General features: G+C 43.7%; 1 protein-coding gene across 1 annotated transcript; it reads right to left on the minus strand.

Annotated features, from left to right (window-relative positions):
• Positions 1-3240: 3240 nt before the first annotated feature.
• On the minus strand, positions 3241-54488 carry LOC143007171 (uncharacterized). Its single transcript, XM_076158553.1, has 5 exons — positions 54016-54488; positions 50562-50683; positions 46652-46699; positions 8197-8402; positions 3241-4639 (listed from the first exon to the last, which is right to left on the minus strand). The coding sequence occupies exons 1-5, from the start codon at positions 54074-54076 to the stop codon at positions 4426-4428; spliced, it is 651 nt and encodes a 216-aa protein (XP_076014668.1). The 5' UTR covers positions 54077-54488; the 3' UTR covers positions 3241-4425.
• Positions 54489-72089: the final 17601 nt, after the last annotated feature.

Here is a 72089-nt window from a genome sequence, read left to right on the forward strand (position 1 = left end):
GTGCCTGATCTCTTTCTCCAGCTGTTTCACTTCTATAACATGTTGATTTGAACGTGTTACATGGATCTCCTGAACACATGAAGACCAACAGCTCACAGATCAGTTCAACCAATGACAACAGCAGGGAACAGAATGTACCTGAGGCCGCCTGTTTTCACTCCATGTACACAGCAGTGATGCAGCGACCAAACCCAAAGGAATAGCATCATGTGGGTCCCTAAATGTGTTCAGCTTAGACCCTGTTGGTCTACACACACACACACACACACACACACACACACACACACACAGTAAGTAAATGTCACCTTGTGTGAACAGTGCCACCCCCTCCACCCTTCTTCCACAAACAAACAGCTCCATATTGTATTCAGCAGCGGGGCAATGGGGCAGCATCCACAGCAGCATAATGTCCCAGAGAAGGCGATTCCCAGCGCGGGCCTGTCGAGCATGATGTACGTAGAGGAGCGGTATCTCCCCCACCAGAGCTCAGATTGTTTTGATATTTTTATTAACATGTCCTCAATCATAAATCACCTCGGGGGCTGAGGATGATCCCTCCTCTCTGTGCAGCATCAGATTACAGCGCCGAGACAAAGTTATCGGACACCTTGCCACGTGTCTTGTGTTTAAGCTACAGCACTTCTTCCTGCATGAGAGCGTAAAGACCGGCACACGTTTACTTTACATTCCAACATTACAATGGAGTGGAATACAATATACATAAGATTATGTAAATGGTCGCTCCTGTCTGGTAGCTGTGGATCCAAAGCAGCGTTCTGTCTCTCAAAGACAGAGACTAAAGCGTTTGGACCTCAGCACGTCCTACATTGTCTCCTTTGCTGTTATTCTTCCTCTTGTGACGTCGTCTTCACTAAGGGGACATATTAAGACACAGTAGAATCATAACACAGTGTCCATTTTACATCCCAGTAAGTGTTCTGTCTCCTCAGCAGGATGTCTCTCCGTGTCCCCAGCACTCTGCAGGCAGCTGAGCCTTTCTGCCGCCACACACATCTCCACGTCACGCTAACATGCCAGTGTGTGCAGAACTGTCACCCTCCCTTAAAGACTCTGGATGTTATGTGTAATTCCTTTAACACAAGGCCGCACAGCTCTCCTGATCACGCCACCCTTCATCCCGGGAGTTTGTACGAGGCAGCTGGTAATTCCTTTAATTTATTCAGCTCAAGCAGAGGTGCGTCAGAGACGAGCACACTGGTGTTGCTGCTGCCGCGCTGACAGCTAGGATTCATCCTGGGACACTCGGCAGCCTTTGTCCTTCAGCCGTGATCTCAGGGTCACGCGGCGTGAGATTCTATCACCGGCCAGAGAAACATCAGTCATGACTTCCTCCTATCTTCATCCATGTAGGTAAGAACCCTCCTCCTCCTCATCTCCACACTCAGGCTTTATGACTCACTTCACTTCAGAGGAGCTTCATCACTAACTACATTCACTCTATTACAACAAACCGGAGCTAGAGTTCACGTCTTCCTTTCTTCAATTTGGACTTTTCCCCCTTAAATGTAGAGAAATGTGCCTCTTGTGCTCTCTGACACAAATCTGACAGCTGAAGGTTACAGCTTTCTAATTACAGTTTGAGATTGAACACACGGACTTTGAGTTGAGTTTAAACCTGGATGAAGGCTTTTGAATTGTGATGAAGTATTTTATTGAACGTTGTTTTGGTTCTTCCTCTCCTCCTGCACACATCGCTCCCAGCTTACTTCAACAAAAATACCTCAGTGGAAAACAGTGTTTCTGCTGCCATCACAACAGAGATTGTCTTTGTTTGTTGAATGTGCAAACACCATCTGTATTTTGTTTAATCCCCCTCAACAGGTAGCCAACTCTAAAGCAGAGCTCACGTCTCTCACATCCGAGGACATTTGGCACTCTGACACGCTCGTTCTGATCTGTGCCGGTGCTTCAAAGCTTCAGGCTCCCGTGAGCTCGGCGGGTGTGTTCACCTGGATCCCGGTCAGTGGAGAGCGCCTCTCCTGATGACGGGGGCCTCTCATAATGAGCTGGACTCTGCTAATGAGCCCTGCTTTAACTAAGACCTTGGCTTTGATTCAACCTGCCATCAGTATAATATTAATACCATTACGTTTGATGCTCCGAGCTAAATACACACAGGCTCCACTTTCAAATGGAACGCTGGAGGATGTTTGTATCCGTGTAGGACTTTGGTTTACATTCACGGGACATTATTTCATTTATTTTAAAATGGCAGATACCTGTGTTGTACCTCTCCACATCACCCTCACTGCTGAATGTAAACGTCTGTGTCACTGATAAACACAAACAGCAGCAGAGAGCAGAGAGTGAGGACGGGGATCTGGTACAGGAAGCAGATAATGAGTTTGAAGAGGAGGACACAGAGAGGAGCAGATTCTTGGCTGCTACGTCTAATTCAGACATCTTGGTGATGAACAGCGAGCGCTTGATAGTTTCCACCTCACAAACAGCAGAGCTGGAGGAAGGAGGCTGGTTGCCGTCGTCAAACCCAAAGCGTCACGCTGCAGTGCAGATCTGCGAGCGGCGTCTGTCTGGCAGGGTAGCTGTGTAACCTTTTGGTCTGCCATTTGTGCCGATGCCCTGTCGGTGCTTATTGATGTAAGAGAGCCCAGTGGAGGGACGCCCTCCCCGTGTGCCCACCTGCCTCTCCTACCACAGTCTGCCTCACCATTTGGAGCCCCAGATGTAGCCGGCAGAATAATCCACACTCATACACTCATGAAAGTGTCCATCTGGCCCCACGCGCACACATTAAGCCCTGGAAGTGTGCAGGACATTGGGCAAGCCTCCGCCGTCCTGTTGTTGTGGCATTTAGCAGATAGAGCAATGGGAGATAGTGAGGACGGCTGTGCCTCTCTTCTGTTTCCTGCTCCGGGCCCTGTGACGAGGCGGCGCACAGCTGAGTGTCACTTGGCTGTGACCGAGAGGTGAAACGGAGAGAGACTGAGCAGGATAAGCTTGCAGAGCTCATTCCTCAGAGCACTGTGAGGAGGATCTTCTTACATTAGCTTTGCCTCAGGCGCGTGCAGATAACAACAAAGCTCCAACCTGGCAGGAGAGGCGGCGTTACAGCCCTGCATCACAGCTGGCAATGTTTATCCAATCAAACTAGATTCCATGCTTATCATTGCAGTTCTGAATAATATCTATATTCTACTCTGCCTGAAGCACACAGATCTTTTTTATAATCATCAATGGGAACACCTTCTCTGGATCTGAATTAGATTCAGAAGTTGAATCAAGTTTATTGGACATATGTGCATACATGTGAGAGGCCCAACACACGTGGAGCCAAAGCAACAACACACAGCTCTAATATACAGACATGTGCAGGAGTCCACACACACACACACACACACACACACACACACAATCATACAGGAAATACATGAATACAGGTGGGTCCTGGACTTGGCTGGTTTGATTGTGTTCATGCCACTTTGTTTACATTCAGCTGTCACTCAATTCAGTTGCAACATTTGTGCTCAGTGCATGAAGCTGTGCGTCTCTGCTGTCTCCTCCAGCAGCAGGAGCACATAGTGGCTGCTGGAGGCCATTTTGATGAACAGTGCAGAGATCATGGGTCGCTCTGCATCGCTCTGCATCGCTCTGGATCGCTCTGCATCAAGTCTGTCAGCTCTGTCAGCTCAGGTTTCTTGCACAGTGACAACAATACTAACGGTAGATTGAGGTCAGGAAGAAGCCGGAGACTCAAAATACTCATAGTCACTCCTGACAAAAGTGCAGTTTGTTCTCAATTAGAAGTAAGAGGCTGAGATCAAATCATTGTGCTGCTTGTTTTGTCTCAAGTGGAGTCTGACTAAACTAGGAAAATAACAAACTACGAAGAAAAGTGGAGTTAGGATGCAGGAGATGTGGTTGCAGATTTCTGTAACCTCTAATTCTAATTAATAACAGCGGCAGATTCTTCTTCTATCTGCATGCTAATGGTTTATTTGTGAAGAGCCGCCGTCTCTCTGGGAAGCTTCAGGGCCGCTTGTGAAGCAGCAGTGGGACAGACGTTGCTCTCGCCCCCGTCCTCGTCCTCGTCCTCGTCACCACTTCATGGCCGATTCAATTAGCGGGAGAAGCATGGGAGATGGAGCCATAATGGAACTGATGAGATGCACAAGGACAGGTGACACTAATCAGAGTGGCGTCCCATTGTCTCTGTGTGGGCTTCATTAAGGGAAGAAGGATCAGCTTCTTTTCTCTTTCACTGAGCCTGATCACACACACACACACGCACGCACACACACACACACACACACACACACACACACACACACACACACACACACACACACACACACACACACACACACACACCATCCATCCATCCATCCATCCATCCATCCATCATCCATCTCTCTCTCTCTCTCTCTCTCTCTCTCTTAGATAAAGTTAAGGTATCCACTTGTGCCCAGGTCCCCCTTGGTCCCGTCCCCTGGCCTGGGGGGCGAGCCCTGATGGAGACTGAGTGCAGATCCCTGCAGACGTGGTCTCGGTCTCACGATGTCCCTGCTTTGTCCTGTCCGCTTCAAAGTCTCTGGCCTGGACGGTGAAAGAACTCTGCTTGGCTCGCCGGTAACGAGCGCTGAGGTAACTCGCCAAACACCTGAGAACACATGACAGAGTGGAAAGACAGACAGAGTTGGATTGAGTCGTCCCAGTTAGACACGCACACACACACACACACACACACACACACACACACTGCCTGAAACACCTAAAAGTGACTTCGTTTCCAAATTGCATAAAAACATCCAAAAATACAAAAAACACAATATTTCCCAGTTTGATGATTTCTCTAAGACTTGTGTTGATTCCATTTGAAGGCCACTCCAGAATCTATCTGCACTAACTATCTGCAGCACATCTGAACAATGAATCTGAGTGATACACATCTGAACACGTGAGACTGCAGTGTAACGACAGTGAAGTGGATTCCTCCTGTCTCACAGCCTGCGGGGCCTCGGCTCTGCAGTCAGACGTGTGCTAGCAAAGAAACAAATGCTCCTCCAGAAGAGTGATTGAATACATATCCACAGTCTAGATAGTAATTGGCTGCTGAGGCAAATCAATGATTCAGATCAGAATTGAGGCATTTTCCTTGTTTACTACATCTATCATTTGTTCTTATCGAGTGTGATCGGGGCCATTCTCCCTCCCTTAATGCAGCTCTGATGGGACAAAGAAAAGCTCAATTCTAAGAGAATTGGAAAACACATTTCTTGTGCTTCATGGTAACTAAACTGTCAACAGATAAGAGAGTCCATGGTATCAGCTGCTGGCTCCTTCATCTTACTATTGTCTCTGTGTATTTCCCTCTCTAACAGCTTGTAAGTGTGGCTGAGTTCTATGCTGGGATGTCACAGAGTTAGATACACAAACACAAATAAGCATGTGACAGAATCTTCACCAGCTCCTGATGCTTTGGGCCCAAACTAGCCTGAACTCTTCCCATTGGTTCCTTGCTGTTGCGTGCTTGCGATGGGGAAGTTTGGTGAAAAAAAGCACATTTATCCCCTCGTGTACACTTCAGCAAAAGGGCGATGAGCTCCTCGTCCTCAGGCAGCTCTGCCAACCGCTGTAGACAGTGTGAGGTGAGAGAGCAGTGCAGGCCACTTTGTATCATGTCAGTGTGAGCGCTTGGACGCCATCTCCACAGTGTCCCCTGTCACCAATCACATCCTCTTAAACCACCCAGGGAGCACCACTCCCCCCTCATGTACACACACACACACACACACACACACACACACACACACTCCCTTATCTGTCAATGCTGCTTAAATAATGTAATTAATGACTTAATTAACATTTCCATAATCTATTTTAATAAATCTAACACGGCATAATGAGAGTTTCTAACCTCCAGGCAGTGGCATATAAGAATTCACAGTGCAGAGCAGCCGGCTCAGGCCACAGTGTGTGTGTGTGTGTGTGTGTGGAAGGAGAGGGCACATGTTCTGTGACAGCGTTTTCAAGAGGAGTTCAAGTTGAACAAATGTCCAATAACAGAGCGGCATCACGAGCTGGAGTTCAGAGCAGGAAAGATCAAAGTGCTCTTTCTTTATGACAATGAACTACACTTGATGTGGATGGAAAATGACAACCATTACAGTTTAAGAGAAGTCTGTCAGCAGCTCTGAGGAAGAACAAATCACACAGTGCTGAGCTCTAAACCAACATCACTCAATGTGGCTCCTTTATTGTAAGATCCTGTGAGTCTGGAGCCGCTGCTCGCTCTGTTCTCGCCCTGCTTCTATTTTCTGATGATACAATGTCTATAGAAGAAGAAAATGACTGACTTACTTTCCTTTTATACGACAGGAAAGAGCAGAAATGGACAGAATCTCCCGTAGGTGCTAAAGAAACAGACAGGAACAGAGATTGGAGGTTCCAGATTCAAGAACCACATGTGTGTGACACTCTGTCCACACTTCCTCTCTCTGACTTTATTCAGACCTTCAAAGGAATTCCTGCCATTTGCCAATCCAAATAAAATTTTAGACGAAAATAATTGACAGCACACAGAAGTGTTCCAGGCATTTCAAGTGACAGAACATAATGCAGACAGTGTTTGTGAGCTGGAGCCACAGACCGCTGGGCTCTGGGCTGCATGTTACATTAAGACTCAGAATAAATGAACAAATAAGCACACAGGCTGAGCCAAACACGTTAAAAGCTCACTCTGAATGGAGAGGAATGCTTCAATTTCTCTTTCTCAAAGTTCCCTTTCAGACACACGGCCATGTGCTGTGCTAGGCAGCAAGAGGCAACGGGTTGCTCCTTACAAGGACTCACGCCCTCAGGGGTAAAGACTGACTAAGATGCACCCTGACAGCGGGCAGCAGGAGGCTGGCACATGCCAGGCAGCACAAAGCACCATGGGGTCTGGAACTTCAAGGTCCAGCCAGCCTAATAAGAGCACAGCACCCACCAACCTACTTATTGTAGCAGTGAGAGGTGACGGAAACATCAGAGCAGACAGTGAGGCGCCACATGGCCGGAGACAGACAGGACAGATTCTGCATGTCCATTAACAAAATCTTCACATTTGATCTTTAGGTGAGGTGTGAGCACGACAACATTTGTTATTCTCCTTCAACAATGGACAAACACCTGCAGTCAGGATCTGCTGGGAATGTTGCTCGCTGCTCTGAAGCTGCTGAATGTTGTAAACAAACCAATTTCCTGTCATAAAATTGCAGCTCATTACTAGTGTGCTTAAACAACATAATGATGCAGAAGCACATTACCAGCACGGCCGTATTATTAATTACCAGATTACTAGCCACATTCCTCGCAAAAGCAGTTAATGGGAACAAGTTACGAGCGTTGTTGAGTTAATTACAAACAGCCTGTGTTGTTTTAGTTAAGACTGAGAGTGGAGGAAACGCAAAGTTTTAATTTTCCTGCTGACACTGAAGTCTGCTGTGATGAGGAGGTTGCATTAATCCCACCAACATCATGTTTTAGAATGAATTACTTTGAATTAATTTGGACTGGGAGCTTGTTAAATCCCAGTTTGCAGCTGATTGAGGTCAGCTAACTGAGCACCGACGGAGCCTGATCACAAATTCATTCCTAACTTCATAACAACTGCCACTTCACCATTAAATCCGCTCAATTACAGATTCAGAGAACCAACCAGTGTAATGGAATTATATTTCCTGGTACATGTTACTTTTGAATCAGCGGACAGAATGTTTACGCCAAGAATCTAATGCATTATTTACAAGTTAGATGTTAATAAAAACAGACTGTTCATTTACTAATGCTTTACAGTACCGCAGGCACTGATCCAATTAGCAACATCAAAATGGGAAGGAAGACTAAGTGAAAACAAGCAAGGTGGGTGGGCAGGGAGATGTGGAGGTCAGGCAGCAACATGTTTTCACAGAAACTAGTTTGGATAACACAGATGCTCACCGCTTCTTTTTTTGGAACTCCTATAAAAAAAATGTAATGGTACTTGAGAATAGAGTTTGCATTTGGCACAAAGAGGTCAAAACAAATCTAAGAGCCGAACGCAATCAGAATGGAACCGCAGCAGCGTCATCATTAGCACGGTCATCATTATTCTAACTGTGTACCGAATGTTGTTGAAGGTTCAGACCAAGGACACAGACGCTTAATGAATACTGTGCAGCATAAAACAGTACTTACTTGATCAGAAGGATCTCTGTTAGGAGACCAAAAGAGGCAGCTGCCACTTTAAAGGACCTGGGAGGAGGAGGGTTGTTGAAGGCTGTCATCATGCAGTGAACAACATACGGCACCAGTCCCACCAATACAGACACGGTGATCAGCACCAGCCACGTCTGCCACTGGAAGCTCACTGACAGCCACGGAGAGTTCCTCTGCAGCTGGTACTGAGGGAGAGACACAAGCAGGCAGCCATGACGCCTCGCAGGCCTCCAGAGCTCAGGATCACATCCTCTGAGAGTAAACTGAGGCCAGGGCTTTAGGAGACACTTTGCAATAGTTTATGACATTCAGAGGAGTGCGCCTGACCCTCGTTTTCTTTTCTTTTTGAGTATCTACTACTTTCTGTTTAGCGAAGCCTCTCAGAGCCGCTCCATGTGAAGCTGTAAGGTTACTAGGATACACATAACTTCACTGTTCCCTTACAAAGTTACATCAGACCTGGGATGTCTGCATTTCTCTCAGTGATCACTATCTTAGAGAGAACGTCCAGGTTCCTTCTCAGATCAGTTTGCAGATTGCACATAGTGAAGTAAAGTGATAGAAGTGCACTCGTGTGTTTTCTGCACTGTAAACATGACAAAGGTTTCAAAATAGAGCAAATAAGAATGAAAATGAAAATAAGAATATGGAAATGTGAAAGATATGTGTCCTTTCAACCAGGCTTACACTTAGGGGACTCTGTGAAAATGATTCTACAAGATTGAGTTTAATCCGATTCAATTTAAACCATAGTGGAGATTTAGGTTAAACTACCATTGAATTTCAATAAGAAATTCAATAAAGTAAATGTAGGATGAAATGATCAGACAGTGTACAGATCAGAGTTAAGATCAGTGTACAGATCAGTGTATAGATCAGTGTATAGATCAGTGTACAGATCAGTGTATAGATCAGAGTTTAGATCAGAGTTTAGATCAGTCTGAAACACCATAACATTCTGAAGTGGACAGACAGGCTCTTGTGTCTGACTCATAGCAATAACATGTTGAAATGTGTTTTTGTAAGATCTTAACCAACTGTGAAATGACTCTCCACAGCGAACAAACCTTCTGTGGACAGATTACAGGCCCTGGGTCCCACATGCAGGAGTTCTTTTGGGTGGCCCGCCCAAATCTCCCCACCCACAAAGATTTCTTTGGATTTTCTAATTATTTCCTCCTTTGAATGGTTTGTTTGGAAACGCAGCTCGGGCTGAGACGTCTCTCACCATGAGGCGTTCAAGTGCACGGGAGAAAAATGACTTCCCTAAATCACAAACTAACCTCTGAATGTGACAAAGCTCTAAATTATGAGGTTTGCCAAGATTAGACATAAAATGGGATTGGTGATATAATTGTGACAGTTGTGACTCTTCAAGGCTCCGGGCCCTCAGGAGGAAACACAGCTAAGACCTGAATCAGAGTAGAAGAGGAGTGAAGCTCTGGGTGGTGACCTGCACAGAACTCTGTCATCATGGAAAATCAGACACCGGGGACAAATCAGGGCTGAAATCCGTCTTTAAATGATCTAATACTTTAATTATCTTAGTAAATACTCTCTGTGCTCAGAGTTCATGCTAGAATATTGTGGATGACGAGACGATGCAGAGTAAACAGCACTCTATTAGAAACTCTGTTTAAAAGAAGCAACACACACTCACACCTGTTCAACATCCCAAGCTTTATACCCCAGACTTGTCACAACAACTTGGCACACACACACACACGCACACACACACACACACGCACACACACACACACACAGAGGGAACATTAGAGTACACATGTATGCGGTGGTCTCTTGTACATTGGAACAAGCCTGCAGACAAACACAGCCTTAAATCACGGCCAAATATTGTCTCGCTCTGGAGACAAACCAAACCACTCCAACAGCGTTTGATTAGTGTCTGGAATTCATCTGCAAATGCACACTTGCCTTGTCCTCTTTCATGGCTGCTATTCATTAATTAGATTCTTTGTGCAACTGAGCTATCCACAATGTTTAAGGTTACATCAGGCCCCAGTAAGTGGCTGCCTGATAACAGAATGCATCCATCTTCATTACTCAGGCCTTTCTGTCGAGGCTTGCTCCTCCACAAGGAAGCTCTGTCAGTAGGTTAGAGGCAACTGATACATTTCACTGCATTCAGATCCTGAACTTTTGCCTCCTTTGATTTGAGTCGCTCAGATGAATCCTCTGCATCTGTGGCTTCTGCTCATACAGAGTTTAACTTTCTCATCTGTGGTGTTTTGTCCTGCTTAAGGTGGAAACTTGTCACATCCAAATAACAACAAATAGATTCATAAATCCTTATGGCGCTGCTGTAGGCATTGCCAAGTATTATCTGATGAACATTAAAGCCAAGTCATTTGTAATGTGAGACTTATTTTTGAGGAAGGAACATCCCATCCTGTCCAAATGGATCCATCTGGAAGGATCCATAAAGCCAACGCTGCCACGCAAGGCCAGGATAAAAGAAGTGCTTACATAAATATGATCTACCAAAGGAAAACATCCAAGATATATGAACCTATATCACAGCTGCAGAGTTACTAAGTCTGATTAGTTTATGGAGGAGAATCCCTCTAGCTTCATTCAGATCATCCTACCTCACATTATTGAACAGGAAACTCTATTCTGGTCTGGTCATGTAGATTTTCAGAACATTAGTGTGTTTGGTTTCATGATGCAAAGCTGCTCTCCTGTGTTTCAATGAACAAAGGCTGAGAGAAAAAAAACCCTTTGTTTCACAGTTGTGGCTAAAGAGCAGATATATTCAGATAAATGTCCTCATCAACCAAACACAGAAGGAAATTAATAAAGGAACACTGAAGTCCCAAGGTAACAACAGACTCCATGTGTTGTGAAACAGTGAAGGATTTCTTTTGTTCTTTAGGAATGAAACCTGACAACACAGAGAATACGAGGGATTTCATTGGCTGGTCAGTCGTTAAGGTTTAGGCAACTGTAAGAAACTCAACATGTTTAGATGAGGATCCTGAGACGGCACTTTGAATCCAGGCTGTTAGTGTAACGTCCGTCACTGAGCCCTCGGCCTTCACTCATATTAACAGTGATAGTAACTCTCACATCTCTCTGTCCCTATGTGAGTCTGTCTGGATTGCAGGGAGCCTGAACACACAGAGAAGTCTGGTAGCTCAGAGGAACAGGGAGACACAAGGCTCCATTTATTCCTGGAATGAGATAGAAAAATATATAAAGAAATGTATCACAAAATGTGGTTTGGTCCCACAGACGTACCTGCCTGCCTCCTCGTGATGAAGAGCACCGCCTTACCACAAACACAAGCTCTGCTCCCAAACTACCAAATCATATCTCAGAATTTAAACAACACACAGTAAACCAAGCACCAGGCTGCACACAAGCAGTCAACACACACAATACATTAAGAACTGCTTAAAAATCACAGTGTGTTAATTACATCCTCGTGTTTTATGACTCTGACCTTTAAGCACCGCACCGATCAATCAATACAGGAGGGAGGCAGCCTATTGGGAATATTTAGATCCACAGATTCTGAAAGTAGGGCACTATTTATCCAAACACAATCATTATTAATGAGTGGACAGTCAACCCAAATACATGTTCTGCATATTTTCCACATTACCCCGTCTCCCTCCCCCGCACCGGAGTAACACACTGTCCACTCTTCATCAATTAGGACACCACATTGCGTTGGTACTGTAGGGGATAAAGGGACGATTACATCATTACACACATAAAGAGCAGGGACATATGGGACTGACCGTCTGTTTACATCCGTGCAGCCAAACAACAGGAAGCTTGCACAGATTTGATCCTGTTCACTCTGGAAAATGTAAGAATGTAGGATTTTCAATTTGATGCCAAAATAACAAAGCCTAAAGTAAACTTCCCTCACCTCATAGCTAAACCTGTGTGTAGCATCACTCTGCAGCTGTGCTTAGCATCCAGGCTCTTTAGCACATTAGCTTTAAGTCTCAGGAGCTATCAAAGTGCATGAGGCTGCACATAGGAAGCTTCTCTCTCTCTGCATGCAGGAACACACACATGTAGACTTCATGTAGTTGTGTAGCAGGTAATCACAGTTATCCCCCGTCTGTGAGGCTGGAGGCAGGAGCATCGCACACGATCACAGGTTGGTTTGGAGCTAAAGTGTGCTACTGTGGTCCAGAGGAAGAAGAAGAAGAAGAAGAAGAAGGCCACAACACCAGGAGCTCCCTGAGTTAGAACACAGATAGGGAACTGAACTCTAAGTCTACATGTAGCCGGAGGAGGAGACATTAGTGGGATGTTATAGATGTGAGCACCGGCCCCTTGTGGCTATGATGCTGTGTTAATACAGCAGATCTGCCTTCAGCCAAACATGTGACATACATGACAGCTGCTGCTACAATATAAATCACACACACCTTTCTATGGGAGGAATACTGTGTGTGTGTGTGTGTGTGTGTGTGCCTGCTGCTGTAGTAATCTGAATGTTATTACTTTATTTCTTTCAAATAGCTCAATGCTAAGTCACATTGGTGTATGGACAGAGTGAGGTTAGATCTTTCAGGTGCAGCACAAATGGAGTGTGTAACATGGCAGAGCCCTGAGGTCTCCTGTGTACACGCTGCCTGTTTGCTAACAACAGGAATGAAGTTCTGCCCGACAAGACCCAGGCTAGAAAGTCTATTAACTCATTGAGATTAAAAGCCTGATGCCTCCTCTCCCACCAAGCCCCCCCTCCTCCTCCCCCTCCTCCTCCTCCCCCCCGGCCCAGCAACACACCTCTAAAGGAGAAAGGTGATTGATGAGAGCCATCAGGCAGCTTGGAATCTCTCCTCTCATTAGACTCCTTATGCATCCAAGCTGTTTCCACACACACACACACACACACACACACACACACACACACTGGGCGAGCGAGCGGGGCAGCAGGGGGACGGGAGAGAGCCGGTGTCCGTCCACAGACTTTGCAGAAGATAAGTACTCGCACTAAAATATTTACCTCCTGCATTAATCTTTGGGAAATTAATTTGCCTCATTATACTTTATAAGAGGAAAACACACACACACACACACACACTTTTTGATAGAGCTGTGTGGCTTCTTACTCTTCATGCTAAGCAACTCCCTCTCTCTCCTCCCCCTCTCTCCCTCCCTCGCTCCCTCCCTCTCTCTCTCCCCTCTCACTCATGGGACTGCAGGCAGATTAGCGTCCCTGAGGGAGCGCTGTTTGGACAGTCAGGGTGGATCCTATCATCGACCACTGAGGCTCTCTTGAGGAGGGTTAGTGGGAGTCTTAATAAGGAAGGGGAAAGCGTTACATATGCATAACCCTAATGCAGACATGCTCAATCACATTAATGCAAGTGCAGCACATTATTACTAATTGCCGATGGATAGCAGCATCACAGTAATGTCCTGCTAATTGCATCGATGGAAGCCAAGTGGGGTCCGGACTCTGCTCAGATAAATAACTCCTGCTACCTAAGAGAATACATGTGAACTTTTAATAAGGTCTCAACACCTTCTTCACTTTGGCTCTTACACATTGTCTGCATCAGAAAGTTACATTGGTGAGAAATTGAACCTGAAAAATTACAAAATATGAATTAGAACAATGGGATGAGGTGAAAGAAGAAGTAATTGAAAAATTGTTTAACTTGTGATATTACAATCTTGTGTGTGCGTGTGTGAGAATGTGTGTGCGTGCGTAAACTGCCACATGACAGTACAGTGTGGGTGTGTGCGTCTGGGTGTGTGTTAAGAGGAAGTGCGGTGTGGGAGGACAGTGTGAGAGGATATGCGTGTGCGTGCGTGTCTGTATGTGTGTGTGTGTGTGTGTGTGTGTGTATGGGGGAAGACAGAGGATGCATTGTGTGAAAGAGTTTGTGTGTCAGTGAGACGAAGAGGATGAGAAAGAGAGAGAATTAGAGTTTGTCTGTGAAGGGTGGGGTTTTGGTCATCTGCCATCGGATAAGATATCCTGACAAGGCAATCAGAGAGAAACAAATTCTACAGCCATGCAGGTTCAACTCTCTCGTTCTTCACCGTGATGAGCTTTTGAAAAATGGAGTATAGATGGAATTGGTTTTGTATGAGAGGCTTCAGATCTGTCTCTTGTCAGGATTATTGCCACCTGTCTTCATTGGCTGCAAAGGTCTGTTAATTAATCTGCCTCTCCTTTTTTCTGTGGCCAGACAGGATTGTCTCCGGGGCGAGCCGCTCTCCTCCTCCCACCGCAGCACTGGTTGGTTATATGTACGATTCAGTGTAAATGCACACACAGCAAGAGCACAGCGTCAAACTAACCAATAAGGGAAGGAAGTACTAAGACTTCTGAGCGATCAAGCTGTGCTCATACCAATGTTCTCTTCTTGTAATATTGTCTCTGGATGATCTCTTATTCTGTCATCTTTCTCTTATCTTAAGAGCCGATGGTTCAAATGCATCAGTCGGTCCTCGGGGCTTTTATTTGGCCTAATTGTTTTATCTCTAATACTTCTCTGCTCCTGTGTGCTGTAACTACACTGAGACACCAACATACACAGGGAATAATGCCAAAACAATCTGCACCAACTCAGGAGTCTTTGCTGAAAAGAGAACGACGGGCAAAGGACAGAAATATCATGAGGCTCTGCAGAGTGGAGGGAGACGTCACCTCCAATAACCTGAGCACCACGCAGAGGTGACGTGGGGTCGGATGCTTTGGTTGATATTCTAACTGAGTCAAATGAATCAGTGTCTCACCCCGTGGGTACATAGTTAGGGCCTAGTTCTAGGAACAACCTGCAGTGCTTCCTTCCTCAGCAAGCTAACCTCCGTCAGTCTGGGGTTCGTGATTCAACGATCATCCACTCAGGCTTCCTCACATAGACAGGGAAGGCAGCCGACTCAAACCTATAGATGGATGTACCTGTGCCTAAACCACATCTGAAGCTGTTTATCTCAGTGTTGTTGAATGATATAAATGTACAGTGTCATTCTTCTATGAAACCAAAATAACCGATAACAATGGATCACTTCTGATTGCAGAGGAAAGAGTGAGTGTAAAAACAAGGACCTGGCTTGCTCGATGTCATCAGAGCTGCCAGGTGTAATGAAGAGTGGTTATTGAAGCGTTGGCTCACAGCACAGTCACTTGAACACTTTATCACTGCACTGCTGAATCAAGAATATCAATCACATACACACATTCATTAGGATAACCTACTTTTTGGGGTTTGCTGATATTGCTCTGTGATCTATTTTGAGTGATTCTGTGAGTCGGAGCAAAAACAAGCCAAAGATGACGAAGTGCTTTGAAGTTGCGTCTCAACAAAGACGGAAACACGACCGGCATGAAGCAGATCCCATCATCTGCACCAGTCATTCAAAAGCAGAACATCATTAAGTAGTCATGCCTGACTCATCCTTACTTCCTGAAGTTGAAGGAGAAAAGCAACTCAAACTACGGAGACTACACCAAACACACACATGGATGAAAACAAACCAGTGTGTGAACACGACATTTGATCCACTGCACCGCTGTAGTAACCAGGCTCTATGCTATTGATTGTTAAGGTGGTTGGTAATTGCTTCAAATGTGCATGCGTGGCTAAAGAAAACTCAACTAAGCTAAACAATCTGTTAGCCTTGATTGCAGTCGGTCAAAGCCCTTTTTTGTGGAGTCATCATCATCCCAGTTACACAAGGACCTAAGTTTTGCATAGCAGACTGGAGGAGGTTGGTTGAGCTCAGCAGAATGTCCCGTCTCCTTTTGCTAGATGACTAAGATGTGGACAGTTTGATTCAGTTGGGATAAACTCTATCTGAGGCAAAGCACCAGATTAGCCTGAATTGCAAATTGAGAAACATTTTTATTAAACTCTCATTCCTCAACTCTGGTTTGCAGCTAAAAAGTTTGTACCTGTAAACTTCCTGAGCAAGGAGTCAAGGTACAGGAGCAGATTAAACCCTCGTTATATTTGTTGTTTCGTTCACATATTTGAGGAAAGTGTGTGTGCAGTAAGAAGTGGAATTTGGATTGACTGGGTAGAATCACACTGGGAGCTACACAGACCAGGGGGGCACAAAAGGCCTTAACACAGCAGGAAGTGGTTCTACCTAAGACCAAACAGAATGTAAAGGGGGAAATGGACATCCCCTATAGGAAGCACCAGTCTTTATGGCAGAATTGCTACACTGGATGTGTGTAGAGTAATACAGTATAACACAGGACCTCCATGCCACACATGCAAACCATCAGCTGTGCTCCTGTAGAAGTGTAACAGGAAGGCATGGCATGTAGATGGATTGAGTGGGTCAGGATAATGGAGGAGCAAAGGCAAGCTAACCCTCAGCTCACTGGACTGTTCCTTCTGTTGCACAAGGCCCCGATCCCATCCCACAGGAACTTGCCACTGGCTTCAGCCCTGCAACATGTCAGATTGATCAAGTGTTAGCAGGGATTGTCTGCTGCTGAGTGTCTGCACCTGTGCATTCCACTAAGTGTTGAGATCCCAGCAATTCTTAAAGTGAAGTTTGAACTTGGCCTGCTCGGTGCGGCTCAGACAGAGCCAGACTTGCCTGGATGAAAGCAGCTTGTATTGTACACAGTCTCCTGTCACTCTCCGCTGTTCCGTTGGAATGTAAACCACCGGTGTCACAGCAGTGCAATAATCTGGAGCTGCACGCTTTTTTAGGAGGAGCAGCAGAGTGGTCTTATGCCAAGTTACAACATGCAGATGATCCAACAGAATAATGGAGAGTAATGGGACTGGAGTGCATACATTTCTTTTTCTTATCGCAAGTCTGAACAAAGACAATCATCACATTTATTAACAACAAAGCAGATAATGTTCATTACAGATTCCCCCAGAGTACGGGCCACTAAACTCTTAATCAACAGCACTTTTACATATGTTTGATTAAAATAAAAATGAGCTGTTGTTCCTCCAAGGACATTTTTCTCTGTGAAGAACACTTTTTCATTTAGAAGCCTCTTCTCTCTGCAGCTCCGTCCTGCTGCCGCCCACAGGTATAATCAAGCAGAAAATTAATAATCATCCTGCACAACCACAATAAATCATTATGCTTTGGACAATTAATAACAGAGGAGAAGCTTAGGTTCTCTGATTACATAGTATCAAGATTTCCATTTCACAATGGAGCCTCAGAACACGGTGCACATTAGTGACGTGGAGCCGCTGCCTGAGGTTGAAGGCTGAGCTGTCTGTGTTTCCATCCATCAGTCTAACCACACGGCTATGGAACCATGCTGCTTACACATTTACAGACTATTACTCTCTTAGATTTAAATGTAAAAGTCAGTATAGAATAACAGTTTGCAGTTGTATTCAGATCCAGTAAATATAAAAACTGTACAAAAACAGTTTGAGAGACCACAAAATACACAATGATTCACTTCTACTCTTCCCACTGCAGCACTGCCACTCACACTGAGTGAAACTGACTGTTTTATGTTTGTCTCCTTCAAAAATAAACATACTGCGTTCTTCTGATTGGTCAACCATGTCAGGTCTGACAGCAGAGAGCTACTAAGTCTGCGTCTAACCAAGTTCATTGCACTTTGGTGCAAACATGTCCTGGAAGTCAAATAAAGTACAACACTAAGGAAGACCCAGGCAGCTCAAGGCCTTCAGGTTTGACTTGGTGGATGCATGAAACACTACTAGTTGTAGTTGTTGATTCTGCTAAGTCTCGGAGCTAGATGTATTTATTTATGTTCAGATTCAATGCAGCATCTGTCAACAAGCCTCACATGCACTAAAGCCCAAACTGTGGCATCAAGCTCAACCTGTTAGCATGTCACAGTGAGGTCAGGTCAGCTGTGCTCAGTGAGGATTGTAGAGTGAGAGAGGACTCAGTGGGTCCAGGTCTTGAGCCGGGCGGCCACCTGACTGACATAAACATCCCACAGGAAGGAGCTAAGTGACACGTGACAGGGACGCACTCACCGCCGCCTCGCTCAGTTTGTTGACTCACTAAGTAATCTGTGATCTGTGAGCACAGTCACTTAAGAGGCAGCTTGATGATCCCAGCCTTGTGATTTATTCAGCTCAGGCACGTTGCAAGGCTGTAAGAATTTGTCAAGTTAGAATCCTAATTAAAACTGTTAATCACAGATTCCTGTTTGTTCAGCACTCGAGTGAAATGAAAAATGTGATCAAATTATTCATTGCTGCGTTTCAGACAGGTAAGTCAGCATGGCCTCAAGCATCAAGGTGCTGCACAGCTTAGGAAGACTTCAAGGCCTGACTTTATCATTTAATTATATATCTAGAACATAGAAGTGACATTAACTCTTGACCCCCTGATAGGTTGATCTGTCTATGTTTATCAGAACAAGGTGAGACATTTATAAAGTGGACCTGCGTGCTTCAGTCCAGTGCCAATGAGCTTCTTCTTACTCATGAGAGGGAAATCTAAAGTCCCCATCATCTTCTTCACTCCTCACCTCTCTGTTAAATATGCAACAGTTTGGTCGTGCAAAGCCCCATTTGAACATTTACAACATTTGAGTTTTTAAAGCCATTAAGCTGCAGCAGCATCCGTGTGTCTGCACTCCTGTAAAGTGTTCCAGCACAGGTCAGGCAGAAATGAAGAATAATGATGAGATAATCAGCAGCACTCAGGATAAAATCCAATATAATTGTTTTTGTTTAGCTTAGCTGTGACCTGAAGAAGCTCAATCATCTGATCAAACACACGCTCATCGTGTGGGCTCAAGGAACAACAGCCCACCTTTAACATGACTCATGGAAATGGAGCATCAGGGAGTCTACAACAAGAGTTGAGTAACACAAATGACTGTGTGACGGCCTGCTGTTAGAACCTTATTAAAAATAATGCGTAGGTAGTCAATCTAAAGCCCACTAGAGGGCTGGCATTGGGCAGCTGCCAGGGAGCAACAGAGATCAATGAGATATTCTATAGGAGAGTTTGAGCACTGCAGGAACACGACTGATCACTGAGGGGGAGACCTGCAGAGGAATGGAGATTTGTTTTCTAAGTATTCTAAGTCTCCTCAAAGATTTGTATTCTAACTACAGACAGAAAAGCTGATTGTTGTTTGGTATAACTGAGGTTATCTTTATGAAGTGAATAAAGGCTGATTGATTGTAAGCAGCTGTGTTAAAGTACAGCAGCTGTCTCAATATAAGCTCATGTAAACATTCCAACATACAGGAGTTCCTTCAGCGCTGACAGGTCACATGTCTGATTCCATGCCAAGGTTTTGTAGCAGTTATAATAAATTAAATTTCAAAGTATCGTTTCCTGTCTTGTTGGAGAATGATCCCATTTAAGTTGAACAAGAGAAACTCTTTCCATGTCTTCTCCAGTCAAGTGATCGTGTGTCTAAAGATGTTTTTTCACCCTTTTTTTTTTTCTCTCCCTTGTGGTGTAGAGCAAAAGAAAAAAAAAAGTGAGGGGAAAATCCCATTCATCAGACCATCAGCCAAGTCCCACTACATGTTCAGCTCTGCTTCATGCCAACAGCTTGATGAAAATCCAACCAAAGGCTTTACACAAAATCAACAGCATGTGAGCAAAATGGGAATTAAACGAGAGCCAAAATGTGACGGGCTGTCCATTATTTTCTAACTGCAGTGGCTTAGGTGGAGCTGAGCTGAACTGTGTCAGACCGTCAACAAAGCTGCTGTCCTGTCGCAGAAATGATGAAATTGATTGGGTTTATTTTGCTTGAATCAAAAGAGTGAGCCGACCCCGCCGCTCATTTCACCGTCCAGCCACGAAGATAAACAATCATTCAACTGGGAGATAAGTTAGGGTTAGAGAGGAGAGCGCTCCTCTTCATCAGGGTGATCTTCCTCCACTACGGCCGCACTGCTGCTGAGGTGAGGACAGGACATCTGAATGTTAGCTGAATGGGCTGAGGAGCTTTTTGTGGCCCTGTTTTGTTTTCCAGTGGTCCATGTGGGAGCATTCTACTGAACACCTGTGGACTCAGTGAACACAGACACACAGCTACACAATGCTGCAACGCACAACACAAATGTCAGCCACCTAAAGTTAAACTTACATTTTGAGAATTGGCAAATCTCTTCAAATCTACAGCCCTGAGTTCATACAGTGATAGATAGATAGATAGATAGATATAGAAGGGATATCTGAAGGTGTGGGGGTGAGACCTTCATGAATGAGTCTGATCAGTCGTCACTCAGGCCCTCTCCCTCCTCAGACGGGCTGAGGAATGCAGTCTAGCATGTGACAGCCCCCGTAGGTAAGTGGGCTCCTCTCACAAAGCCCATCCATGCAGAGATGCTTAGGATTGGTGACCTTTAATTTCATTCAGGTTGTGTACAAATGACTTCACTATCGGCCCTCTTTAAAGAGAAGCCAGTGAAAGAAAGTCTTTTGCAGACGTGGGGTTTGGGCACAGTGGCATTATCTACTCCCCAGCTTTAATGACTTCCCGCCGAGTGGAGCCACGGTGAGAGCCTTGGCAGTCAGACTAAGAATAGCATTAGACACAAGGTTATCTGGGCATTACACTCACTGTAACATGCAATTAACTCCACTCCTCCATTTTCATTACACAATTATTCATTAATGTCAATTTAATTTTATGCATTGTTCTACATGACCAAAGCCTGATTAGGGGGCCCTCGCACTCCAATATCCCAAGTTAACTGGTGCCAGCCTCACTCGCAGGCCCACTAATTGCAATTTAGCCCTAGACAGCACCTCCCTCTTTAGGTCCTCCTTAATGGAGCAACTGATTCACAGACAGGTAACGATTGGAAAGACAAAGTGGTTCTTGCGCTGAATGGAAAACAAATGCAGTCCTGCTAAGCTGTTTTCTTTGTGATAGCACTAAGGGCTGCCCTTTGTATTCAGAGAGGGGACGAGAGGTAATATGTTTCCCTAAATCCTATTTGTCTTCCAATTCTATCTCCATACAGAAATAAGGAGAGCCAATGAAATCACCAAAGGGAGCGTAGGCGGTGAAACAGACAGATAAGTGTGTGTACGTACATGTGGAGATCAAATATAGGGAACTTTGATTAGTTTACAGAACATATACTGTATATATATAATGTATATGGATTGGTAAAGCGGTTGATCTGTTCATTACCCACATGTTGTCGGTGAAGTGATTTTCCTTATAAACCTCCTGATCTAAAAATGGGACCTTTCTGCTCCCTGTAACAATTCATGCTGGACCACATCTTAGTAGGAATGAGCACACACTGCAGAATCACACCCGGGTGCTACACACACTCAACATGTCACATACTTCACAAACTTTCCATTCATGGTAAAATAATCCTGTATTGTTCCTGAGAGAGGGGCGAAGCGTTCCGCAGAGGAATGAAGCCGGCTGCTGAGCCGACTGTTTTCCTCCCAGACAGATCTGATGTCTCGTCTCCACTGCTCAGAGTCAATCTGAGAGGAGGAGCCTGATAAAAGCAAAGTCCAATTAATTAATAAAGTGTTTCCAGTAGATACACAGCTGTTTGTTTCTGTGCTGCAGTGGGAGGACGCTCACTTTAAACCGCTGGGTTCCAGTCTGAAACGGGAATTTGTCTCAATCTACGACCGGATTTGCCCTGGAGACCCAAACTTTGACAGGAGGCACTTCCTGCCAAATCACACTCCTCCACTACTTGCAGGCCTCCTTTTCATTGCCGATGTTACTGTGGATTTCAACATACAACTAAAGTGAAATGAGCCTCTGAGACCTCATAAGAGACCAACACATAAAGAAAACTCAACTAAATTAGCCGAAAGGTGCAAATCTCCCTACAGTCAAAGTGATGAAGAGGAGATGATTGATTGATCGTGCCTGCAGACGGCTGAGAGGAGGCGCTCTCTCTCCCCGTGTCACTTTACCTTCAGTCAAGCCTCTATGTATTCTTTGCAGGTATAGGATGAGCCCACATCACACATCGTTTCAATATGTCAACCAAACAGGGTCAGCAGCAGTTCAGGCACCTGGTGAGGATGTTTCCAGGGTGTTTCCTTTTAAGTGCGTTATCATGTGGGAGGAAACCCTGGGGCCGATCTGGAACACAGGAGGGATTACAGCTCCCAGCTGGCCTGAAGAAGACCAGAGGACCTGGAGCACAAAGCTGCTGAGGGAAACATCAGACCGATCCACAACAATGAGGGGATGGAATAAGCAGCATTTAGGATACCTTCTGGAAAATGCTTCAGAGTTCAAATTCAACTGTTTTGACCCACAAACTTATAGCATTAAAGAAATGGAGATAAAGTCATAAGGGGTTAACAGGTCGACCCCCAGGACTACAAGGGGGGGCAGCACGTACGGTTACTGAAATGTGTGAGAGAGTGTGTGTAAGTCCACAAGATAAAACGTGAAAAGTAAAGTAAAGTGGAAAGGAACATGGAGTTTAGGTTCATCGTCATGGTTACTGGTGGGTTGGCTGAGTGGCTTTCACCTCACAGCTCCGCCTCCTCAGTGTGAGTGTGTGAGCGTGTGAGCGTGTGAGTGTGTCTCTTTTTGTGTGAGTAACCTTTTATTTCCATCTATCTGATAGTAAGTCTGCTCTACTCTCCCTGTGTTTATGAAAGCATTTACACAACAAATGTTTGGGCTTTTCCTTCCGCATCGTCCATCAACCCTCCATAACATCCTCAGCAACACACAGCCGTGTTTGTGTGTCATTATTAAAGCCGTATTTGAAGGCACGTGCTTCTATCAGGAAATTAAGCATCTTCACGCAGAAATGATAAAGATGCTGAAGCATGAAGCGCCATGTCTGATTCACCTGACATGGAGCTCCTGATTAAAGAACCAAACTCCTGTCTCACCTCGGGCCGCTCGGACCGTCTTTCACGCGCTGATTCACATCAAAGACTCTCAGGCAAAACTCCTCGGGCACATGTGTTCAAAGCCCTCGCCTCTTTGTACGTTCTACTTTATGCTTATTGTCCATATTATGTTTCACAGTAACCATACACACCTCATGGATAATTGGGAGGGAGAGAGACATTTTAATTCACTCAGCACCTTATTTCATGCACACAACAAGAACATGTAGTGATAAGATAATGATTAATGTACTTCTTTGTTGATTGACCATTCATAATAGTATTATTGTATTCTTCTATTCCGCAGACTTTGCAAGCAGTAGGACAGCAATTATTGTTCATTTTCAAACTGGGAATAATCAAGGCCATCAAAAGCAAATTAGATAGTAAGCATCAGATATGAAAAGAAAGAGATGGAGCGCTAACTAGACTCCTCGTTCTGAATAAAGGGAGATGTGATTAGCCTGGTCAAAGGTTTACAACATTTTGTTTGAGTATAATAGATATAATTACTTTCATCTTGAAATCAGTTCACTTCATAACTATCAGACTGAGATGAAATCAATCAGGATTTAAAAATGCATTTCTTTCCTTCTATTTGTACAGAAAGAGAAGAATGGATGATGTTGTGTTACTGTGGTTATGTTTATGTAATGGATGTGTCTCAAAGAGCCTCTATACTTTTCAAACTATAAATAATAAGTGGATAAATGCACGCTTGCCTTCATATCAACACGGTGAAATAATAATAATTATGATTATTTTTCAGGAGATTGGCAATAATAACTCTGAAACATTCCCAGTGTTGATTATTCAACACCTCTTGACTTGAAACTGAGAAACCTCTTGTTGTTTGTTGCCATCATGTCCTCTATTCATGTTGATCAGAGCCGCTCGGTTCTCTGCTCATGCAGGCTGTGAAGCTCTATTCCTGGGTAAGTGCACCATGAAACGCTGCTAATGGCTTCACTCACCAGACGGCTGCTGCTTCCATGTCTGCGCTGGGAGATTTTCTCTGGGGTAAGGACAGTAACTACGCCCCTACCCCATCCCTTCCTGTTGCTCAATCCTACAGCACCACTTATTGGACAGCTTGGGCTATGGTCTTCAATTTAGGGAACCTGGAAGTCCCCTTTATCATCCCCTTTTTGTGTTGCTCATTTCTATTTTACACCCAAATCAAAGATGTGGAGGTGGGTCTGCTTAAATTGCAAACTGGCTAATCTTTAGCCTGTATCAGCTGACACACACACACACACACACACACACACACACACACACACACACACACAGTCACTTAACTCATTGTGTTTCCTTTGTATGAGTGAGTTTAGTTAAACTTCTCCACGTCTGCATAACAACCGTGGGATCTGGAGGAGGATTCATGCACCATCAAATTATTCATCCTATGCGGAATGAATTGTATCAGGAAGCACGGGGAGTCTCAGGAAACCACGGTAACATCATAACCACAACATTATGCCTCGTCTGTCTGTTACTTCTTCCTCCTCCATCCATCTTTTGTTATAGCTAGATTAGACTCAGACTGCTGTACACAGAATTCCATCACAATGCAAGTGGAGCCAACTCCATGTCCTCTTCTGAAAATCATTAGCAACGTGAGCAAAATCCAATTTCTCCATGGCCACTGCTGTCACTTCATGCATTCTGCTGTGATCAAATAACAAAAGTTGCAGAGAAACAGAAGTGTATCTTGATACTGGCCTCTGTGACTGACTGGGCCTCAGACTCTCACAAACACACTCCAGTCATTAATATTTGGTCCCCAGATTATTTCTTTGGCATCCTGAGACACAAGAACTCAAAGTGAAGCAACACAAACATACAGGAGGGATGGATAATGAGAGTGACACACATGTAACACAGGTCTGTGGGAGAAACAGGAGGAAGAGCAGATGGCAGATTGTGATAGGAAGTCAAAGATCACAGCAAAGTGTGTGTGATGTGATATTCTGATCAAAAGCGTAGAAGATTTGTTTGGCTGTAGTTTATATTTTACTAAAGTTTACACAAGCTCTTCCCTTTGAAATACTAACTAACTTCATTAAATGAAAATGAAATATAAACATATAACTTTTCTTACTTAAGTCTCAATATATTATAAATAGTTCTTTGCAGTTGAGTCATGAGTGAGATCAGAGAGCTGAAGGAATTTAACCTCTCGTCTTCTGTTACAGCGACTGTTGTTTTAAAAACATATATTTAGATTATAATGTTAACTAGCGTCATTCAAATAAGACCTCAGTATTATAAATATACTGTTTCTGAAACTAAAATTCTGCTCCATCACTTTGATATAAACATTTTGTTGGATTTCTTTTCTTTTACATTCTTAATGTACGTATGTAATCACGCTGTCATTTTAACCAATGTGGCTTTTCAATTCAAGTCCTTGTTTCTGACCTTCCCCTCCTTCACACATCACAGCAATGCAGTAAACAAAGCTTTAGCAGTGAATTTAAAACATTCTAATCCATTCAAACTTTACATTTGTATTAAATTTCATTACATTTTAAATTAGTGAACTGAAACCACAACTCATCAATTTGATTTCCAAAGATGCAGAAGAGTTTTGTTCTGACTTTAACAGAACTGTGACAAACATAAACTAATAGCTAATGAGCGTTAGATGATGTTCTTTATTATCAGAGTGTAAATAATGATCAACACGTCCTGTACTGTGCATCACTGTGCATATGTGCAATATTACACCGACGTCAGTGCTCATTAACAAAGTGTTACAACTGTCATCATGACAGCTAATGCTTATTTATAACTGTGATCACCAAACAAACAGTTATCCTCTCTGTCTGCTTCCCTTTGAATGAAAGGCAGTGGAAACACAATCCAGGCTGATTGATAGGAATTGATTAACTGCTTTGTGCTTCATCTAATTTCTTCTTCTCTTTTAATTATAACCTTGTTAAATTCACCTCAGGTTGATTTGTGCAGCAGCACACATAAATAAGTGAAATGCAGCCTGGAGCCTTTGTTTCTTTTTGTCAAACTGAAACAAACTTTGGAGGATCAACATTTCAACCTGAATGGCATGAATTATTTTGTTATTGTTTCATATTCAGTCATTAATTACTTATTTGAGACGTGTTTCTAATTAATTTTTGTTTCACTTCATTTAGAAATTTAAAAAGTATGAAGAAACCAAAAGACACACAAAATACAATTCTTGACTTTGAATGTTCCATGTGAGAGCCTGGTGGTTGTCAGAGTGATGAAGGTAATCGGGTAGCCAGTAATCATGGGAGAAGATAATAATGAATGCTGTCTGTATTGTATATATCAGATATGCTGCATTTCCTTTGTGGATGTGCACTTCAGGGCCCGTGGGAAAACATTAGCATGAGAGCAGGAGGCCCTGGGTGTTAATGTGAGACTGAACTCTGTCTGCACTCACTTCTTCAGCTGGAGTGTTAGATGGCTGCTCTGATTGTCCGCTGAGAGTTGTTTACATTTCTTCAAAAGCCCCATTTAGTTTCTCCTGACAAGGAGGAATAAGTGACTTGGCCATGATGGATGGGGGCACCTGTCCTAATGGTGGCTCAAACTGTGCCCACCAGTGCACGATACATTGATAAATTGACAACAGTTGGGACATGCTCTGCTAGCAGGGAGAATGAGGCTACTAGGACATCCGACTGCTCACCATGTTTCCATGTCAACGTACAGATCGGCACAATGTGAAAGTCCCCAAACAGCTGCAGAGGAGAAATGAGCGCTCAGATGGCCACCATGATTAATATTTCATCTTCATCACTCCCAAGGAACAAAGATGGGACATTGTTGGGACCAGAAATGCAGATAGGACAAAGTTACATTTGTGTGTAAATCAGAACTCATTACAATGTATACCTCTGCCAAGGCTGAACAGGCCTTGAAAAAATGTGTTGTGTTCTAATTTTTTTTTTTTTACATTAATCACACACGTTTCTATCTGGAAATACTGAAAACAGCTGAGGCATTTCTCTGCTGTCCATGTGATCGTAGAAACATAACAATAAGAATGAAAAGCTCCAGTGATGCATTTGATGTATGTTTAATAAGAACTATAAGGTTTACTGCAGCTTTAATGAGATGAGACCTTTTTGGATTTCCTGCCTTTACTCCCATGTTTCTAAATGGGTCTTAATAAACCTCTGGATGATGTCACTGATGCTATGTTAGTGTAAATAGCACGAGTAAGCCAGATGTTTGAACATCAGAATAATGTGTGGATCCAAACCCGAGCCTCCATCGTGAATAAACAAAGGATCTCCTCTTTCCATGAGCAACAGCTTCACTAATTGTGAGATACGGTTTGAAAACTCCCGATAGTTATGCAACTTGGATGCCTGCCCATCTCTTTAGCATGTACAGTATGTAATGAGCGTCAGTTCAGTTTACCTCAGCTGAGACTCATAAACATAAAGCCTCCTCTGGCATCCGCCCTGCTGTCTGCTTTGCCTTTGTGTGATTTGGGGTCCATAACAATCAGCAACACTCTAATTATTTTTGGCACTGAAAACTTGCTCTGAAGGAGAAAAGACCAATTTGAGGCCTTTAGAATGGCTTAACCTTCTCTTAAAGAGCCAATTAAGCAGCATATCTACCCATGAAGCCCAGCATTAGGCCATTTCTGTCGCTCCACCAGAGAGTAACCAATTTTGGGCGATTAATGAGGATCCTCTGCAGCGTACATGTGAAAGTTCAGCCTCCATTGTTGTTGTCTGCGTGACATTATCTTTTAGAATCTCTCTTTGCGTGTCGTCTGCCACGGCCTAACAGCAGCAAATAAGCTGCTTCAACATACAGAACATTCAATTAAATTACAATCTCAGACAGGAGATCTCCTTACAGACTGGCAGGTTAAGTTGCGCTGAGAGGGATGAAGGTATGAGCAGTAAGTCGCCCATCAGCCGCTCGTCCACAGAGAAACCTCTGCACATCCTAAACAAAGTTATTTCCAAAGCCAGTCCATGCAATTATGTCACATCTGCAATAGTTTACCTGGGTTACTCTGGTGATTACTCAGCCTCCTCAGGCCTTATTGAGATCAGACCCAGATGTCTCTGTTTGTTCACAGCAACGAGAGCCTAATTGGGAGAAGCATTCAACTTTCATCACCACTCACTCTGCCGCTATTAAAGACAAATCCGGGTTACCACGCTGAGGTAAACAAGCTGGTGCCTCACATGGCTCAACCATCTCCTCCATACATGTCCTACACTGGCTCCATCCATGCAGGGTGGGGGTGGGATGGGGGGGGCGGGATCACGTCACAGATCCGGCCCTGGGCTGTACTGAAGGTCACCGGTCCACACAGGGTTAACCAGTGGACACCAGCACACACATTCACACCTGTACTGCAGGCAACTTAGAGTCTCTAATTCTCCCAACATGCAAACCTTTGGACTGTGGCAGGAAACAAGACCACCTGAGGAGGAAACTGAAGAAGGGAATGTTGTGTAATCTGACACTAACAGGCCCGGCTGGAGTTCAACCCACCACAACATCTCTTTACCTCCATCTTGGGAACAGAGCTAATGACACCATGACCTCACTCCTTCTTTATACGACTTTACAAAACACTTTAGTACAATGTGAAGTGTCAGAGGGATCCAGGAGATCTTTAGTGTCAAAACACAGCTCAGTAAAGAGTCCAGTCACTGTTTGGCTTTAAACCCAAAGGATCTGCATCTGTTGCTGTTATTGTGTCTGAAACAAAGCATTACGATTTGAGCAATAACAGTTTATTATTAGATTTGGATGCCACACAATCTTTGGATGTGAGGGTTGATAAAATAAGTGTGAAGTATTAAGTTAAGAATAAACAATTATTCCAACCTTATGGGCGACCGTTTATGTCAGATTGCTGTTCTTCATCTATTCCATGGTTTAATCACAGGTTTTCATAATATCAGAGTGTATCCAGCAGTGTTAAGCACTCTCTTTATGATCTAACAGGCTGTCATGTTGGTATAACGTTCACTGAGTGCTGATGATTTGACTATATTAGCTGCATCTTCATCAGCTCCTCAGGGACCGATGAAGACTACACCAAGAGACCTGCTGTTGATGTGAATGGAGAGAAAGTTCAGATCTCTATCAAACATCTGAGAGACTTGTTAAAGACAGAGATGTCCTGATGCTTGATGACGTCATGATTGTGTAGCTCCAGTGAACTCTAAATGTGTCACGTTGTTTCTGATGTGAGTCATAAATAAGTTAAAGCTGGGTGTTAGAGCTTGTGTAACCTTGAGGATGATTCCATAGAGATGGTTTCATATCCTCCCTCTCCCTCCGTCACATTGTTCCCTCGCAGCCCACATAGCTCAGTCCACTCTGCCTGAGGTCCTGTTACAGGAGACATTCATCAGGCTCTCTTAGAGTGCTCTTCACTGAAGTCATGACACAGTTAATATTAGCTTTAGATATGCCACATGTGCTAGAAGAGGAATGAACAGTAAGCCCCGGTATTAACAAACACATTTAGGTATAAATGACATTTGTGGATTAGATTTCAACCCCAGGTGGCAAAAGTAAGAATGGGGTTAGAGATTAGATTAGATTAGATATGATATTTAAATCAATGAGCTCATACTGGAGCCTGATAGGCTGGATGCTAAATGATCACCAATCATCTGTGTACACTGTAAACAATATCACACCCACTGTGACAGAGGATCAAACGGTTTCACTGTTACATTTGCATCTGGAATTCAATGTTGGAATAAATGTAAGAAGCTCTTTTTGAATTATTATTTTCGTTTCAATCAGATGACTCAGAATCCAGATGTTTAGCTGACAATTAACCAATCAGTCACGTGAGCTCCACCCTGCAGTACCTGGAGAGGAGGTAGAAGGTAAAGCTGGTCTGGGCAAGATAACCAGGTACTGAATGGTTCCTGTTCCTTAGTATAGAATAAAGGAAAGTCCCTGCTCTCTGATGGAAGAAGATGAAGGCCATTCTACCACAGAAGTGACTCATGTTCTATTCGTCATTTGCCTCTCATACTGCATTGCTTTATTGTTCAGTCTGTTGTGTTCAGTCTGTTGTGTTGGCTCTGAGCCGTCACACATGCGATCCCTGCAGCCTGCTGGGCCTGTGTGTGTGTGTGTGTGTGTGTGTGTGTGTGTGTGTACAGTATACATACAGCACATATCAGCCATCTCAAACCCAGCATATCAGTTTTGCCATTTTTGTTCCAAGCAATTTGGAGGATTCTTTCTAATATCATCAAACAGGAGTGAGCTTAACTAAATGAAAATCCAATCAAACACAGGAGCTGCTCTGCTGTCCTATACGCTCTGAGCCTATACGCTCTGAGGCACAGCTGAGGCACAGCTGACTGCAGGCATCCACACAAACCTGAGCATTCCTCCCTCTGCTCCCTTTGAGTGTAGACAAGTTATCAGTATCTGACATGTGAGGGGGATTTACATGGCAGAGCGTTCAGATTACAAGATCACATGTATTAATGAATTCAAAATGTGGATGAGTTCTGTCTGTGGACATCAGTGTGTGTGACGTCTCAGCTGGGACCAGAAATAAAAAGTGTCCATCGCCTCTTTGGTGCAATGAGTCGTGTGTGAGAGTGCCTGTTAACTCTACACCCCCCCTCCACACACACACACACACACACACCCCACAGGAGCACTTAACAACGCCACACACAACTCCAAAGCCTCATGTGTGTGCACTAGGTGCCACACACACATTTCCTGATGCATGCATGCTGTAGAGCCCCGGCAGCTCTGCTTCTCTGTCAGACACCCAGAGTCTTGACCCTGTGGTTGTAAACTGGTCATCACTGAGCTCTGCTCCTGTGTGTCGCTGACAGAGACGCCGTTTATCCTCAATTACATGAAGGCTGGAGAAAACACGGAGCGCACAAACACAGGGCCACATGTGAAGCAGCACTTTGTGTCAATGTGCCGTTTAAGCTTCATGTTGGATTTTGATATTTGTATCTCCTCCATATTTATGTTTTACTTATTCTCTATTTTTGTTTTGATGTAATATTTCCTGTGCACAAAGCAGTTGTCTTTCATTTCACTTCAGGGAGTGTGAAGAGGAGTAAATGAAGCTGTAGACATGAAGAGCAGGAGGCCTTCACCTCCTCACTGCAGCACACCTGTGCACACTGTGGAAAAACAAACCATTTGAAGGTACTGTCTCTTTAAGAGCTTCTCTTTGGCCAGTCATGGCATGGAGCATGCTTGCTTAAAGCCGTGTGTGTGTGTGTGTGTGTGTTTAACCAGGTGTGTTACGTGTTTATGTGATCATGTTACACAGGAGGAAAAGCTTTCAGGGCAGCTCAGGATCTATGGATTTGTTTCACTCAATACGTTTCTATATGCAACCTCAAGTCTGCAGCTCTGACAGTATTCAACATATGCTCCCTAAAAAACAACAACAAACACAACATAATGTCTCTGTTTACCTTGTGAGCAGCACAGAAAGCTTCTTTGGCCTCAATCTCTTATAATGACTGAACTTGGTGAAGGAGCAGGATTTGTCCCTCAGCATATTCTGCTGTGTCGTATCAACACGAGTCAAACAGGGATGATTCAAATGAAAAGTGAGCAGATGAGGATCACATACCGTATGCATGAGTAAGGCGTCCCTGCTTGGTAAAACAGCAATAAATCAATCAAAGCCCAGCCTGAGCGTCTGCCTGCCTCAGTGAAAGCTTCAGGGCCAAAGTTGAGCCGCTCCCAGCCAGACTGCAGCAGAACCCCAGGGCTGAGCCGGGCCTCTTGTTTGGAACTCATACGCTCCTACGTAGCTTTTGTGATTTAAATCAAGGTCAATGACTGTGATGTGTTGGGTGGTGGAGAAATTGGGACATTAATCCGAGAGGAAACAGTTATGTGTCTGAAGAGGTGGGAGCAGAACGCAGCGGAACAGCAACCAAGGAAGAACGGAACAAGATACTGGACTTTATGTTCCACAGCTTTACACACAACTCCTGCACTACTGGGTGGCAGAGAGGATGGAAGGTGGAGGTGGGCCTTATTCCCCCCAGGCTCACTTCTCAGGTATTATACAGTACAGACACGACTTCCTCTGTTCTAGGAGGAAGGACTTAGTTGAAGTACTTAGTTTCCAATAATAAAGACATAAACATTAGGGTTTATTTGTATTTTTCGCACACAGCTTCTAAGTGCATTCTACTTTATGCCTCATCTTGCCACCTGCTGTTATCAATAAAGTTATTCTATTTAGAAGATGAAGCATACAAAGTAGCTGGACGGCCTCATGATGCCATCACAGTGCAGTAACTGGATGTTTCTCTTTATGCCAGGTGTGAACAGGGGCTCTGTCTGACTGAAGACCCCTCACAGGGCTCAACCTGAGGCTCAGTCACTCTCCTCAGGCATGCACGTCTCTCAGCTGCGGGGTCAAAGCGGCGGGCACGCCGGTGCAGACGTGCAACAGGAATCCCTTTCTCCAACACGGAGCCTGTTATTGGACAGCAGAGACTAATCTTGTTCTGACAAGTGTGACCCTGATTAATTTTAATCAATGCTGTAAGAGCGCTCCGAGGCACAATTCCTTTTAACTCACTGCATTATTTAAAGACATGATAAAACACTACATCAGCCGTTTGGGTTTTCAATGCCTGACAAATGTGTGATTAGTGAAATGCGATGATGTGTTCTTTCCTCCTTTTATGTTGTTTACCTACAGCCACTTTTTAAATCATTTCCTGATCTGAACACTGCTGTTTTTACTCTTTTATAAAGGAGCGTTAGATATCCTGTGCATATATTAATTAGTGTGGAGCACCTGCAGCTTGTGGCAAAGGTAATTCTCTTAAATCCCTTTGTAGGGAATTGGCAGGTGCATAAAATGTCTGAGAGCTTTAAAGCTGTGTAGCTGTCCATGTGTTAACATCCTACTTCCAGGTGCTGCGATGGGCTTTACTTTATCTACCAGAGCATTCTATACCTTACATTTATAAACAAACTGACTGAATGTTAGATTTGTCTGTATAAAAATGGATTTCTTTAAACTCTGCAGCAAAAGAAGCAAAGAGGGCTGATTTCAGATGAATACCACCTTAAATCTGCTCTGCATAGAAGACAGGATGCTTCACCTCACACACACACACACACACACACACACACACACACACGCACACACACAGAGAGAAGGGGATCAAGGATCAAATGATTCAGCAGTTTGTTCTGATTTTCCCTTTCCTGGCATTAAGTAGAGTTTGATAAATTCTTAATTTCCTTACTACACCATTATTATCCTTTCATACCATTTCACCATCTGGCAAATGTTAAAGAACAAGCCGATAAGAATCCATAATGAATATGGTTGAGTCAATGACAGATTGTAATAAAAGAGAGGGGCTGTGACAATTATCACACACACACACACACACACACACACACACACACACACACACACACACACACACACACACACACACACACACACAGAGAGAGCGTGAGGGCATTTGACAATGTGGCAGGCCTGCACTTGCTAATTGCAAAGCTGTTAGTAGAGTACACTTCCACCGTGTCATTATGGGAAATAGCAGCTTTTCATTTGTACTTTTCTCAAATTCCACTTTCTTAAATAAGTCAGTTTGTGCCTTTTAAACAGAATTTATTTTTATTTAGCAGTCAAACTGAGTTCATAGCGTTATAACAGGAGACGTGAAACACTTTCCCACCTACACACGGCGAGAAGGAATCCAAATGGTTCCATTTCACAGCCGTGTCAACTCCTCCTCCCCGGCACCACCTGTCAGCAGGATATTTTGCAGCAATATCAGAGGAAACACTTCTGTGATGGTGAGAGCTGTGTGCTTTCATCAGTGTCCCTTAATTAAATCCACCTTTCCCCAGGCTCCTCCGTGATCTTTGCAAATAAAGTAGAAGAGTAAGCACACCTAATTAAAGAAGCTGCTGTTAAAACACAACCCGAGCAGCTTCTGCCTCCGTGTCAGAGCCTGGCAGATCTGCAGAGGCTCTGCAGCATGCTGGAGTTACGCCGGCTAAAATCATGTGTCATTAGAAAATTACACAGGTGCCAGAATGAGTTTATCATCTGGAGTATGAAAACCTTCATAATAACCTAAGGAGGTGCTTCTAAAACGCTGCTATCTCTTAAGCTAAATGAACACGCCACACTGATATGAGATTATCCAGCTTTGGAGCAGACACTGCTGCCCCCAGGCACGCAGCCACTTTAGGATGCACTGTTTTCCCTAATCTTCCTCATCCTCAGCAAGCAGCAACACGGGGGCAAAGAAGGCGAGGAGCAGAGGAGCAGAGAGGAGAAGTTGGACATTTTTGAACTCAGTTTTGAGCAGAGACGTCGACTCTGAGCAGATTCCTGTCACAGGGACGTTAGAGGAGCTCATGGATCTACGGCTGTTTGCTTCCCAGGTAAGAGATGAAGGTCTGATGCCTCACTCAAGCAGTAATGAACCTTTGTTGTTGCGTCTCCTAAAATGTTCTGCCGCCGTTTCAAAGGGTTTTGCTTTTCTGGTCTTGTGGCGTCAAAAAAGAAATCCCAACATGGACGGCAGGCGTCTGTGGAGGAGAGCCTGCAGGAGCCAGACCAGGTCTCCTGGACCACATGATGAAGACGCACCCTTGTTGCTCTCTCTCCCCCGTGGAGTCTCTCTGTGCAGTGGGAGCCCTCATCATCATCATCACCATCACTGTCCATATCAAAGGCTAAAAGCAAACTCAGCTCACAACTCAACTGAGCTGACGCTAGAGTTATCCGTTGTTAAGGCGACACAAAGTGCTCTCCGCTGTGCTTTCTTCATCAGAACACTCTGCACATGAACGCAGCCTTAGATACCTATCAGATGTGCTGCTCAGACTACAATCAATGTCAAATTTGCGACACTTTCAAGCGTGTAGGAGCCAAAATCCTACGATGAGTTGAGTTTGTTTGTGCTTAAACTTAAACAACATAAACAATAAAACAAATAACTCTATTCTGTTGTTCCACAAACAGTTTGGACTGCTGCTTGTATTGGTTGAACTTTTACAATATGAAATGAAATACAACAATACACACAAGGCACCCACAACCAACCACAACCACACTGCAGATGTGTCCCACTGCAGATGTGTCCCAGTGCAGATGTGTCACACTGCAGATGTGTCACAGTGCAGATGTGTCACACTGCAGATGTGTCACAGTGCAGATGTGTCACAGTGCAGATGTGTCACAGTGCAGATGTGTCACAGTGCAGATGTGTCACAGTGCAGATGTGTCACACTGCAGATGTGTCCCACTGCAGATGTGTCACAGTGCAGATGTGTCACACTGCAGATGTGTCCCACTGCAGATGTGTCCCACTGCAGATGTGTCACAGTGCAGATGTGTCACACTGCAGATGTGTCCCAGTGCAGATGTGTCCCACTGCAGATGTGTCCCAGTGCAGATGTGCTCCAGTCTGGATGAGGCTCAGGCACATATCTTTGTACTTTGAAGTGAATTCATGTATATAGAGTGAGTGCCTCTGTATGAGAGCGTGTCTTAAGAAATCCTGTAGGCTTAGCAGTCGATCATTTACTTTATAATCTCAGCTCCATGTTTAGCTGAGTGATGGACCAGGAGCTCAACCAATGTCAAACAATAAGTCTCATTTCATCAGGATGAAAGGGTGAAACTGATGGAGGAGGTGAGTGTGAAAGTCTGCAGGACAAAGCTTCAGCTCTGTGATCTCATCCATGATCTAAACCAATGTAAATGAAATCTATGAGTGTAAATAAAAGCTGAATAAGGACGCAGAGTGTGAAGCACATTGATCAGGTTCAGTCTGCTGGAGGAGCTGGAGCCCTGAAGAGACCAAAGGTAGCTTTCACTTCAATGTTTGGACTTTACATTGAGTTTGTTTGAAGCCACACTGCTAATAAAAGGATTTCCTCCAATGCTGTTAACATGAGGATGATGAAGATGATGATGATGATGATGATGAAGAGTACCAAGCATTGTAGTGTTTTTCATATTTTTTTATTTTCTATATCGTCTGGTTGGAATATTTTCTACATTAATTATTTTATTATATGAAATTAAGGCGATTTGGGTCGTACACATAAAGTAAAAAACAAAGTAAAAAGCCTCCAGTCTCTTAAGGGTTAATTGAACATGAACTGTACATTCTTACTTCCTTACTGCTGTTACACACATTCATTTGTTGTTAATGTAAAAAGCGTGTGTGTGTGTGTGTGTGTGTGTGTGTGTGTGTGTGAAAAGTTCTCTCCAAGTGAAGCAAAGCCAGTAATTTGACTTTAGCCTGTAAGTGTGTTTGTCAGTCAGGCGCACATGCACCTGTAAGGCCTGCGTGAGTGTGTGACATGTGTCTCTCCAGGAGTTATAGGAGCTAATGAGTGCGGCTTGACAATGTGAAACTACCCGGAGCCCCAGGGCCTGCTGGGGAGTGAGTAAACCATTAGCCTTAGCCCCGGGGCAAACAGATCCTAAAAAGTAAAGAGTTCTCCGCCATTTTATGACTCAGTGCAAAGGGTGAGGCAGCGGTGTGTGTGTGTGTGTGTGTGTGTGCTGCAGACATGGAGAAGCCACTTTGTCCTGCCACTTCCACTGCAGACATCTAATGGTCTCTACTGTCAGAAACCTGAAGCCCTGGCTGGTCAAAACAAGCCATATCGCCGAGTTCAGCCCTGACATACAGTAATCCCTGCCACAGACACGCTGCAGGAGCTTTTTTAGAAAGGTAATGTTGCAGTGAGAGTTGATCCAGATAAGAGTAATGGGTCTCACACCTGTAACATGATTCTGCCTTTAGAACAAAGCCCGAGGATCAGTGTGTGTACCCGCCCTCGGCCGTCCCGCGGACACCGGGAGATTCTGGGGCTCATTGTCTTTGTACGATGGGTCAAACAGATAAATCCTCTCGCCTCTCAAGTTTTGCAAACACTCATGGAAAAGGATCTTCCTGGGAGCATATTTTTGGCATCATACAAATAAGAAATGTAAAAAAAAACAAATGATCCTGCTGAAAGGAAGCATTTGCCGTGTAGAGATTGAGCATTGTGTGCATGTGACCCACTTTAGAGACCAACCAAAGTCTCCCTATCAGACGGGACCGAGGCTTTGTTCTGCAACTCATTAATAAATGAAGACAAGACGGCCGAGTCACAGGAATTTAACTTTGGCTTTCACGTTCTAAACAAGTCTTAATGTCTGAATAGAGAAGAGAGAGTCGTCCTTTAAAAAGCCGACTTACACAGATTCTATTTTCTTACTACTTATTATGGAAATTCAGCCGAGGATTCTTTTTAAACTCTGCAGATCTTAAACCTACGAAGGTGAAGAACACGGGTGGATCGGCACTCAGAGCCACGTGGAGCAGTTCACAACATTTAGGCGATTGATTACATTAGGCGTCCAGCAGTACGGCCGACGAGCACAAAGGGGAGATTGTATGAAGATCACAGTGATGAAAGAGTCAGATTTATTATCCTGACAGCTGGATATTCCAATTCCTCCGCTGCTGAGCCGTGTAGATTTCTCCGGGTGCAAACACGTTTAAGTACTTCTTCTTCAGAGTCAATTAAATCAGATACTAGTTAAATTACCATTTTTATTAACCTACAGGTTCACATTTGTGTAATTTTAATCACTCTTGGAGAGACTATTAGAGCAGCTTTCTTATGAAGACAGAACAAAGGGTCATTTAGAGCGCGGCAGAATTAATCACACTGTGTCACTTCACATCTACCTTTGAATTCACTTTGAAGTGCTGTGTGTGATGTACATGTGCAGGGAGAAGGATGTGCCGCTGCGCCGAGGAAGAGGAGAGATTAGGACACAGAGAACAAGGAAACCTCCACATCACACAGGACTCAAGAGGGAGTTGTTATATATTTCCGTGATTTTAGACTGAGACCAAAGTTTGTCTATAGTCAGGATGAACGTGTAAATCATTTAGCATTTCCCTGTAAATGTGGGATCACCTCCTTCTCCTTCTCCTCCTCCTCCGCTCCGGCTCTGCCAGACGCTGGATTGCAGACTGTAAATAATATAGCAAAAGGACATTAACCTTTAGTTGTGGTGTTAAGATGGAACCTCAATTAACAAGAGTAAATAATCCTTGTGATTACTTTTGGCTGGCCTTTATCTCACACATAACCTAATTAAATGGACCATCCAAACATAAAACCACAAGTAATCAAAAGCTTTGCTGAAGCATTGCAATATGGCTCTGGGGTTTTAAAACACACACACACACCCACACACCCACACATGTGCATCCCTGCGTGCGTCCCTTACAGACACACACATGCACACACACGCCAGCACGCCCGCCCACACACACACACACACACACACACGCCCACACGCACAGTTTGAAAAGGTGAAGTGGAGAGAGAAACATTGAAGAGTTTCCTCTCGTCTCACTCTCTTCTACATTAAACAACAGAAGCTCTACAACCCAAACAACTCCAGGGAAATAAACCATACATGTGTGCAGGCTGCCTCATTCATATTGTTATTATTAAAGACACACACAGTCATCAGTGTGTGATTCTATAACACAAGCAATCATATCGACCTTCAAAATGTGATCAGACATCAGATAAAGTCACACTGCAGTCCTTCTACACTCTTCCATCAGCTCAGCTCATTTCTATCCGCCGAGGTCGCTGAGATTGTTTTGTTTCCTTTGTAAGTTGGACATTCTGTAGATATTTGGCCTTCACTTCCAGGTGTGTGTGCTGTTAAATGGACTCTAATGGATCTCTGAGCTAAAGGCCTTAAAAAGCCTCTAACAAGCTAAGTTAGGTGTGAATATGTGGACTGTTGCCTCAGCCGTGTTCTCCTTCATGTGAAGCAGCAGAGGGTTAATGCTGGCCAAAGGGAAAGTGATTTTACAAGCTGTTATTGCCATTGGAGCATAAGACAAAAACACATTTAACTTTTTTATTGTGGCGTGCAGAGCTTCTATCTTTGTGCTGGAGCAGAAAGAGCAACAAGTAAATGTTCAACCAGAGAGCAACAGGCCTGCTGAGGAAACCAAGCCAGACTTTAATGTGACAAGCACAAAGCAACATGACAGGTAAGAAGCTCCGCCCCCACGTGAAGACGGCCGCAGTAACGATCCCAAACCACCAAAAATGATTCATGAAGTCACTCCGACTCCAAACAGAACAAAAGTCAATAAAGGAAAAGCAGCGAAATCCTAATTTGTTGCAGTTGTTTGCCTGTAAAGCGTCGCTAATGTGGACGAGTGTTTTCATTATAAGCGCCCCACAGCCATTACACACTGGATCTTTTGCTTCCAAATTGAGCTGTAAATTTTAAGGGAATCTGACACGTCTGCCTAAGGGTTACAACAGAATGCTAACGAGGCCACAGCCACATTTCCATCAGCGGTACAGTGGGTTGCACCATATATCAGCTCGGCACGGAGCGTCTCCACAGCCCGGCATCGCAGTTCGCTGACAATTTCAGATGTAATACGTTTTTACTGTCGGCACGGTAACGGATGAGGCCATTTAAAGAGGATTTACGATATCTTTAAAACTTGATTGCTACGAATTTGGGAATTATTCATAAGACTAAAGCATCGTTTGTCATACAGTAAGTGCTGTTTTGCTGTGAACAAATGGTTTCTTTGTAGTTTTTTGAAATGAACTCCTTTTCATTCTCTGTTGAAATCAGCACTTTGTATGCATCTATGTTCAGGCAGGGCTTTAATTAAAGGAAATATGGCTCGAGTGACGACGCACAATCAAGTTTGCCTCATAATGCACGGTGGCTGAGCCGTGCTGAGGTAACAGATATGGATGCAAATGATTAGCGTACGTCCTTACACACTGGATTACACTGCTACCTTTTGTTCACAACACTGGAATCACTGCAGCTCTGAACACATCTGAAGCTTTCTCTAACACTTTGCTTTTGCTTCTTCTTCTTCTTCTTCTCTCTTTTTGAACCCAGATGACTGAACTGTTATCTGCTGTCTTGTTATGGAATTAAATGATCTCCTCTCCTCTTGAGTTCCATTTCCTTATTTCCAGCAGAAGAGAGGGAAATGCATCCTCGCCTTGTTACAGAGATTATTGTGCTCACTTCCTGAGGCGGTGTGACCGGGCCTTTGTGTGTGTGTGTGTGTGTGTGTGTGTGATGCCCAGATCATCTCTCAATTACACAAGGATCCCGAGGCAGAGGGTGGGGACACAAGTGAAGGACCAGTTATGTCCCTGTAACACACACACACACACACACACACACACACACACACACACACACACACACACACACACACACACTCCTATAGCTGGGAGGCATGGCTTACTATTGCCACAGCCAAGAATGAGGCCTCTCAGGATAGATTTACACACAAATAAAACCAGTCTTATCTGGCCCACATGTGAACGAGAACTGATTACACGGTCTACATTTCAATGCTCAGATTAAATGGAGTCAATTTCCTCTGGCCTATTTAAACTAACTCCAAACTGCAAACACAATGAAACCAAATCTGACATTATTACAGTAAGACCTCACAAAGGGTGAAGGGTCCACTGAGGAACTGCTTTTAAACACTCATACACACTCATACACACTCATACACACTCATACACACTCATACACACTCATACACACTCATACACACTCATACAAACTCCATTAACACTCATAAACACTCATACACACTCATACACACTCTGCATCAGCCTAATGGTCTGACTGAAGACTTTCTTCATACGTAGTTGTAGTTTGATCCGCATATTGTTTCCAGACAGGATTCAGTGCAGACTACACGTAAGACACACACACACACACACACACACACACACACACACACACAAACACACACACACACAGTTTTAGGTGAACGCAATTAAATCCCTTCTCTCTTATAAAAACAAAATACTTAAGTAAGTAGCTTTACTATTTGTAGCTACTGTAGCTAATTCCTAAGTTGCCACGTGTGCATGCATTTTACAAACAAGCTGTGTTGTGCAGTGGAACAACTAAACTGCGTGTGTGTGTGTGTGTGTGTGTGTGTGTGTAGGGGGTATTATAAATATCAATTCCAATATCTGTTAAAGTATGATCACATTTTGATGATCTATGTGTTTATGTTGTCCAGGCGATGCAGGCCTCATACATGTCTCCTTATTTGTCCAGTTCTATGTTCTCTCAGTGAAAAATGATGAACCAAATAGAAACCAGCAGCCATCTACTGCGATGCTGATGTTACAGAGGAGGTCCCCCCCTTCTCCTCCTCCTCCTCCTCCTCACACCAGCGGGCGTGTGGCTTCATCTGTGTGATCTAAACTTAAAGCATCACATCGATATCAGTGAGGGCAGAAACAAAGGGACTTTATTTGCGTGGTTTGTGGGCTGTAAAGCTTGAATATTTAAATGACGCCCGGCTCTAAAAGGCTCCTGCCTGCTGCGCTCCCTGCTCTCCATTTAGTCTCATTCACAGCTCCCTGCTAAGAAAGGGGAGAAAATGTGAATTACAACTAAGCTACTTAACCACAATGAATTAAGGTGAACATTTGAAAATGTGATAGTGAAATGAGCGTCATTATGGTGCATTATGGGTGAGCATAATGAGGGCTTTGGCACAGTTGGAATACAAAGGCAGACATTGAAGAGAAAGCACAGTTAGAGGGAAAGTTGATTTTATGGCTTTTAATGATATGTGAACTTCAAACCTTCATCTTAGCAGCAATCATTTCTTACATTTCACATTTTCCTTTGTGAGTCATGTGAATGCTAATGTTCTGGTTATGTGCACAGATTGAACCCAAGTCAAAGAAAACAACTTCCTCCACAGTAAAGCTGCTGTTTCCTCTCTTATACTTGTGTTTTAATGGAGAACTTGGATTTGAGAATATAAAGGCTTCACATCACTGATCAGTAATGAGGCTGAATGGCTTTTGAGGCCGTTAACAACATTTTAAAGCCACATGCAGTATTTAACAAATACTGCTGATAACTTTAGTAACGATAAACACACGAACACAACGCTTTACTTCTTTGGTCCCTTGTGTGCTTTTACAGCAGAAAGATGAAGCACTGAAGACACACACACACACACACACACACACACACACACACACACACACACACACACACACACACACACACACACACACACACACACGATAGCCACTTAAAGGAGCTGGACTGGATTGACCCGCCAAAATAAAACCTGACATTTTTGGAAATTAAATTTTCATTGAGTTGAACAAAAAAGCTGCTCTGTCCAAACTAAATCAATCTTGATGAGGCAGAACGAAAACTTTAGGCCCCATAAAAATCTCTGCCAAAGCTCTGTCAATTTTGTAAATAAATAAACAAATAACTTCAAATATATATATTTTTAATCCAACAATATAAATCGATTTTTCTGTATTCAATAACCTTTGAGTTTATATTTTCACATCCAGAAATAAAGTAAAGCAGCATGAATTACAGCCCTGACACATCACACTGGGATTATAATCATAATGTTATGAATGCTCACAAAGATGCATCTCTGTTTTAGAAAGAAATCAATCTAATTAGAGTGTGTATGTGTGTGTGAGTGTGTAGGTCCACAGCATCAACATGTACTCACACACAGACACACAGACACACACACACACACACACACACACACACACACACACACACAGACACACAGAGACACACACACTGGTGCCACCTCAAGGCCATGTTCTCATTGTCCTGAGAAGGCCATAAGGAGGAATTCCTTTCATGTGTCATCTCCTGTCACAGCTCGGCCCTGACAGAGGCTTAGTGACATCTGAGAGGCCTCGACTCAACGTCCTGCTTTTAGTCAAATGAAGAGTCTGGCAGCTGCTGCATTCATCCAAATCAAAGGATAATCTGCTTTCCATATAAAATCAAGTGATGATTAACGTTTATTTTCCAAAGAGGGCGATGGGGGTGAAAACGCAAGCACCTTAGAGGAGACACTTCAGAGACACGGGCGGGGGAGGGGGGAGGGGGAGGAGGGAGGGAGGGAGGGTCTGACACGCTGCAGAGCGATGTCACCAGACTTTAGGTTGGATGAATATACAGTAAAAATCAAAGTTGAGTTGAACTTCACTATACTACACATGAAAATAACTTGAGGTCTCTTCATCACTGGGAGAGAAGGGTTTAATCCGTCCGGGTTTACAGTGACTGATCATTTAAAATCAGGCAGGATTTGTAACAGCATCAACTTTCACTTGCACTTTTGTGGGCCGCTGTTGCGATGTGTAAGTTACAGTCAAACATCATATCTATATTCCATAATCTCCTGTCTGTAGTGTGTGTATGGTGTTTCTGTGTGTGTGTGGGCCTCTGAGCTGGGGCCTCCACATTCTGCCTGCCTCATATTAGAGCTAAATGTGCCAGATGCTGCTTAGAGTCCATGAACCATCAGACTTCTCTGCGTGTTTGAGCTCTCGTCAGCATCTGGTTTATAGCAGCTGCCCTGGAAAAGCGAATAAAGCATCTCAGAAACATAACAACTAAAGAGCCCAGCCACCAAAGTGTCAAAGTGCTGCGTCTCCCTGTCACATTTAAGTCTTATGGCTTTCATTACAGCCTCGTACAACAAAGTTTTCTGGCTGTATCACATGGTTTTACATCCCAAAGCAAACATAAAGATGCACATCCTGCAGATTGCATCATAAGTAGTAAACAGACTCGGGTCAAAGGTCATGGAAACATGTGAGAGGACATTTTCACACTTAGATCATCCATCTGTCTGCTGCCAAGTATATAATAATAATCAAAGTGATGCTCCTCCCTCATTATCTCCTCCTCTGTAAGGAAACAGGAGCAGAACACTTCTGTGCTTTAACACTGAGACTCCATTGTTCTGAGAGCTCAAAACTCTGTTAGAGATATAATTGTTTCCAAAAGTGAAAGTGGTAACAGTGGTAACCAAGACATCTTTTAATCTTGAATTCTGGAAAATGGTGCAAAGCCTAACGGTTTAAAATGGTTTTCTATTATATTCTTACCAGAGAAGAAGTAAAGAAATGAGCCAGGTAGTAAAAGGAAGTCTGTTTGATGATGTGAGCCTCATTAGACACCCGGGCTCTCCTCTGACCTGTGTGCTGCAGCCGGACCATGCAGGGATAATCAGAGCCCAGGATCGGAGCGGTGAATCTCCCTCCCTCCCTCCCCACCAGCGTGTTCTCCACTGGACTCCAATCAGGGGGAGCAGAGGCCATTAAGGCGGCTCTGGACCTCCTTTTCTTTATAATTACACCCTCCTGGATTGACCGGGCACCAGCTAGCCCTTTGCTATTTGAACTAATTAGTCCAGAATGTGAGCTGTCAACATGCAAAAATCGTGCCAGTAGGCCCATAATAGCTCAACCAACCCTCCCCCCCCCGCCCCCACCGCTTCAAACAACAAGCACCTAGCCTCGGCCACGGGAACGCGTTCACTTTCCCCTCGCTCTCTTTCCCTCGGCGACTTGTGTCAAATCCAGGTCCCTCAGAACAAAATCTTAATAATTAACTGGCAAATTTTAACATGATTGCTTGTGACACACCTACTCTGGTAATTATTGCTTTGAGGCCATGTGCTAATGAAATTAATGCATTCCATGCCCCAACAAATTAGCATAACTCATACAAATGGCCCACATTTGAGACCCGGCTGCAGAGAGGAAACACAACAAACAGCAACAGAAACGCTAGAAAATGAAAGAGCTGGCACATTGAATTGGATCCTGCATGATGAGCGTTGCTGGGAGTTTTTTCAAAGTCTTAATGGCTAAAGCCTCTTTATGTTAACCAAGGGTGATTGCAGTAATGCATTACAGAGCGATCGCAGTGCAGGAGCAAATGATTATCGCTATCATCATTACAGTCATTGCTGATCTACATATACATCTCTCTGTGGACAAATATTAAATGGCTCTGCCACCGCAGACATTAAAATGTTATTATACTGATGCATTAACTTAGCAGAGTTCATATCGATATACAGTAGAAGCTTCCCAACAATCCCTCTCTAAATGGCAGCGCTGCCACCGCCATCCTTCAGTTTAGAGTCTCTGCCTCTAAACTGTGTTCAGAGTCTCACTGGGTCGTCTCTTAGACATTCACAGCTACGCATGAGTAATGAAGGACAACACCAGCAATGGAACGGACAAAGACAAGTCCAGGGTCAATGGCAGCTGTGGGAAAAGTGTTAGAACTGTTTCCTCATATGGACAAAGAGCACAAAGACACCAGAACGCACTGGGATAGATAACTGATAGGAGGAAAACAAGAACATTAGAGATATAAGTATGGAGTATTTCCACTCAGCATCTTGTTCCAACATCCCAATGAACAGGACAACAAATATATCAAAATAAAAAAAAAATAAAAAAAACAGTGTCAACAGGAACACAACAGAAAAACACAAACTAAATATTAGGTTGAACTTTGTGTGAATGAATGTGCATGACTTCATGTTGACAGTAAGGAGGAGAGCAGAGCAAAATAGCTGTGAGCTTTATTGGATTTTAAACAACATGCTATCTAACTCATTTCAGGATATCTGAACTACTTTGGAGTTTTTTTTTTAGCTTGCAGCTATCAAAAAGCATCATCTTACCTCTGAAGAAGCCAGAAAACTCATACTTCTTCTTAAAGAGACTCCAGACACCATTTTACCTTCATCCTGGGCTAAACGCCAGAGAGAACTTTAAATAAGGCTGCCTGCCTGTGTTAGGCTGAGGAAGAGGAGGATCTCTTTATTCTGCTTTGACAAACATGCCTGTCTGAAAATCAAACTTTGCACCGCATGATGTATTTCAAATTTGATCAAATTAACTCCAACCGCTCAATGAACCGCAGCATTTGTTTGAGAAATGCGCGTGAATGTCTGCATGAATTCAAGGTTAAATGATCGTACAGCGCTGAAACAATGCGAGAGGAGACGCTGTGACATTTCCTCTCGCAGAATGAAACCCTCCCATACATAGACACGGCGACAGAAGGGATCACATTTCTAACACGGCGCTGTGAGCAAACAATGAATAAAACACTCAGACTGCAGCTTGTGATGCTTTGACCTACGGTGCAAGCATGAATACATCCAGCACATCAACAGCATCCTGCCTAATCTCACATGGTTAGTAATGTGCCCACCTTATCTGCTACGCAACCCCATCTGTGATGACACATCAGCTTCACCATTTCAGACCAATAAACCCACAAACAGACGACACAATGTGTTGACAGAAAATTTGCATTGGGAATGTACCACAGGAAAAGCGTGATTAATTTCTGCTCATGAAATGAATACAGATTCTGTCATTACAACGCTCCCACCCTCTGCCAAATATTCTAATGTTTCTCCTTTTCCACACTGAGTGTTCTGGTACAATAATAAGGAATAAAAGACAGCTTAGAGCTCATAAGCAACACAACTGCTGGCAAATCAGCTAAATCAGAGAGCAAAACAAAGAGCTGATTGCTCATTAGTATTATGGATCTGCTCCGCTTAAATCTGTTCTATGAGATGCAGCCACTGTTTAATGACTTAAACGCTGTTTGTTTAAATGCTCAGTACTTAAATTCACAAAGTAGGATTAAAAGAATGAGACACTCAATAGCAAGCACACACACACACACACACACTCAGTGTCTTACCTTGGCTCTGCACAGAACACACCTCAACCTGTCCTCACTGCCTTGTCCCTGTGAGGAGGAAACACACACACACACACAACAAACATCACACACAGATTGAATGCTGACCAAAGATGTGAACACAATGATGCATGTTTGTGTTTTGCATTGTGTTTGTGTAGAAACATGGGCGCTCATAAGGAAGTGTATTTTCACCCAAAGGCACATTATGTAAACACAATTCTAATTTAATAACAGAGATCAAAATGTCTAATTAGAAGTTCGGCATACAAAACTAAACGCTGTTTAAATGCAAACACTTCAGTGAATATAACACGTGTATGTGTGTGTGTGTGTGTGTGTGTGTGTGTGTGTGTAGATGTCATGTGAAAGCTTTGCACAGAGAAGGAAAATAACAAGCTGGCAATAATCTGCAGGCTGGTGTGAAGCAAGGGAAGACGCAAATAACGAGAAGAATTTGTACAAACACCAGTGCCAAGTCCTGCTAATATGTATGGCATGTAGGAGCAGATTTTGATAGATGTTAATGGCATATAATTATAGAACACTGCTATTAGGCAATGTGATTTTATAAAGAGGACCGTTGCCCCTGGCACTGTGGCCTGATTGCTGTGAGTGTTGGGCTAATGAATGTAAACCAAGTCTGTTTGCAATGATGAGAATTATCAAGCCATGAGAGAGAGGGGGGGGGGGGGGGGGGGGGGGGGGGGGGGGGAGAGAGAGAGAGAGAGAGAGAGGGGGAGCTTAACCCTATTCAAACCACTTGCAATTAAAGGGAGGTATATGGATGCGCACACACACACACACACACACACACACACACACAGTCAAGGGCACACACACACGCACACACACTCTCACTGACATACACACACACACACACTCAGTATAGAACATACAGTCCATGACGTAAGTGTATATAGATACAGACACAGGTTTATTGTTTGTAAACACAATAAGTCCTCATGGGGTCGACGCCTCTCTCTCTCTCTCTCTCTCTCTCTCTCTCTCTCTCTCTCTCTCTCCAGTCTGTTGTAGAAACTAAACTATCTTTAGCCGTGCAGTTGGCGGTCATTTCAAAGCTGCGACTGACCGCCATCATCCCTCTCTCTCTAACGACCCTGTGCTTTATTTCAGATGGATGGGATTACATATTCCGGAGAGGAGGGTTTTTTTTGCAGAATACCATTTCCATTAAGTTCCATAGAGTAAAAGCAGATGGGGTCTGTGGAGAAATGAAAAACATATTTATCTGTTGGGATAGTAGAGGGAGAGTGATTGCAGAGGCTTAGCGTGGCTTTTGGAGAGTAATGGTATACACTGCTGTCCTCGCTCTGTAGTTTCTCAAGCCCCTGATTTTCAAAGCCATCGATGGGTATTGAGACTCACCAGGCCTCAGCTGGTACGCTACGAGCCCACGGTCCTCCCATGCCCTTGTACTTTGTGCTGCGAGGGGCTTCACCCCTCTAGGAATGCACTCCCTATAATGAGGGTCAGGGGTCAGAGTGTTGCTGCGCCTGGAGGCCGAGCTCTCCGAGGCACACTCAGTCACTGACTCTGTCCCTATATTTAAATCCTGCCTCAGGACATGTTTTTCAAAGGGCATCTCTTAACTAGTTCCTGGTTACTAATTAGTTTTATGCCGTGCTATTTGTCTTTGGGAACCTGGATGATGAAGGGAGGGAGGGAGGGAGGGAGGGAGGGGGGGAGTCTAAAAAAAGCTGGCTTATGTTTTGCCTGTGTGCAGATGAAGATCATGATCCAGACGGTTCCTCTGCTGCAAACAGCTGAAGTACGCATCAACAGTTGTGGAAATGAACGCCGCCGCTGTTTACGCCCGGCGCTCAGTGACAACATCTGTTTGATTCTGTGCGGCGGGCGGCTCAAATTAAATAAGGACCTGGAATTTGGCCTTTTTTTTTTTTGTTCAAGCTGCGTTTGAGAGTGGTAACGGTGCATGCTATCACTCCCAGCTGGCCGCCTCGCACAAGTCAAATCATTATTGGATTACATTTTCTGGCTTCATAAAATGCGGTTAAGAGGCACTTTAGACATACGTGCATGACCTGCTGTCTAGAGACGGCTATCACAGCTAAAGTGACAGGTCAATTGCTGATTTCTGTTCCGTAAAAGGGAAAGGGGCGCCCTGCTCTGAGCACTCTAAAAGGTCTCTCTCTCTCTCTCCACACACACGCACACACACACACACACACACACAGACACGCACGCACACATCAAACTAAAGTAGTCTTAGTAGCACACACTCAGCAGAGATGGGGGTTCTCTCTCTGGGTGTGTGAGCCTGTGTGTGTGTGTGTGTGTCTGTATATAATTGTATAGCGGGAAGACACACACTTAATGGAAGTGGCTCTTCACTCTGACAGCTGGGTGGTGCAGATGAAAGGTGTCCTGTAGCATGTTGTCTACCACTTGTGGAGTATTCAGAGAGACGCAGAGCTCACAGGAGCGGCTGCCACCGCAGGAAAGATTCTTTACTGGAGACGCACAATTTAGCTTGAATGACTATAGAGCGCTTATACACCACACACACACACACACACACACACACACACACACACACTGATGCACGGAGAACATTTTGTCACTTGTGTTCAGATAAGTTTTTAGATTAAGAGACAGGCTGAACATTTCATGCCTCAGAGGGAGGGAGGGAGTGAGGGAGGGAGGGATTCTAACATGTAATGGATCCAGACAGGGCCGGCTGCTGGCCTGAGCACGAGGGGCCAGAGCTACAGTGTGCCAGAGCAACATATGGGACCAGAGCGGCTGGGAACAACAAAAAAAAAATGCAATTCATGAGTGCAATATGCCAACATGTTACTTAGCCATTAGCTGCACTGTGCTCGGGCCGGGCCGGGCCGGGAGGTTTGAGGCTGGAACGCGTCAACAAGAGCCTGCAGTGCTCAGACTCGTGTCAGAGGAAGAGGAGGGAAACTTTCTCTCTCGATCAGTGGAGCAAACTGATGAATTGAATGTAAAGTAACAGAACCCCAGCGTCGTCTGTAGCTGATGGCCTGAATGAAGCCGTGGGTTAGACGAGGCACCTACGTATACAGAGTGTTAACGTCTGCTGGTGTTTACTTCTACTTGTTTGCAGTATTTATGACAGAGAAGAAGAGCATGATGTCACTGTGCAGACATGGCACCGTGCCAAAGGGTCAACATATGGTAATGACAGATTAAAGTGTTGAGCTTATCTCTATGTGTTCTCTGGCTCTCTACATGATTAGGTTTCTCTTTCATGTTAGGAGGGAAACAAACGCACGGCAACATATTCGATCCTCAAACTCTAAAGTGTGGAGAAATAATTTGAGAGAAGCTAAATTGTGGAAATCTCACTTTGAATTCAATTAGTCTCATTTACATCTTCCTCTTCCTCTTCTTGCTTTGCTGTGTTGGTGTGGATGTTTCCTGGCTGCAGCTTGTTGGGGGTGAACAAAGTGAGAGTGATTGGCATGAGCAGGAGCGACCACCATGACTGAACACACCAGGCCCTGTAGATGAGCTCACCTACACACATGTCACTATTTCACTGTTGATCACCTGTTACCAATGTCCATTGAGTGTTTTCAGTGAGTGACAGGTGTGTAATGTATGTTAGCCTGCTGGATTCTTGACTCTATTATGAGGCACTTGTCATTTTTACAGCCTCTGTATATCAACGACAAAGTAATAAAGCGTTATCATTGTTAGTAACTCATTAAAACAAAGTGGTATTGCTCACACATCATTCCTCTGCTGATACTGTCTCATTATCTTAAAGTGAACGGCACAATGATCTGCATGTATACACACACATACATGTAGAGTATGTAGGTGTTTATTATGGATACACACTGTGCTTGATGCAGTAGATTCATACATGTATGGAGAAGAAGCAGCTTCTTACCCTCTGGATCCACGTGGACAGACACACGTGATGGGCAAGTAACGTCTTGCAGTCACAGAAATTCCTTAATGGGTCACTGGATAAAAGTTCAACATCCCTGCATACGAAGCACTCCAACGACTCTGGAGAAGAAGAAGAAGAAGAAGTAAAGGTCAATAAAGGAAGATGAGTGATAAGCATTTATGATTCAATCTCATATTAAAGTGAAGAATGATCACAACATGGATCATTGTTGTTCCTATATACAACCAGTTCTCACTTCCTGTTAAGCTGAAGAATCAGAGCATCTTTATATTGTTCCAGTGGGAAAGTGTCAACAAATGTGTTATAGAATATTAAGAGGAATTTATTATGTCAGACTAACAAACAAACTTAGAAAGACAGAAGTGTTTATGAACTCTGCTCTCTGTTAATCTGCCACGACTCAAATAGATTAGTTTGTGTTGTAAAACTCATTTTAGCAATTTTCTAAAATTTGTACATGGTTTTTTAATGTGCCCTTGTCATTCTGTTTACACTCATTTGTCGGTTATATTTCTCAAAAAATAACTTCCCCAGATCAATCAGAGACTCAGGCGTCCTTTGGGCCTAAACAAGCAGGAAAACACTTCTAAATGAGAGCAAACTGCATTTAGCCTGTTTCTGTTTACAGCTACACATCAATAATGAAGTTCAGCTTTGAAGAAAATGGAAAACCACACTGTGATTCCATGCAGATGAGGAGAGAGGAGAGCCGGTGATTAGAGGAACTAATTACTCTGAGCACCAAACAGTGGTGGGAACAAACCAAAGCTAGAATTAAAAAAGAATCAACAATCCCATTGAGTGAAGTGGGTCAGATAGGCTTTAATGTCACTCCGTCTACTTTTCATCATCTTCACAGTTGCTGAAGCGTAGAAGAAACACGAGCAAGGAACGCTTGTCTTTATTAAATGCTGACATGAACATTGTGTCGAACTTAGCCTTGTTGGTTGTGAGACATCGTATGAAGCCTTTAACAAGTTCTGAACCCAAACCTGAGCTGAATCCTCCCATCTTGCAGTGAAAGGATCCATCCTACTTCACTTCACGCTGCCACAGATCTGGTCTTGGCTCAGGGCTTTGCTTTGCCACAAGGTCCATCCCCTGTTTCATGTTGTCTTTGTTCTGAAACCTGCACCACTGATTTAACAGCAAACTTAGCCAGGATCTTGGTCGGGGAGCTTTGAAGCTAAACATTGGACAGCAGCTGGAAGCAGGTTTGGTTAATTGCAGAGCATAAACATACTGGAAGAGGACAGCCTGTCATGTGGAGGATAAAGTGCTGCCTCAGAAGCTTCTGTCTCTCTGGGCTCTGCATTGAACTGCATGGCTTCAGGTGAACATCTATCTTCAGATCCTTTAATCAAAGGGCCGGGCTTTTAATGTAACCCATCAGAATCTGTGTAAGCACATTTTTATGACTGAGCAGGCATATATATCTGCTCTTATATAAATATCTGGGAGACGAGCGTCCGAGTCCCAGGAATCCAGACAAACTTTCTTTACCGACACTCATCTTGGTTAAGTCTGTAATCTGGCATTTGCAGATAAAGGCAGGAGTCAGTCTGCTGCTCTCCTACCTCCCTGTTACTGACACCAGCCACCTGCTCGGCTCTGCAAAGTCTCTGCTAATGGAAATCATTCTGGCGAGACACTTCCCAAATACCACTGTGTGTCTAAATTCATTTATTCTGTCTGTCTCCCTCTCTGCCTTCGTCTGCTTGTCCGACACTATATGGAGTTCAGTTTGGCTTTCAGTCATTGTCAAAATAACTATTCTGTATGTGTAGAGGAGTTTACCAAAATAATGGAGCCGTGCAGAGACAAGCCGATAGAATCTGACAGTCTGGCTAACAGGCAGTCTGCGTGTTTCAACAGTCTGACCAGAAATATAAAATAATTTGCTGTGATAGCAACTTCACCAATTATAGCCACAAGTCATTTTTTAACATTTCGCTCCTCCAAATCTGTACTGCTTTTACCATCATTATGGCGAGCCCCCAGGCTCTTCTGCAGCTAAGTAACAGAAACACGGCGGCGGAGACAATAACTGGAAAACAACATTACGACAGAGATGTAAACATGCAGCGTGTCAGCGGGAGCCGCGCTGACACGTCTGCCTGATCTGTGACTCCCATAATTAACTGTCAGCTGTGTTTCAGGTGAGCAGAACCTCACTAACCAGGCCGGCTGCAGCTCCTCTCTCTCTACACATTTACAGCTAACTAAACTTCTTCCCGGGTTGTTTTGTTTCCACACAGCCCGATGATTCGCTGAAACAAAGAGTGCCATGTGAAGACGAGGATCTCTTGCTCTCACGCCGGCGAACGCGCCGACACAAACTCGCTGCTACGTGACTTTCTGCAAATAGCTTCAGTGTTGTCAGGGTGGGCGTCTGATGTTTAATTCACTTCTACATGCTAACACAGGCATCAATTAAACTATGAGAACATCACAGGGATACAGGCACGAGCGTCCAGAGTCAGAGATGCTGCTGATTGTGGATTCTTTGTACAGTATGCTGTACAGGAAACCAAGGAGGAAAATGCCAGATTGGGATAATTTAATTGTCCGTTGCATTGCTAATGACCTCATTAACAAAAGAATGATGGGAAATCAGCATGGTCTGGGAGAGGAACCGCCTGTGTGACAGCCATCTGGCTGCAGAGGGGGGTGGGGCTGAGCGGGGCTGGGGGTGGGGGAGCTGCTGGTAAACTAACACCACGGCCATCACAGACCTCCAGCTCGGCCTATAGCAGATGGACGCATGCATTAGGGCTGCTCGGCTGCATGAATTCATCTTTCATTGATATGTTTTAAACGTACCTGTGAGGCGGATCAGTGTTTGTTTGTTTGTTTGTTTGCTGTGCTTCAGAGAGAAACGGGCTGAGAGCTCCTGGTCCTGCTCCACAGCTGAGAAGCCTCCATTCATACAGTATATATACGTCTTATTTACATCTATTACAATCACTTTGATGGCTTCTTTTATACGTCTCGGACTTTTAATGTTATTGAAACGTTACTTTGTCTTTATGTACCCACATAAACATGACTAATAAAAGGAATCCTGAACTTGAGCCCTGCTGAGACACTTAAGGCCTCTGTCTGCTCCTTTATCTACCGATTCTCTCATTTATAACTTTATTAATGTATTAAGTTAAACATTGAAGCAGAGATAATGAGTTTCACCTGGATTCACTTCACACCTCCTCATTTGGGGACATTCAGGGAGGTGTGTGTGTACTTATGTGTTATCTTCAATTCAATAGGAACATATGAGTTACAAGAGTTCATTAGCAGAAACACCACCAGATGATTTTAAAGTCCTGTAGCACATTATAGACATACAGACTGACAGTGAGACAGGATGATGAGACTCCAGCTCCTGTGGAGTTAACATGTGAGTGTGTGTGAGGTGAGGACAGATACACACCTGAGAAGACAGAGTTGCATGATTGTGCTGAGACGTCACAGGACAGAGGTTGGTACTCCATGTTTCACTCTTTGTTGTGGCTGAGAGACGACTTCTTCTCCCACCTTCGTCTGAGCTTTTCCAGGCACCAGCAGTTTCCTCCACTTCCTGTTAACATTCCTCTGTTTTCTCACTGGAATAGGAACATTAAAGAGCAGGAGAGCGTGAACGTGGCACAGTGGTGATGTGAAGGATCTCCTCTCTCTACACGGCAACAGCTACAACAGCTGATCGCTCTGTGTTGTTTTTGAGGAAGTTGTGATCCAGCCAATCAGAGCAGCCCAGTGAACGCGTCAGGACAGGAACAGGAAGCGTGTCGGCGTATGTTCTGCATTAGCACAAAGGTACTCTGTGGGACTGGAACCAATCCTCACAGATATCAGACATTCAGACTTTACACACACAGGCACAACTGTGTGTGAGAAGAAAGTGTTTCATGTGAAGTCTATGAACTAACATTCAGAATGAGGAAGAGCATCGCTTTCCAGAGATCATCATAGTGTCGCAATGAGACATCACGCAACACTGCTGGGAAATGACAGCAGATCATGGAATTTCCCCCCACACCCACACACACACACACACAAACACACACACAAACACACCCACTTCGGCATTAACCCTGCAAGAGGTCATTTTAAATTCTGTTTATTTATTTAGTCTAGAAACATCCTGATAAAACATAAAACTAGAAGAGACCGATAATCTTTAAACATTTGGGAAAAAATAGGATTGTTTAATTTTTTTAAATTAGATAATTGTTTGAAACTCGCCTCAATTTTCTTGAAATTCTTAAAAAAAATTAATCTAACCCCTTTTATAGTAAACATATATGCACAAAAAAGTTTAATGCCTGATTCTATTCTCAAACATTACTTAAGGAGAAATATTTTTCTTACTTTGTTAAGGTGTTTTCCCAACACTATCCTCGCCTGATGTCACCTTTTATTCTCTTTATTTTCTTCATGACGATCCGAAGTTTGCCAAAAGTCTCCCCTGTTCTGCTGTGTGTGCGTGTGCGTGTGCGTGTGCGTGTGTGTGTGTGTGCGTGTGCGTGAGCGTGTGTGTGCGTGTGTGTGTGCGTGTGTGTATTCACTCTGTCTAATTAAATGGCACGTCTCCTACTATTAACGAAGAGTACTTAATAAAACAAGCATTCACATCCAATCCAGGAGATAAATGACTTTAAACCAAGTGCCATGAAGCCCATTAAAGCGCTTCTTTAGAGATGGATCAGGTCCAAACACACAATCAAAGGATTTGACTGGGATTATCTCAGATTAGAAACACTCAAGGAAAAATGAGGCGATGACAGGAAATCATACATTGAAAGGATAAATTAGCAGTCACATACCAGAGCAAATCTGTGATAGTTGTTAGTGACTGAAGAGGGGGGAGGAGAAGGGGGGGGGGGGAATTAGAGTGCTAAAAAGCTAGGAATGGCTCTTTGGTTTTTGGTAACCGCAGTGATACATGGCAAATGTAAACCACAGTAAAAGCTTTTCCCTCTCCCTCTAAAACCTCCTGCTGTGTAAATAAAGTCCACATCGGGAAAAGAATCAAGACGCAAAGTGGAGGAAAGAGAAGCAAAAGTGATGTTTATGACCTCATGGTGTTATTGGACTTTGTTTAGGAATGTTTCCCTACGTGTTGTTAACAAACTCAACCTTCACGCACCTTCAGTCCCGTCTCTCAGTCCCTCTCCTGGCCAGTGGGTCTGAAACATTGAAGCATCACCTCGTTAACAAGACCCCAGATCCAGAAGAGGGCACAAGGATCAACAACAACTAAATACAGGAATATCAGATACATACGTCAGATTGAAATAGTTTTATGTTTCTGTTTCTATTACTGGATCAGTTCCGGCATGAATGAAAGCCGAAGAGATAAATTACACTGAAACGGATCAAATACAGCAGAATTATGTATTATTGTGGGGATGTGAGGTCATGGAAGCACGGGGCTGGAAGGTAGAGACGCTCTAATAAAGTCTCTCATTCCAAACTCCAGCAGCAGGTCGGTCTGAGCCCACATGCTGCTCTGAGCTCAGCCTCAGATGTTTAAGGTGTCTAAGGCTGACATGAGAGGCAGGAAGAGGGAGAATCTGGTCCTTTTACATGTAAAAGACCTTTTTTCTTTAATGTGTCAGTATCAGTACTTTAACTCAGTAACAGATTAGAGCTCTTCTTCCATCATTGGGTAATTCCTTTAGTAGGAAATGCTTCTGAACTCCCCGTACTTTCATTCAAACCAGAGCCGTTTTAATCAAACATAAGAGAATTAAGAAATGAATATTAAAATCCAAAGTAAAAGGCCTTGCTTTCCTTCACAGGAGCTATTTTAGCCTGAATATTTAAAAGTAAAGCAGGCCCGGTGCTGATAAAACACTTTTCAGGAGGATAAATAATGGAGGCAGTGGTTAATGTTAGCATGCACGTCTTTGCATATTTTAAAACCAATGAGGATCTTCATTCTATCACATTAAAGTCAAGCTTTTCCTTTCTCCCAGACAGCAATAAGAGATATTTTGGGTTTGCTCATTAAAGATGTGTGAACTGTGAACTCACATAATCTGCTCTGTCCCATACGCACATGTCAAGCTTCACTTTGAAGTGTAGACCTGACTGACTGACTGACTGACTGACTGACTGACTAGGACGAGGTTTCTGGCTATTATCTGACTATTTGACAGGGAAATAGTAGAATAGAAAGCAATATTATTGATTGGCAATTAAATATTTTAGGCATAAAGGCCTTCAGAATAGAGGATAGAACTAGATACACACACACACACACACACACACACACACACACACACACTAACATGGTGAACGTCTTTGATCACTCCACTTGATCACAGCTTTAAGATGTCACCTGCACATGAGATAGGAAGAATTTATCATTGGCTGCTGCCAACTTTTGTCTCTGTCATCCAATTTTACAGCCTTGATTTACAGCAAAAGCCGACTATTTGAGTGGGAACAAGGGTGTTTCACAGACATAATGCTCATAACTCAGGATCTAACACCTTCTCAGAGACAATAAAGCTGAATTTATTCTGTTCTCATCTCTTCTTCTATTAACAGGCCTCTATTACGAAGCGCTGCAGCAAACAAATCCTCATCTCTGCCATGGTGTGGTGAAGCTCTGCTTGTGACAGGAGAAAAACAGGTGTGTGTCACTTTCTGCAAAGTTCCCCGCAAGGTCAAACGTTCAAGGTCGCAGCTGAGTTTAAATGTTCAGAAGTGACCGTGTGAGGCTTCAGGAGGTAGAACGTTTTCACTCCATTAGAGAAGGGACAAGCATAATTATGAAAATGAGATAAGGGAGAATCAAAATGACCTGATTGAAAAAAAAGAAAAAGTCCTCCAGTGCAGAACTTGGTTTGATTGATTCAGAGCAGATGAGCCCAGGGCTCCACTGTTGGCAGCCCAGGGTTCATGCTGTAATGATAGCTTTATAATTAAGATTAAAGACCACAGAGCACAGACAAGGCACTGGAGTGGTGTTGGGGGCTCCTCTGATGACACTGGGAATAATTGGAGAGAAGTATCTACTCTCCCTTCCTCCCCACAGACGCCGTGTCTGCGGCCATCACCGTATGCAAACAGAGGACGTGACTGATAGCTGAATTCTTTCAACCCGGGCTGACGGCTAATGCCGGTGATAACTGAAGCTCGGGACGCTTCAGGGGCTAAAAAAAGGAACGGCTGCGTGAATGTATGTGTTCATGTGAAGAAGAGAGGGAAGAGAATGAAGAAGAGAGGGAAAAGGCATGTGTTAGAAGAGGCGATGTGGTGTGATTGTGATGATTCACTCTTTACACCGGGCAGATTGGAGAGCCATCTGGGTGGCAGTTAGGACTGAGACGCTGTTCTGTTACTAATGAGTTGGACAGCAGGAAAAGAACAACCATGTTCTCACCAACTTTCCTCACTTCTATGGTGAGATTTTGGTCATCAGTGGAAGGAAATCATAACAGTGTGGCAGGAAGAGAAGAAGAATCCCTGAATGTGAACCTCCTTTGTTCCTGAGCAGAGACTTCTCCTCAGCCTGTCAGGGTTCAGGTTCAAAGCGGCCATCATGCCTCACCTTCACTGACATCTCCTATCTGACGACGGGGAAGTCAAGTCGCTTTGATGACTAATAATCATATCAAAGATGCCGTGTCATGCGGCAGATTTAAATAAGAGGGTTTGGGAGAACATTTGCATGTGTGTGTGTGTGTGTGTGTGTGTGTGTGTGTGCCTGGGCTAAGAGGCTAATGTCATAAAGCAGCGCGCAGACATGATTTAATGTAATCTGTCATGTCATATGCTAATCTTCAGCCCTCTCAGTAATGTACAGCGTGTTAGCGAGGATAGATTGGAGGGGCAGTAAGTCAGAGGTGTAACAGAGAGCAGCGACTGAGACGCCACCTGCAGCAGGAGCCTGAGTGGGGCGGAGCATCGGGCTGACAAAGGCTCAGGACTGACTGACTGACTGACTGACTGACTGAACGCCTCATTTCAGTGGGGAGGCACATTCTCAGGGTAAGGACAGCTACTATACACTACTGCAATAACATGCAATCGCTAAGTAACGAATGCCTGACTTACGTACTGAAAATCCATAAAACCTATTATTATAACAAAATGTGAAACGCACTGAAACTGTTCTGACTCAATCACAAATGAAAAAAATAGAACTCTGTCTTTATCCTTCTTCCTGTTGCTCAGTGCTACAGCGCCTCCCAGTGTATCGTCTGTGTCATGGCCTTTATTTCAGGGAACCTGTAAGTCCCATTTATCATATTCATTTCCATTTTAACCCTTTCCAAACTGAAACAAAGAGCCAAAGAGCCCAGCAGCAGGTCCACAACCTGCACGCACAAACCATGATGATGATGATGATGTGATTATATTTGAAGGCAGAGAAGAAGAACAGTTCACTGTAATGTTTGCAGCTTTAGGTGCTCATGGTTGATTGATGTGATGATCCGATCTGTGTGTTTACATGAGAATCACATCAGTATCACATGTATTTCCACACATGATCATGCACCAAACACGTACTCACAACACGTCTGATGGCATGTGCTTTCTACTGTTCACATGTTTACACACATATGTGACATGTGACACGTGTGGCACATAGGAGCAGGGATCTGGATCCAGCCTGCAGCTTCCACAGAGAAGCTCCCAGTGAAGAAGAGGCTGCTTGTGCCGCTCTCTGTCCTACAAACACACACCGCACCTCCAACATGTCCTTGTGTTCAGGTCATTATCTTCATCTGTATCTTGGTATCGTCATCAGCGTGTGTGTGGATGTGTGTATGTTGTCAGTGTAAATAATGAGAGCAGCCTCGGCTCAGCAGCTCCAGCGTTTCTAACAGTTACACCATTTACACCTACTTAATAAAACCTGGCATGGGGTTTGTCAGCGTTCCAGCATTGCTTCTGGCTTTAGGCTATTTGTCGCTTGTTGGACTCCACCACGCAAGGGTCGATTGATAAATTGTGAGCCTAGCAGAGGAAGCACTAAGTCAGAGACGTCTGCCGTCTCCTCCACAGAGGATATGATGTTATCATCAGAGAGCATCCTGCTAACGATGGAGCTAACAGATGATGTGTGCAGGTGTACTGTCCTGATGTAAGAGTAAACCTCCTCATACTCACTCTGCTCAGACATGAATGAATTGTAACAATCATGACGCACATCAGCTTTTAACAATTGATGTGCTTCCTCTCTTTGGTGGAGAGAGAATGTTGGCTTTTTGGTTTAAGAGGCTTTTACATTACGGGGATGAACAATGCTAACTGAGGGTTTGTGTGTAGAGTTTGTGCCTGAAGCTGTGGCACAAACTGTGAGTGCATGGGACTGTTTAAAAGTCCACTGTGCATTCTGAGCTGTGCTGTGTGTCTGCTTGAGTCCTACTGGACAAGTGGGAGACATGTTCACAGTTTCAAAAACAGCAAGTCCACATGTACACCAGTTAAAATGAAATAAAACACATTTTCCATTCATTTTGAGCCTTGTGTCCACACTAAAGCTTACAAGTCATGTGTTCAGCTTCAAACTGAGCTGAGGACCATTGTCTCCAAGAATCTAAATGTTTACAAATCATTATTACATTGTAGCACTCAAACATATGGATTTCCTTCGGTGGGAATATCATCGGTTTTTCTACAAACTGCATTTCTTGCACACTTGTCACAAGCTGGTGCTGGAGCCTCGGCTCGGCCACCGACGCCACAGCTGCTAAAATACCAAAGATTGAAAGCAAAAACATTTTATGGAGGAAAATGTCAGGTATGAAGCTGTGAAAGGATATTTGGAGGTCTGGCAAGATACAATTACAGAGTGGCCCCCCCACTGAGGACTGGGATGTGGTATTTTCAAGATGGAAGACTCACAAGTGAGTCCACAGCAGTATGGACCACCCCTCTTTGATCTGCTTGGAGGGGCGTCTGATGCATTTCTTTTTCATTGCTGATGTAGTGTGGGAATGAATGTCAGGACAAAGGGCCGGACCCTCCAAGCTCCAAGCTCCCAAACACACCAGCATTCAAATGTCTAAAGCTGAGGAACAGCGAGCCTCCTAGCTGCTGTTAGTGATCTATATAAAGAGAGGCGAACTTTGTGATAATCGCACAAATGCAGCTGAAACATGAGCAAATATAGAGCTGTCACAATGTACAGAGAAGTCATTAGCAATAAAACTTAAGCCTGTGATGACCTGCAGTGTGAGGGAGGAATAGAAGAACACTGCAGGACTGCCAGATTACATCTTTGCGTTTTCTATCTTTATTGACTGGAGATATTTATAGGCTCAATGTTGTCTGAGGCTCAGCGCTGGAGTTTGCTTGCTTTGCTCCAAAGCAGTTACAATGCATTTACTGCAAAAATCCACAAAAGCCCAAATATATCAACAAAAGAGACAAAACTAGCTCTGCCCCTTGGTCAGACATGTCAGTGAGATGATCACTAAGGAACACGGGACAATGACTGGAACGATCATAGGGGCAAGATAGCAAACTGTACACATCTATACAACAACACCTCCAGATGAACCACATGTAAACAATCCAGATGTGAAAGGTCATGTATCTGAAAAAAGCTCCTATCTATCCAGGTACTTTCTGATTAGATGACATTATGCTGGTCAGCCTGTCTCATCTGATCGCTGAGGTCTGTCCTTATCTGAGGCTGCTGTCCTGTCTTTGATATAAAGTTACATCATAACTCCAGACAAACCAGATGTCTGATCCAATGCAGAGCCACACAGAGACACGGCTGTAACCTTTCCCAACATGGCCCATCTCAGCAGGAGTCTGTCACATGCTCAGCAGCATTGCATGTGACACTACACTCCAGGGTAGACTTCTTCCGAATATGATTTGAGATGATTGAAAGCTTTTTGATTTAGAAGTGTATTCTCTTAAGCTAAGTGCTCTCAGAGACCATCAAGGAAATTTAATTGCCTCACTTAGAGGAAAAAAAAGCAGGTTTTCTGACCCAGATGATATCAGATCTTAACATCTCAATAGAAACGCATGGAATTGGATGGTCAACCGGGCGCCTAATGTCATTGGGAAATGCAATTTTCTGATGGCATTTCCTAAGTCTGTCTCACCGAAAAGCACAAGATTGATCAAAATCTTAATCAGCCATTTTCTGAAGTGGACTTTGACTTTGGCTTTATGGTGGATTATGGAGCTAAACAACCACGAATGTTGACCTTTTAAAAGGAAAGTTTGGATATTTGAAGAAGCATGAGGACCGAGTCACAGGGCACTGTTGCCACGGCAAAGGATAGACAAAGCCAGTCTGATGCAATCTGTCACAAAGACATCCCTGCAATACATTACATATGTTAGCACAGATATAGACACACACTTTGATAAAAGCTTTAATTATCTTTTATTCAGACATCAGACTGTTTCAACATCATAATCAGATTAAAATAATCACAAATCTATCCTGGCACACTCCAGACAGCCTCTCTAGATGATGCACTATTTGCACTCACTATTGGCTTCAGCATTGTTCTCATGTAGGAGCATGAATATGCAGAAAGAAGGTTTATGGATGTCTGACTGAACCTCCATGCTTGATCACATCTCCCTCTTCTACCCTGGCTGATGTGATAGAAGCCTAAAGTGCCTGCTGGTCACGATCACAGGTAATGCAGCCAGATGAGATCATCCCGACCTCTACAAACAACAAGAACATATTGTCTGAGCTGATAGTCAGGCTCATCTTTGAATTAGCCGTCTCTCACAGAGTTCACCTGTGAGGCACAATAGATTCTTATATAAAGACGGAAAGGAAGATTTCAAGCAGATGACTATTATTGTGCTGAATGTGGGTCAAGGGCAGAGCTCCTATCTCATTCTCTTTCCATCAGGCCGTGTATTCAGCTTGTTGATATTCAACTAAAAGCAGAGTGTCTTTCATTCCAACAAACCACTCAACACTCTCAGAGCCATTAAACCAACTTCAGCCTGGCTTCGCTCCAGACAGCACAGAATAATACTCCTATGCCACTATTAGCTAATGCCATCATCAAAGATGCACTCCCAGCCCATAACAAAGCCTCAGCTGCATTTATTTTTGATGATTTCCCTTCATTATTTTCTGTCACTCACCATCATTTTTGGATTAGCAAATGCTGAATAGTTGAATTGAGCTAATTGCTTGCACTTTGCCGGCTGTATTAACTTTAATGGGCGCTATAGAATTTATTATCTTAAATATAGGAGAGACCCTTTTCTGTCTGAGCTCAGACATACAAACTTATTTATCTTATTCCCTCTGCCAAGTATCCATTATATAATATTCAAGGCACTTGATCATTCAACTTCAAGTTCTTTGTAATGTAGGAATTAAACATGCGTGTGCTGTCTGTGCTCAATGTAAGTAAAGTTCAATCAAAAAAGACTTTATTTAATTTATCCTGTGTAAATGTGTGAATGTTCCTCCCTGCTCCGGTGTGAACGGCACTTTGGTTCACTCTGACTCATGTGGCATGAGTTTGTTAGACACACAACACAACATATTAAGATTTTAAACAGCTCTCATGTGAGATGCATCTGTTTTTACAGTTTTTGAGGAGCATTTTGTCTCCTTAGCTCCATTCACGCTCCCTCAGCTCCATTTGCATGATATTTATAGCGTGTTTGATATGCTTGACTACAATGTATTTGATTTGTAAAGTGGTGCATGACAACCACATGGCTTGCAGGTTATTTTCACATATGCATTGTGTTGTTTACAGACATCCCTGTAGATGTAGATAAGCAGTAAAGTGCAATCTACTCAAGCTCATCACAGACTGTCCTTGAGGGTTTGAAACAAGATCCATTTAGATTGTATGGCGGAGGAAAGGAATATGGCCTATAATATCTACAACAGCTTTGTAGATAAGGATCAAATGAAGAGGTCTTAGGAAAATAGCTTGAACCCCACAGCTGATTAGGATCCAATTTTAGGCTCAGGAAACAAGTCAAATTAATTTTCAAATGGCGTCTATGTTGTGCTACCCGACCCATTGTTGTGTGATGTTATGAGAGAGAGTCTCAGAGTCAAAGTGCAGGCTCTCTTTCTCACTTTACACAATTTGATTGAGTTCAGATTTTCTTTTTAAATAGAAATAAAACAAACTGCACCCCAGAACATACAGGACATGTTTTGATCCCTGACGACAGCCAGGTGTCTCTCCCTCTGCACACACTCACTAAAGCTGAGCCAAAACAATACAGCCATCATCCAGAACTTTCCATATGTTTAACCTCAAAGCTACAGCACTAAAGAATGTGCAGCAGCTTTACTTATGGCTCAATAGTGGACTTCATCATATGACACCGTCAGTACTCAGCCTTTTATAGGACTAGGAAGGAGGATAAGACTACTACTATGACTTATAATTATTATTATTATCATCAATCTACTTGTGGAAACTGTTAACTTGCTGATTTCTCAGTATGCAGCGTTCTCTGTTATCGCCACCATCTACAAAGCAGCAGGATTGAAAGGGAGCGGTCCAAAGTCTGGCTCCTAAATCCCCCTGGTATGAGCCTGATGTAGGTCGGTGTGACGAGGTGAACACCGGCGTGTTCATCCCTGAGGTGGAAGGCCGACCATAGTGTTTGTTTGACGCGCAGTAATGAACTTGAGTGATTCCCTAAAAGCAGGCGGGCGCTGCCTCAGTGTGACGGCTGACCTCACAGCTGCCTGGGAAATAACACCAACTATTAGCAGGTGAAACAGAGCTATCACTTCTATCTGGGAAGAATCAGGAACTTGTTTGCCTCTGCACAACCTTCAAGAAGCACAAAAGGACTCGGGCCGGTACCATGAAATGACCCAGCGCAATTAAGCCCTGTGTGGCATGGCCAGCCATTATGTATGAAATCAAATTACCTTCATTAACCTGCCAAGTTGGCTGAAGGCATCACTACACATTGGTTTGTTCTCCTCCCTCACTGTGGAAGATGAATGACAAACCCAAAGAGGTGCAGCATGCTGATATCCCTGTGGAGCTTTAATACAACATCCCCCCCCTTCCAAAATTTCCTAATGCATTCATGCACATGGAAACCATTTTGGAAGCCTTGACCACGTATGTTTTAATGTTGCAAAATGAAATGCATGGGTTGAAAACAATATTGCAGCATTGTATGAGATAATTAGCTCTCCTGGCTTGACAAATGGGCCAATACCTATGTGCATACATGCTTTAGAGCGCTGCATATGGTGCCTTCATGAATAGGCATCACGCCGCCGCAGCCCCTGTAGTAATGCATATATTTATTGCCATAAGTTTTATGTGTGAACAATGATCAAGTGGAACAGGAAATAGCTCAACGGCACCGCACTGACAAACAACGAGCCGCATTTATTTATTTAAAGATAGATATATATGATAAACCAGGATGCTTTGGCCACATCCAGCTTCCTCAGTCACAGAGAGGAAGCAGCGTGCAGGCTGGGGTTTAAAGGAATACTGACCTCATTTTCCATTATGGTGATCTGAATGACAAACTAGTGTTGGATTTATACCCTCGGAGGGGAAACTACTTCATTTATCACAGGAAAACACGAATCAAGTTAACAACAAAATTGAATTGAGTCTAGTTGTGCTGGTAATCATGTGGTCTGATGTAAAACGGCCAGCAGAGGCACCGGGGGAAGTCAGATTTGTGGTGACTGGATATCAGAGGCAGCATCAGAGGTAAGTGATTCTATTTAGATAGATAATAAATATGCGGTCATGGGGAACCTATATCCCAAACCCACATAATGACTTTCCTCTGTGGCTGGAGGAGGTTATTCCGATCACTCTCACTCTGTGTATTACAATATTTACAGCAATTTGCTTGCCTTCATCTTTCTCAGCGGTAATTCTATTTCCTCTTCATTACGAACACCATATTCTTAATGAGAGAGGCCTTTTCCAGTCAAAACGTCCTCTCAATTCCTGTGATTATCAATCACACCGAAGCTTTTAGGCTGGAAGGCACATGGGTATCACATGGTGGAATCACTCATGAATCCCAATTTGCTGTTGCATTGCCAGATTAGGAAAGTAGCAGAGTCCTACTCTGAGTGATGATCATGTATCCAAATTACACAGCTGTGTAAGAATTATTTCCTAAAACTTGCTAATGCGAAGTGCATTTTATATCTCTCACTTATTAAAGTGCTGAGAGAGAGATTAAGATGAATCTTTCTTGTATTGTGTGTCAGCAGGACAGATGGAGAGAAGCCTGAGCCGGCAGCATCATTAGATAGAAGCACAGGAAAAATGAACATACTAATATAAACCATATGTAAGCCAATGATACCGTATCTGAATGTCATTACGGCTAAAAGCAACGCATGTGCTTCTGTGCAGATCTCCCATATATGTGTGTGTTTGCTTTGTTTCCGAATCAAGGACTAAACTGCGACACAATGTTACTCTGCTCTGAAATGCATGGAGATGGAAAATAAAAATAAACATAAGCTATCAACCTCCAGATGCAATAGTAGGAGTGTTTCAGTATGAAGGCTGCACTCTACGGTCCTTAGTCTCTGCTGCCATCCTGTTGTAACCCAGACAAGCAGCCTGAATGGTTGTATAGGGCTTAAAGATAATGATAAAACCTTATACTCAATATCTGACCTGAATATTTACATCTGAATCTGAGTCTGAATGCACCGCTGCTCTGCAAGATACAAAACGAGAGACTTAGTATGAAGTCATCATCAATGTTTGTTGTTTAACCCATCATTAGTTTAGATTCACTCACCCGATAACATAGAAGGATGATTAACTAGTGTTGCTATGGTTACCAGCAGCTTAACCCTCCCCAGTGAAAAAACACTGAATAACAAAGAAGGTTTCTTTTTTGCGGCCCTGGTATAACTTGATCTGTTCCTGCATTATAATTAGAGATATGGGGGGGGGGGGGAGGGGGGGGGGGGGGTTACAGTGCTGTGATATCTGATTTTGTCAGGCCTGCAGCTTTTAACGCCATTAGGTGAAATTGATAGTGACATAGTCAGAAAGCCTGGATCCCTGTGTTGTGACCAGCTACAGCAAAGGTTAGAGAAGGGGGCGGAGCTATGACACAGACAAGAAACACAATCTGGGGGATTTCTTTAAATGAATGAATGAAAACCTGCAGATTGATCTCTTTGTGGTTGCTGATGGTTACGATGACAGTTATGACAGCTCCACTCAGAGGTCTCACTCCCATGGGTCATTTAGCACAATACAGTACAGCACATCCATGTTCTCCCTCTGTGTGTGTGTGTGTGTGTGTGTGTGTGTGTGTCATCTCATCTCACATGTCAAGTTAACATCTTTAGAGATGTAGCAGAATCCTTGGCGTTGTGTCATTGATTGCCTTTGATAGATTATGGTTAATCCAATTTCTTCTTCATCAATTACTCTCATTTATTTAGTCAACCATAACTCTATTTGTGAATGAGAACCTTATTCAAAAGACAAGAAAAATGAGCTCGTGGCTGCTGGGTTGTTGGAAAAGAAAGAAAATGAGGTGTCTAACCTAAAGTGACGTTTACAAATTACCTGTTAATTTCAACTGGGTTGAGGGATGACAGGACTGAATTACAGTGACAGGAGGGTAACCAAGTAATGGAAGCCAAGTCTGCAGCAGCCAAAGAAGTAACCTGCACTTAGATAAAGTGGGGTTATTCTATGTGAGGTAAATTTCTGGGTAGATCATTTAGCATCAGGCCGTCCCATCTCAGCTGTCTGGAGCCGCTTCAGGCCTGCGTGCCACCCTGCAGTCCAGTTTTGGCTCTATTAGGCCGGGGCTGGATGATGAATAGTTACAGTCAGTCTTGTTTTCAGAGCCTGTGCTCTGGAGGATAGCAGCCATGCAGAGAGAGAGCCAGAGAACGTGCCGGTGTCAAAGTGCAAGGTGAAGTGCTGAGACTTACAGCAGTGTCACCTTGCGTCCATCCGCACTAATGTCTGTTAAAAAGCTCCTCCAAGTGGGGAGACAAAGGCAAAACAACCTGCCTCCCTCCTCCTCCCCCTCCTCCTCCTCTCCTCCTCCTCCCCTCCCTCCCCCACGCCTCAAGCAAACATTAGGAAAGAGAAAACAGTGCCAAGTGGAAACGGGTGACATTTGAATTGAATACCTCAATAATGGATGCCATCTCCCTGTAACCTCCATTTAGCTGGCAGAGCCATAGTTGCACAAAATCAAGACAGGATCCCCCAGGTCAATGGAAACAGAGGACGTTGGTTAATGATGCCTACACTGCTCTGAAAGCATCACACTAGACGCGAGGGGGAAGATAAAAGCCTCGGCACAGTTTACCCTCACAGAGAACGGACATTTCCAATTGTTTCCTTGGGATGTGGATTAAAGCACATAGGCACAACACACCTGCCAAGTAATCACATCTGTAAACCTCCTGCATGTGCTTTACCATCTACTTTCAGTTTCCAACATATGGTGGTGATGCAAGAGAAAGAAAGAGAGGAGAGAGACGTGGAAAGAGATCGGGTCAATTAGGACTCTACGTGCTGATTTGCCTGAAAAAGGTCAACCAAGTCTTCACAGCAACCTCGCTATTGTACAGTAGCCGGGGATATGGAACAATGAGGCTGGCAAGTCAGTAACAATCTCCAGTCTCAGTGTGCAGAACACTAGACTCCACCCTGACCTCTTTAGAGAGGCCTGCCCAGCTTCTCCCTCACTCTTGTCTAACCAGAGAAACTAATGAGTGCGAGGCTGTGGGTGAAACCTAATGGGGCTCTGTACTTTCTGCTCCAGGCTGACTGCTGAAAATGTTAACAGTTAACCACAGCTATAGTAATTGAAAAAATGACAAGCGGCTACAGACAGGCCATCGCCCCACACAAACACACAGGACCCAAATTATTCTGATTATCGCCTCGCTGCACTGTCACAGAGAGAAACAACCAGCGGAACACGCAGGAAGAGGCAGAAATGTGGGAGGATCGTCAATTAAAATGAGTCTGTTGGCCTCTAGTTATGCCAGCTGTGGAGTAAATGTCTTGATGTTACATGATAATCAGCGCTGCATGGGGAACAGGATCTACAGGAATAATGGCTCCGTCTGAGAGCGAGCCGGCTCAGGATTCTCTCTTTGGAAGGAAACAAAAGTGTGACCTTACCGGGGAGTTTTCCTCTGCTTAACTTTGCTCACAGCTCCACCTGCTTGTCATTCATTGATACTGGCATTTATGCCTTTTGAAAGTCAAACTGTGCTGTGTGTACTGTTCTGCTGTTCCCTTTCATGTTTGTGCTCTGTGCAGAGTTCCAGTGAGTTCTCCTCTGAAAGGAAAGATGTAAGAGTTACAGCTGTAATGTGCCACAGAGATGCTCTTAACATGTAAACTCTGCAGGGGTGAACTACAGGCTGAAGCCCCTGACATGTGGAAGGAGCTCAGCACATGAATGTAGAACTGTTCAATTCCATTATAACTGGAATAAACTTATTTACATTTAATCAGCGGTCAATAATTACACCACCGGGACACAGAGTCATGTTGTGTTTGTGATAATAATAATAATAATAATAATAATAATAATAATAATAATAATAATAATAATAAATAATAATAATAAATAATAATAATTAGTATTTTGCATTTTTACTATTTTATTTTATTTACTATGACTGTGTTTTTATTTACTACTGTGTGTGTTGTGTTTTAATTTATTCTAGCGTGTTTTATGCGTGTAATGCTGCTGTGACAGAACAATGTACCAGTTTGGGATCAATAAAGTATATCTATCTATCTATCTATCTATCTATCTATCTATCTATCTATCTATCTATTTATCTATCTATCTATCTATCTCTATCTATCTATCTATCTGACTTCATGTGATGAATGATGGTTATTTAAATGGACTCATATGTGACAGCAAAGCAAATATTGTGTCCTAATTCTGCCTTAATGTCCCTACTTCCTTCCTTCCTTCCTCCCTATGTTGTGTAGTTCTTCCCCTCATATTGTTGTGTTTAGTTTCCCAGGATCTGATGCTGATTTCCTAGATTGGACTGAAACCTAAAGGATGATCTCAGACACAGAGCAGATGAAACTGTGATCCATCATAATGGTTGAGCATTATCTTAAATGTCCAATGGCTATTCCAGTTATGAATGTTATGCTTGATGGATGATGGCAATTAACAAAATGTAATCTCCAAAGAGTTCTCAGAATTCCCCGCCCACATTTAAACACATTAAAACAAAAAACAGGGGGGTCCCACCTTGTTTAGCATGCAGGAGCAGATTTACCATTCCATCTGACAAACACACACATTGTAGTTAAAAGGAAATGATTGTGCTTTCAGAGTATTTTTTAATTATCTGAATCAGCTTTAATTGCTTAGCTTGTGTATCTGTCACCCAAGGGTTCCTTTAAAGCAGTTTGCTCAGACCTGCAGTAGATTAGCAATTAACAGCAGTTAATGGAGCAGCTTCACATTTTGCACTTTGTTTCTGCTGAACACTTTTCCGTCTCAAAGTGAAACGTCAGCATGCAGACACACACACACACACACACAAAGTGCAGTTTGGGTCTCTGTGTCCTGAGACACTGGCTATGACATCACCCGTGTTACTTTGTCACTAACAACACACACATGAAACACATGTACTCACACGTTAAAGCTTTGATTCTATGTTAGATCTTATCCTTATACAGAACTGAAACCTTACCTTGTATTTTCTGTCTTTGGCTCAAGCAGGAAGTGACCTTTGTGATCACAAAAGTCACTTTCCTTTGCTTCCTACAGTCATAAAAGCTTTTTATCTAAACATGCTGTGATGTAACTTCCACATGTTGGTTAAAGTAATGTAATAACAACAGCCAGGCTCTATCAGACATCTGTGAGAGAAACCTGCACACACACACACACACACACACACACACACACACACACACACACACACACACACACACACACACACACACACACACACACACACACACACACACACACACACACACACACACAGACTGAAGTTGAAAGGAGTCACCTGCTTTTCTTTCTCTGTATTATTGAGATTCATATAAAATAACCCAGCGACCCTTAAACACATCTCTGCAGGCTGGTTGAAGCACAACTGTGTATGATCATTGCCGGTCTTTAAAGCGGTGCTACAGAAAGAGTAGGAATGTTTTACATCACCACCTCCTGGCCGAGCGAGCGCGTGGGCTCGTCAGCAGCACTCTGGACCCGGCTCTTTTTTCTCCTTTAGCTTGGCTGAAAACAAATTCATTGCACATTTCTCTTCTGCCATGGATATTAAGCAGCATTATTGCGTAATGTGATGTAATTCAGATATTTCCTGCTTCCTGTTATAATTGTGAGCATGATGATATGTGGATTACAGCACAGGATGCAGCTGTCCTACTCACTTAGAGAGAGAGAGAGAGAGGAGGCAGCAGTCTCCTTTTGTGTTTCACTGTTCAGAACACTCATCTGGGTCGGTACACTGGAAAACTCATGGTGGGGGCGAGAGGGGGGAGGGGGGGGGCTTCTGCTAATTTACTGGCCCAGGAAAAACTCTGATTAATACCATTTTAAGGCATTTAAACATTTTGTTCTATTGTACATGTGCAAGGTTTATTATTGTTGTGGCAAAGTGGGAACTCACTGATATTCATCTTATATATTCAACAATATTTCACTCACACGCGCACACACACACACACACACACACACACAAACACACACTTGTTTTTTGTGTGTTTTATAATATAAGCCCAATTAAGAGAATCTAATTTGTGCAAAATGTATATAAATAAAAACAAATAACTATAGTTTGAAATGCAAAATACTCTCCTACAATTCTTTAGTAACCAATTACGAGGGACAACGACTGAACTATTTGTGTTGTGTTTACTTTGCCTTGCATGCATTATTGTAATATATAATATTGGCCTCAAAATGAATTATGAGTCTAAACTAGCTAATATATACAATTCCATGTTTTAAGAGGCAGCACCAGATGTGCAGCAGGTTGTGTGTATCAACATTAATAATCCAGAGGCTGTTTCTTACATCACCTCACTTCTAATAATAACTTCTTTAGTTCCTCCTGTAGCTCCTGTAGGGTCGGCGTGCGGCCCCTGTAGGGTCGGTGTGCGGCCCCTGTAGGGTCGGTGTGCGGCCCCTGTAGGGTCGGTGGGTGTGCGGCCCCTGTAGGGTCGGTGTGCGGCCCCTGTAGGGTCGGTGGGTGTGCGGCCCCTGTAGGGTCGGTGTGCGGCCCCTGTAGGGTCGGTGTGCGGCCCCTGTAGGGTCGGTGTGCGGCCCCTGTAGGGTCGGTGGGTGTGCGGCCCCTGTAGGGTCGGTGTGCGGCCCCTGTAGGGTCGGTGTGCGGCCCCTGTAGGGTCGGTGGGTGTGCGGCCCCTGTAGGGTCGGTGGGTGTGCGGCCCCTGTAGGGTCGGTGTGCGGCCCTGAGAGGCGTTCCCATGGGACTGCACATCACTGCACATCCGCAAACTTCACAGCACACTCTCAGTAGTTTTGAGTCACCACGGTAACAAG

This window comes from Genypterus blacodes, unplaced genomic scaffold (genome assembly GCF_046128005.1).
Source record: "Genypterus blacodes isolate CSIRO-AG114 ecotype Tasmania unplaced genomic scaffold, CSIRO-AGI_Gbla_v1 ptg000009l_1, whole genome shotgun sequence".
Taxonomy (NCBI): domain Eukaryota; kingdom Metazoa; phylum Chordata; class Actinopteri; order Ophidiiformes; family Ophidiidae; genus Genypterus; species Genypterus blacodes.

What these genes read in the sequence shown, in the direction of transcription:
- LOC143007171 (XM_076158553.1), bottom strand. Translation starts at nt 54,076, where the DNA reads ATGGAGTACCAACCTCTGTCCTGTGACGTCTCAGCACAATCATGCAAC. An exon ending in ATGCAACTCTGTCTTCTCAG is followed by an intron (nt 50,684 to 54,015) that starts GTGTGTATCTGT and finishes CTTCTTCTCCAG; the next exon opens with AGTCGTTGGAGTGCTTCGTA. An exon ending in TGTCCACGTGGATCCAGAGG is followed by an intron (nt 46,700 to 50,561) that starts GTAAGAAGCTGC and finishes TCCTCCTCACAG; the next exon opens with GGACAAGGCAGTGAGGACAG.